General features: G+C 42.0%; 1 protein-coding gene and 1 pseudogene across 2 annotated transcripts; both read right to left on the bottom strand.

Annotated features, from left to right (window-relative positions):
* Positions 1–16,314: 16,314 nt before the first annotated feature.
* On the bottom strand, positions 16,315–35,005 carry REG4 (regenerating family member 4). Of its 2 annotated transcripts, none has more exons than XM_088834895.1 (5): positions 34,942–35,005; positions 28,026–28,123; positions 24,381–24,518; positions 22,604–22,709; positions 16,315–16,395 (listed from the first exon to the last, which is right to left on the bottom strand). In XM_088834895.1, the coding sequence occupies exons 1-5, from the start codon at positions 35,003–35,005 to the stop codon at positions 16,328–16,330; spliced, it is 474 nt and encodes a 157-aa protein (XP_088691021.1). In that variant the 3' UTR covers positions 16,315–16,327. The 2 variants fall into 2 exon arrangements, with proteins under 2 accessions (XP_088691021.1, XP_055259912.1); XM_055403937.1 differs by having other exon boundaries at positions 34,939–35,005.
* Positions 35,006–57,310: 22,305 nt separating this feature from the next.
* Positions 57,311–58,868, bottom strand: LOC129540410 (protein lin-54 homolog; annotated as a pseudogene).
* Between the last annotated feature and the right edge of the window lie 13,221 nt (positions 58,869–72,089).

The raw sequence follows: 72,089 nt of genomic DNA on the forward strand, positions 1-72,089 counted from the left end.
AGTCTTTTCCATTGAGTCAACTCGTCGCATGAGGTGGCCAAAGTATTGGAGTTTAATTATGCTTAATTAATTTCTGAGTAATGCCTTGAGATTTTCACGCCAAATTTGCTTTTATAGTTAAAATTGATTGGCACCAAATGTTAACTATAAGCAAATGGAAGAGAACGCAACCTGACTTTCTATGTAACATGCATGGTGTGGAGTCATGACGGAGTGTTGCTTCACAGCTGTCAAAGAATGAAGGCCTGTTGCAGTTTGTAAGAAAATGTATGGTGATATTTGAGCCACAAAGTAATGGTTTAACGCCAAAGGAATATGAACTGTAGCACAACAAACCAGGCTCCTTTTGTAAGCCTTGTGGCTTTTTGGTTGAAACTGAATCTAACCACAGCAGTGGCTCTAGAAATCATTTTCTGTCTGTTCTCCAGAGAGAGTTTTTTTGTTTTTGTTTATTGTTTGTTTTCTTTTGATTGTTGTAGGCTATCTCTGTGCTAAGGATCAGCCTGAGGTGTAAACTTAAGGTTTTCTCAAGTCTTTTCTGAGACTTTGCCTTTCCGTGGGTACCTACGTGCATGCATGCTAGGGCCCTTCAGTCATGTCTGACTCTTTGCGACCCCACAGACTGTAGCCCGCCAGGCTCCTCTGTCCATGGGATTCTCCAGGTATAAATACTGGAGTGGGTTGCCATTTCCTACTCCAGGGGATCTTCCTGACCCAGGGATGAAACGTGTCTCCTGCACTGGCAAGCAGATTCTTTACCACTAGCACCACCTGGGAAGCCCACAGTCACTTTCTAATTTCCCCCACATATGTGGTTGCTTTCAAATATCCTAGTCTTCAATGTCTGGCTCCCAAGAGGGGAACAAGATAAAAATGAAGAGAGGTCATGGAAGAGAAGGGTTCTTGCTCTTTTAGTCTTCTGGAAGTCACTTCAGCTGAAAGAGGAGGTATTGCAGCAATGGAGGGACGTGGGAGGAGAACGAAGGCCTCAGTGTTTGCACCTTTGTGATGAAAAGCAGTGGTCAGCAGTCAGAGCATAGGTCCCCAATATTTGAGGGATAGGATGAATTATTCCTTATTAGGAATTTGGATTTATGGTCTGACTATTTAATGATTTCTTTAGATAAAGTCATTTTAAAGGGATTTTGTCACTGTTGGGTAAGAGACCACAGGTCATTTCTTCACAGAGAATCTAGTTTATTGGTCTTTTCAATCAGGAGTCTGGTTTTATGGTCTGTTCCCTTGATGATCTCTACAGGTGGATGAATAGTTGCTAGACCTTGTTTCACTGGGTGAGAGGTGACGGAGAATCTGGTTTGTTTGTCTTTTCTGCTGGTCTATTTGTCTCTTTGGAGCTTGAACTAATTAAGAATTTGTACCTACTCTTAAGAGAATGTTTTTTAAAATGGACCAGTGAGTTTTATAATTGTGAGTTTATTCTGACTGATAGCTGAAATTCTAAAATTGAAGTTATAAAATCCCTTTTTCTCAGTCTGGATGTCTATGTATCTAATTCAGAAAGTTCTTTTCTTGCTGTGAGAGGGTATAGTATTTCCCTATTCGTTGCTGCTGTTAACTTATAAATTATCTTAAGTTAAAGGCTCTCTATTCTGATTAGCTAATGAGATAAGTAAATAAGCACTTATATATAAACCAAATATTTCTAAAATTCCCAGAAGGTAAGGAAATTGAACTTCTAATATTTTCAATGTATTAGATTTTAAAAACATTCTTATAGAAACTAACTCATATATGTTTTAAGAATTCGTGTTGTTCAGTCACTAAGTTGTGTCCGACACTTTGCAACCCCATGGTCTGTAGTATGCCAGACTCCTATGTCCTCCACTGTCTCCCAGAATTTGTTCAAATTCATGTCCATTAGGTAAACATTTGGCAAATGAGGCTAGTTTAATAATTTTAGCTAATAAGGGTCGCAAAGAGTCGGACACGACTGAGCGACTGAATAAACTAAACTGAACTGAAGCATTCATTTCACTTCATTGACTTATCAGAAATGAATATGTGTAGATTTTTATTCTGTGTAGCTATAACTTATGCAGATTGACTGATCAAATAAGCTATTATTACTTCTACTTAAAGTTATCAAAATGTAAAAAAATGAAAAATGTGTTTTATCAAATTGATTTATTATTCTGATAAAATTTTATTTTAACAACAATTATGTTTTGTAGTAAGTCAACTTGAAGATAATTTTCAAAATGTTTAGGTAAGATAAAACCTTAGACCAGCATTAAGTTGAATTAATGAATATTCATTGGATACCTGCATAATTTCCCAGTAAGATAGAACACTGAAATATCAATGACTAAGCATAATTTAAACTTTCATTTTTGCGTCTTCTCATATGCTACAGAGAGACTTATATATCTTTGGGTCTATTAAGGAACATGTTCATTTTTGTCATTTTGAGAAGTTGTATAAAGTATGGCTATAGAAAATTGTGTTCTATTTGAGCTCTTCAAGACTGCAAAGACACTGGTGTGTAACCCCAGTTGTCCCCCACAAGTTTTTTTTCCTGTGAAATAGAAATTACTTTGGTTTAAAGTTATGATTAATATATGTGAATGAGACTCTATTTGGGAACAATAATTTCAGAGAAATGCAACTCTGAACATATTCGTTTGTTAAGGAAAATATTAGTCTTGTCCTAAAGCACTTTTTTGTTGGTCTCTGAACCCATTTGTACTCTTCACGTTTACTGAGGATAGCAGGGAGCTTTGTTTGTGGGTTGTAACTATTAATGTTTTGTTGTTATTGTTCAGTTGCTAAGTCATGTCCGTCTCTTTGCAGCCTCGTGGACTGCAGCACGCCAGGCTTCTCTGTCCTCCACTGTCTCCTGGAGTTTGCTCAAGATCATGTCCACTGAGTCAGTGAACATGAAATTCGATCTAACCATAGCATCCTCTGCTGTTTCCTTCTCTTTTTGCCTTCAGTCTTCTCTATGATCAGGATCTTTTCCACTGAGTCAGCTTTATTGAAAATTGAAACAGAAACAGATATTTTAACATGCTTACTTACTGATTCATTTGAAGGTAATGACAATGAATGCATGGCATGTTAATAATATTTTAGCAATATTATAAACTTAGTTTTAACCTCATGAACCCCTCTGAGATGGTCATAAAGTAAAACATCAGTTTGTTCCAGAATATAAAAGAGTCCAATGAAGGACAAAATTTTTAAATCAATTTGATTTTGCGTGGTTTATAATACTTGACTTTGAAAATTACGAAGTATTTAAAATCTTATAAAGTGGGCTTAATTTCAGTGTGCTAGTTCCTAATTTACTGTTTGTTGCTTTAAGCTACAAATATAAAGGGTTATTGTTTTTTCTTTTTCTACTTTAACCTGCCTAGAACCACAAAGATTCTATGTATGTCTACCAGAATAACCTTCTAGGTTTGTGTTGAGTTTATTATGTCCTTGATTATTTAAGAAAATAAAAGTTTGTCATTTAAGAAAGAACTAAAGTTCTTTATAATCATGTTACCTTCTCTCTTTCTCTCAATGTTTTATTGAATATTGCTTCTTAGGTACCATGATCTTTTTCCTATTATAAGAGTTGAATCTCCTGCCAACTTGATCTCTGCCTTCCTAAAATCAAATTTTACATTCAAAATAAAATTTTAAAATAATACTTTGATGTGTCTTTTGCATCTAAAACTACCTTCAGGATTTCCCAGCTTTTCCAAAAAGCCCCTGGTAAGTCACACAGATTTGTTTTTTCATCTTATAAAAAGACAGTTGTTAGAAATAATTAGGTTTATTTAATATATTATTAATAAATGAGTTGCATGGGAAGAGTTGTCAAATCAGAAGAGATGCTTAGCCTTCCAAAGTTACATTTATATGAGTAAAGTGTTATTTAGTGTAAATGTTCACTCTTTCCATCTAATTTCACTTCTAATTTACCTTGATTCATGAACCTAATATTCCTATGCAATATTGTTCTTTACAGTATCAGACTTTACTTCCATCACCAGTTCATCCAAAACTTGGCATTGTTTTTGCTTTGGCTCTGTTTCTTCATTCTTCCTGGAGTTATTTCTCCACTTTTCTGCAGTAGCATATTGGGCACCTACCCACTTGGGGAGTTCATCTTTCAGTGTCCTATCTTTCTGCCTTTTCATACTGTTCATGGGATTCTCAAGGCAAGAATACTGAAGTGGTTTGCCATTCCCTTCTCCAGTGGACCATGTCTTGATAGAAATCTCCACCATGACCCATCCATCCTGGGTGGCCCTACATGGTATGGCTCATAGTTTCATTGAGTTAGACAAGGCTGTGGTCCATGTAATCAGTTTGATTAATTTTCTGTGATTGTGGTTTTCATTCTGTCTTCCCTCTGACAGATAAAGACAAGAGGCTTATGGAAACTCCCTGTTGGAAGAGACTGAAAGTGAAAGTTGTTCAGTGTCTGACTCTTGGCCACAGCATGGACTATACAGTCCATGGAATTCTCCAGGCCAGAATACTGGAGTGGGTAGCCTTTCCCTTCTCCAGTGGATCTTCCCAACCCAGGGATCAAACACAGGTCTCCCACATTGCAGGGAGATTCTTTACCAGCTGAGCCACAAAGGAAGTCCAAGGAAGAGACTGACTGTGGGGGAAACGAGGTCTTGTTCAGATAGGCAAGGCCATGCTCAGTAAACATTTAACACAATTTTCTGTTGATGGGTGGGGCTGTGTTCCCTCCCTGTTGTTTGACCTAAGACCAAACTATGGTGGAGGTAATGAAGATAATGGTGACCTCCTTCAAAAGGTCCCCTGCATGCAATGCTGTACTCAGTGCCTCTGACCCTGCAGTAGGCCACCACTGACATATGCCTCCAAGAGACTGCTGGATACTCACAGGCAAGTCTGGATCAGTTTCATGCGGGGTCACTGCTCTTTTCTCCTGGCTCCTGGTGTGTACAAGGTTTTGTTTGTGCCCTCCAAGAGTCTGTTTTCCCAGTCCTGTGTAAGTTCTGTAATCAAAGCCCACTGATTTGGAATGTTAGGTCCACGAATCAAGGTAAATTCAGTTCAGTTCAGTTCAGTTCAGTCGCTCAGTCGTGTCCGACTCCCCACGACCCCATGAATCACAGCACACCAGAGTGGTCAAATAGGAGATGGCAAGAGTGAACATTGACATTTTAGGAATCAGTGAACTAAAATGGACTGGAATGGGTGAATTTAACTCAGATGACCATTATATCTACTACTGTGGGCAAGAATCCCTTAGAAGAAATGGAGTAGCTATCATAGTCAACAAAAGAGTCTGAAATGCAGTACTTGGGTGCAATCTCAAAAATGACAGACTGATCTCTGTTCGTTTCCAAGGCAAACCATTCAATATCACAGTAATCCAAGCCTATGCCCCAACCAGTAATGTTGAAGAAGCTGAAGTTGAATAGTTATATGAAGACCTACAAGACCTTCTAGAACTAACACCCCCAAAAGATGTCCTTTTCATCATAGGAGACTGGAATGCAAAAGTAGGAAGTCAATAAACACCTGGAGTAACAGGCAAATTAAACCACAATGGTGTGATCACTCACCTAGAGCCAAACATCCTTGAGTCTGAAGTCAAGTGGGCCTTAGAAAGCATCACTATGAACAAAGCTAGTGGAGGTGATGGAATTCCTGTTGAGCTATTTCAAACCCTGAAAGATGATGCTGTGAAAGTGCTGCACTCAATATGCCAGCAAATTTGGAAAATTCAGCAGTGGCCACAGGACTAGAAAAGATTAGTTTTCACTCTGATCGCAAAGAAAGGCAATACCAAAGAATATTCAAACTACTGCACAATTGCACTCATCTCATACACTAGCAAAGTAATGCTCAAAATTCTCCAAGCGAGACTTCAACTTTACGTGAACCATGAACTTCCAGATGCTCAAGTTGGATTTAGAAAAGGCAGAAGAGTCAGAAATCAAATTGCCAACATCTGTTGGATCATGAAAAAAGCAAGAGAATTCCAGAAAAACATATACTTCTGCTTTATTGATTACACCAAAGCCTTTGATTGTGTGGATCACAACAAACTGGAAAATTCTGAAAGAGATGGGAATACCAGACCACCTGACCTGCCTTCTGAGAAATCTGTATGCAGATCAAGAAGCAACAGTTAGAATTGGACGTGGAAAAATAGACTGGTTCCAAATCGGGAAAGGAGTACGTCAAGGCTGTATATTGTTACCCTGTTTATTTAACTTATATGTAGAGTGCATCATGTGAAATGCTGGGCTGGATGAAGCACAAGCTGGAATCAAGATTGCCGGGAGAAATATCAATAACCTCAGACATGCAGATGACACCACCCTTATGGCAGAAAGCAAAGAAGACCTAAAGAGCCTCTTGATGAAAGTGAAAGAGGAGAGTGAAAAAGCTAGCTTAAAACTCAACATTCAAAAAAAAAAAGAAAAAAAACAACTTAACACTGATAAAAATAAGATCATGTCAACTGGTCCCATCATTTCTTGCCAAATAGATGGGGAAACAATGGAAACAGTGACAGACTTTATTTTGGGGGGCTCATAAATCACTGCAGATGGTGACTTCAGCCATGAAATTAAAGACACTTGCTCCTTGGAAGAAAAGCTAGGACCAACCTAGACAGTGTATTAAAAAGCAGAGACATTTCTTTGCCAACAAAGGTCCATCTAGTCAAAGCTATGGTTTTTCCAGTAGTCATGTATGGATGTGAGAGTTGGACCATAAAGAAAGCTGAGCACCAAAAAATTGATGCTTTTGAACTGTGGTGTTGGAGAAGATTCTTGAGAGTCCCTTGGACTGCAAGGAGATCCAAGCAGTCCATCCTAGAGGAGATCAGTCCTGAGTGTTCATTGGAAGGACTGATGTTGAGGCTGAAACTCCAATACTTTGGCCACCTGATGTGAAGAGCTGACTCATTAGAAAAGACCCTGATGCTGGGAAAGACTGAGGGCAGGAGGAGAAGGAGACAACAGGGGATGAGACGGTTGGATGCCATAACCGATTCAGTGGACATACTGCTGCTGTTGCTAAGTCACTTCAGTCATGTCTGACTCTGTACAACCCTATAGATGGCAGCCCACCAGGCTCCCCTGTCCCTGGGATTCTCCAGGCAAGAACACTGGAGTGGGGTGCCATTGCCTTCTCTGCAATGGACATGAGTTTGAGTAAATTCTGGGTGTTGGTGATGGAGAGGGAGGCCTGGCGTGCTGCAGTCCCTGGGGTCGCAAAGAGTCAGACACGACTGAGCAACTGAACTGAACTGATTTCCAAGTATTTTCTTTTTTAAAATGTTATTTAATATGGAATTGCTTTCTAAATCTCCCTTTTCGATTGTTCATTGTTTGTTTAGATTGTGTATGAAAATACAACTGATTTTTGCATGGTGATTTTATTCCCTGAAACTTTTCTGAATTTGTTAATTAAGTCTAATAACTTTCTAATATTTTTCTATATATAGGATCATGAACAGAGATAGTTTTAATTCTTCCTTTCCAGTTTGGAAGTTTTATACTTCTTTTTCCTGTCTAACCTGTCCAGCTTGAACTTCCATACAATGTTGAATAGTAGTGGTGAATGCAGGAATTCTTGTCTCACACCTAATTTTGGAGGAAAGTGTTCAGTCTTTCACCATTGAGTATGATATTAGTTTTTAAAATGCCTTTTATAGTGTTGAGTAAATTTCTTTTTAGTCCTATTTCTTGAGATTTCTTTTTATTATTAAAGAGCAATGGATTTTGTCAAATGTTTTACCTTCATCAATTGAGATCATCATCTTTTTTCCTTCATTCTATCAAAGTGACATATTACATTGATTTTCTTCTGTTGAATCACATTTATTTTCCTGGGATAACCACATTTGGTTTTAATTTTCAATGCTCTAATGAATAACAGTGCTGAAAATCTATTTATGTGCTTTCAGCCATCTGTATATCTTCTTTGGTAAAGTGTCTGTTTACATCATTTGCTCATTAAAAAAACTGAGTTGTCTGTCTTATTCAGTTGCAAATCTTTTGTCAGATATATGTTGTACAAATACTTTATTCAACTCTGTGGCATGGTTTTTAGCTTTTAACAGTACTTTTTAAGCACAGAAGTTTGAACATTTGAAGTACAATTTATCATTTTTTTCTTTTATAGTTTTTGCTTTTTGTGTCCTAAGACATCTCACCGAAGATCACAGAGATTTTTACCTAAATTTGATCTTATAATAAATGGCTTGTGGCTTAATCTTCATGCTCTCAGATTGCTCTCCTCTTCCTTTATTTACGTAGTGACTAGGGACTTCACATAACTCTGATAGAAATGTATTGCATTTTTTTTCTTTTTTTTTATTGGAGGCTAATTACTTTACAATATTATCTTGGTTGGTTTTGCCATACGTTGACATGAATCTGCCCCAGGTGTACATGTGTTCCCCCTCCTGAACCCCCCTCCCACCTCCCTCTTCCCCATATCCTCCCTCTGGGTCTTCCTGTGCACCAGCCCCGAGCATCCTGTATTATGCATTGAACCTGGACTGGTGATTCATTTCACATATGATAATGTACATGTTTCAATGCCATTCTCCCAAATCATCCCACCCTCACCCTTTCCCACAGAGTCCCAAAGAACTGTTCTATACACCTATGTCTCTTTGCTGTCTTGTATACAGGGTTAAGGTTACCATCTTTCTAAACTCCATATATATGCGTTAGTATACTGTATTGGTGTTTTTCTTTCTGGCTTACTTCACTCTGTATAATAGGCTCCAGTTTCATTCGCCTCATTAGAACTGATTCAAATGTTTTCTTTTTAATAGTTGAATAATACTCCATTGTGTGTATGTACCACAGCTTTCTTATCCATTCGTCTGCAGATGGATATCTAGGTTGCTTCCATGTCCTCGCTATTATAAACAGTGCTGCAATGAGCATTGGAGTACATGTGTTTCTTTCAATTCTGGTTTACTTGGTGTGTATGCCCAGGAGTGCGATTGCTGGATCATATGGCAGCTCTATTTCCAGTTTTTTGAGGAATCTCCACACTGTTCTCCATAGTGGCTGTACTAGTTTGCATTCCCACCAACAGTGTAAGAGGGTTCCCTTTTCTCCACACCCTCTCCAGCATTTATTGCATGTAGACTTTTGGATAGCAGCCATTCTGACTGGTGTGAAATGGTATCTCACTGTGGTTTTGATTTGCATTTCTCTGATTAAGAGGGATGTTGAGCATTTTTTAAAGTTAATACTTGATATGTGCCTTCTCCACCATCCTGTGTCTGTGTATAGTCGTCTTTCAGTATCCATGGGGATTGGTTCCAGGATTCCCACCCCCTCCTCCCAGATACCACTCTGTGGATACGCCAAGTCCTTTATGTAAAATAGTGCAGTATTTGTATATAACCTATACACATCCTCCCGTATACTTTAAATCATCTCTAGTTTATTTATAACACCTAATGCAATATAAATATTATATAAATAGTTTCTGGTGCATGGTAAATTCAAGTTCTGCTTTTGGGAACTTTCTGGATTTTCCTGGAATATTTTAAACCTGTGTTTAGTCAAATCCATGGATACTGAAGGCCATAGTATTGATTTCTATGTGGTCATGCATATGTCAGGAAGATACATCCACAGACTTTTCTGGGACCCAGGGTTTCTCCTAGACAGCTGTTTCCCTGTGTTTCAGCAGAGTAAAATAGTTTGTGGCAAGGTAGTCAAGCAGCTAATTACCACAGCTCATGTGGCTTTCACAGAAGACAACTACATCTGTTAAGTTTTCTGCCAGGCCCCATCTCAAATTCTTTACACTTTTTAACTAGCTCGATCCTCAAATCCCACCTACAGGTTTAAACCAAGGCCCGGAGAAGACAACTACATCTGTTAAGGTTTGTGCCAGGCCCCATCTCAAATTCTTTACACTTTTTAACTAGCTCGATCCTCAAATCCCACCTACAGGTTTAAACCAAGGCCCAGAGACTCCAGGCTTGTTAGATCCAGAGCAGTTTAATTCCAAAGCTTTGCTCTTCCCACTATAATAACTGCCATAGATTGTGGTTGGAGTCTTATTAATATATAAGTGAGCACATTTTGGGAAACAACATCGACCTGATTTTCCTCTTTCTTACATCAGATGCATCTCCAGTTGAAGTTTAGACATCTGATTCTGAAGTCCCGCCATGGGATCTTAGAACAGACTTTACCAAAGAATGGCTGTTTATCCCCAGGGTTTCCCCAGTGGCTCAGCGGTAAAGAAGCCACCTGCAATGCAGGAAACGCAGGAGATGCAGGTTTGATCTCTGGGTTGGGAAGATACCCTGGTATAGGGCATGGCAACTCGCTCCAGTAGTCCTGCAGAGAAGAATTCCATGGACAGAGAAACCTGGTGGGCTACAGTCCACAGGGTTGCGAAGAGTCAGACACAACTGAAGTGCCTGAGCACGCACACAGGCACAGAGATCAACCTTCCCTTTCAGCCCACGCATCCCCAGGGCCACATGCAACAGGGCTGTGCAGCTAGTGCACTGCACAAAGTACATGGCTAAGGCAGCAAGCTGGGATTAAAATCTAGCTGCTTCGTTCCAGCGGGTCCATGGGGCTCTGTCTCTCCGGAGGGGCACCATTCTTACTTATTCCCTACAAAAGCAATACATTTGCTAGCAGTGGCCCTGTCCTTTAGGTGAAGTTAACCAAACCCCTGAGCTTTAGAGAAATTACACATGATAAAATTTAGCTAACTAAAGGCAAAGGAGAAAAGGAAAGATATACCCATTCAAAGAATAGCAAGGAGAGATTTTAAAAAAAAGCCTTCCTCAGTGATCAATGCAAAGAAATAAAGGAAAACAATAGAATGGGAAAGACTAGGAGATCAATCCTGGGTGTTCATTGGAAGGACTGATGCTAAAGCTGAAACTCCAATACTTTGGCCACCTCATGTGACGAGTTGACTCACTGGAAAAGAGTCTGATGCTGGGAAGGATTGGGGGCAGGAGGAGAAGGGGATGACAGAGAATGAGATGGCTGGATGGCATCACCGACTCTGTGGACATGAGTTTGAGTGAACTCCGGGAGTTCGTGATGGACAGGGAGGCCTGGTGTGCTGTTATTCATGGGGTCGCAAAGAGTCAGACACCACTGAGCGACTGAACTGAACTTAACTGAAGAGATCTCTTCAAGAAAATTAGAGATACCGAGGGAACATTTCATGCAAAGATGCGCACAATAAAGGACAGAAATGGTATGGACGTAACAGAAGCAGAAAATATTAAGAAAAGGTGGCAAGGATACCCAGAAGAACTATACAAAAAAGATCTTAATGACCTAGATAACCTCAATAGTGTGATCACTCACCTAGGGCCAGACATCCTTGAGTCTGAAGTCAGGTGGGCCCTAGGAAGCATCCCAACACACAAAGCTAGTGAAGGTGGTGGAATTCCAGCTGAGCTATTTTAAATCCTAAAAGATGATGCCATGAAAGTGCTGCACTCAATATGCCAGCAAATTTGGAAAACTCAGTGGTGGCCACAGGACTAGAAAAGGTTAGTTTTCATTTTGATCCCAAAGAAAGGCAATGACAAAGAATATTCAAACTACTGCAAAATTGCACTCATCTCATACATTAGCAAAGTAATGCTCAAAATTCTCCAAGTGAGGCTTCAACAGTATGTGAATCCAGATGTTTGAGTTGTATTTAGATAAGACAGAGGAACCAGAGGTTGAAAGAGGAGAGTGAAAAAGCTGGTTTAAAACTCAATATTCAAAAAACTGAGATCATGGCATCCAGTCCCATTCAGTTCAGTTCAGTCGCTCAGTCATGTCCAACTCTCTGCGACCCCATGAATCACAGAACGCCAGGTCTCCCTGTCCATCACCATCTCCCGGAGTTCACTCAAACTCATGTCCATAGAGTCGGTGATGCCATCCAGCCATCTCATTCTCTGTCGTCCCCTTCTCCTCCCACCCCCAACCTTTCCCAGCATCGGAGTCTTTTCCAGTGAGTCAACTCGTCGCATGAGGTGGCCAAAGTATTGGAGTTTCAGCTTTAGCATCAGTCCTTCCAGTGAACACCCAGGATTGATCTTCTTTAGGATGGACTGGTTGGATCTCCTTGCAGTCCAAGGGACTCTCAAGAGTCTTCTCTAGCACCACAATTCAAAAGCATCAATTCTTCGGCAATCAGCTTTCTTCACAGTCCAACTCTCACACCCATAAGTGACCACGGGAAAAACCATAGCCTTGACTAGACGGACCTTGGTTGGCAAAGTAATGTCTCTGCTTTTTAATATACTATCTAGGTTGGTCATAACTTTCCTTCCAAGGAGTAAGCGTCTTTTAATTTCATGGCTGCAATCAGCATCTGCAGTTATTCCTGGCAAATAGATGGGGAAACAATGGAAACAGTGGCATACTTTATTTTGGGGGGCTCATAAATCACTGCAGATGGTGACTGCAGCCATGAAATTAAAGACAATTGCTCCTTGGAAGAAAAGCTAGGACCAACCTAGATAGTGTATTAAAAAGCAGAGACATTACTTTGCCAACCAAGGTCCATCTAGTCAAATCTATGGTTTTTCCAGGAATCACGTATGGATGTGAGAGTTGGACCATAAAGAAAGCTGAGCGCCGATGAGTTGATGCTTTTGAACTATGATGTTGGAGAAGATTCTTGAGAGTCCCTTGGACTGCAAGGAGATCCAAACAGTCCATCCTAAGGGAAAAAAAAAAGCCCTTCCTGGCTTTATATTTTGTTCACATCTTTGGTCTCCTTCTCATGCTGCTGCTGCTGCTAAGTCACTTCAGTCGTGTCCGACTCTGTGCGACCCCATAGACGGCAGCCCACCAGGCTCCCCCGTCCCTGGGATTCTCCAGGCAAGAACACTGGAGTGGGTTGCCATTTCCTTCTCCAATGTGTGAAAGTAAAAAGTGAAAGTGAAGTCACTCAGTCGTGTCTGACTAGTAGTGACCCCATGGACTGCAGCTCACCAGGCTCCTCTGTCCATGTGATTTTCTAGGCAAGAGTACTGGAGTGGCTTGCCATTGCCTTCTCCGCCTTCTCATGCTACTTTATCTATTTATTTTCTTCTTTATTTACTTATTCATTATTACTTATTTAGTTAATTGTGACCCCATAGAGTATAGCCCACCAGGCTCCTCTGTCCATGGAATTCTCCAGGCAAGAACATTGGCGAGGGTAGCCATTCCCTCCTCCAGGGGATCTTCCTGTCCAGGAATTGAACCCACGTTTCCTGCACTGTAGGCATATTCTTTACCATCTCAGCTACCAGGGAAGCCCTCAACTAATACTTTCCTAACTCCATTCCTCATCCCCACTGAAGGGTATGCTCTAGATGGCAAAAAACTTTATCTGCTTTGCTCACTGATGGATTATCAGTTCCTGATATGAATTCATAGCACGTCATAGCACTTTCACACATTGGAGAAGGAAATGGCAACCCACTCCAGTGTTCTTGCCTGGAGAATCCCGGGGACCGGGGAGCCTGGTGGGCTTCCATCTATGGGGTCACGCAGAGTCGGACATGACTGAAATGACTTAGCAGCAGCAGCAACATGCATTAAAGTTTGTTGAATAATATACCTACTGAGTGAATTATTAAGGATCACTAAAATTCCACATGCATAAGAAAATCACATAGTTCTAGAGTGAGGACCATATCAGCCTTCTAATAAGATAGTGGGAAGGAATGAAGCTTGCACTGTGCACCTGTACAGGCAGATGGTTGGCATTTCAGTGATTTTAGGGTGTGTGTGTGTGTATGTTAGTCCCTCAGTCGTGTCTGACTCTTCACGCCTCAATGGACTGTAGCCCGCCAGGATCCTCTGCCCATGGAATTCTCCAGGTAAGAATACTGGAGTGGGTTGCCATTTCCTTCTCCGGGGGATCTTCCTGACCCAGGCATTGAACCTGGGTCTCTTGCATTGCAGGCGGAAGCTTTACCGTCTGAGCTACTGCTGCTGCTGCTGCTGCTGCTAAGTCGCTTCAGTTGTGTCTGACTCTGTGCAACCCCATAGACGGCAGCTCACCAGACTCCCCCGTCCCTGGGATTCTCCAGGGAAGAACACTGGAGTGGGTTGCCATTTCCTTCTCCAGTCTGAGCTACTAGGGAAGCCCAATTTCAGGTAGGGGGCTAAGTTATTGTTATCTCACCAAGATGTTTTAAGTTGGTGATGCTTTTCAGTTGGAACTCTTTCTAAATACATTTTAAATACTTTTCGTATATTTATAGAATGACTGTTAGGTTTCACTTTGCTCTCATTGCTGTACCTGCTGGTTTTTACTCTTTGGATTTTTATTTTGTTCATGTCTACTTCTTTGCTATCATGATGTATTATTTTTCTTTGGAGAGTGTAACAGAATTAGAGGAGGTAGGTGGGTAAACCATGGGCTTCCCTGGTGGCTCAGATGGTAAAGAATCTGCCTGCGATGCAGGAGACCTGGGTTCAATCTCTGGGTTGGGAAGATCCCCTGGAGAAGGGAACGGTAACCCACTCCAGTATTCTTGCCTGGAGAACTGCATGGATAGAGAAGCCTGGAGGGCTATAGTCCATAGGGTTACAAAAAGTCTGACAGAACTGAGAAACTAACACACATAGCTGAGCCATGGTTTCTTTTATCTCTCATATGTGCCACAGTCAGAAAAAAAAGAAGAACCTCTACCTTTTGGGAGGATTGTTATCCACTTTTCATTTAAATTATTTCACTTCCGATACTTAATCTAATACGGTTCTTACATGACACCTATCTGTCTGGTAATCCCCATTTATTTACCATCTCCATGATGGAATCTGATACTTTGATTTGATTTCCTGACAGTGACTTGCCCCAGAACCCTCTGGGGAGTTGGTGGTTTCTTTTTTGCTGAAGCTAACTATATGCTTTGTAAGAATGACCTTTTTCCATTTGCCTGTCATCTTGTCTGAACTCTCACTATTAAAAGATTTATCCTTTGTGTGAACAAGCTATTTAATGCTTCTGGGAGCAATACATCATTTCTGATGTTTTTCTTTGACAACTAAAATAGTGACAAGGTTGCAATGGAAGAAAGGGCGAAGAAAGGAAGGAGAGCAGGGAGAGGTGGGTCGGGCTGATGCTCTGTTTCATTTCCTCTCTCTTCTTTCAGTCCACGCTTGGCAGCTGGACTTAGCCTGTTTAGGTGATAGGGAGCATCCTCAGGTTGGGATGCAAAATTTTGTGTTCACTGGTCAGCAGTGCAGTGTGGATGAAGTAAGTGGCCACACAGCCTGACTGCAAGGCCAAGCCACATGTCCTTTCCTCTCTGGTCATGTTTGTTGCTAAGAAACGGGTAGCAGATCACACCAAAGTCACTTTTTCTGTAACTGTCAAGTCTGTATTGTTTCATTTTTACATTGCCAAGTAGATTCCTGACCTAGGGAGGGAAAAAATGACCTCCTCGGCATTGGAGCCACCACCCCAAACATCACAAGGCAACAAGATTTGAGCAAGACATGAGTTGTCAGCACCTGGAAAGAAAAGAGCACCCAAGGCCAGGTCAGCTCCCTTGCACCTGCTTGGTGTCCTTGGCTGTCACATCCGCTCGCAAGCTGCAGGGCTTACAATGAAACAACCTCCCACCCACTCACTCATGCTTAGAGGTTGGCCAAGTGTGCTACCTCTGTATCTCCTCTATCTAACCATGACTGCAGCTGGGGAGGAGTTACCCTAAGGAGGTGGAAAGCAAATACTAGAAGGAAGGAAATGAAGAAACACCTGGATTTTTTTCTGAGTCTTATTTCACCTTTTCACTCTCATCGCTACTGAACTGGAACAGAACAAACTTCTCGGCACACAACCATTCATTTAAAAATGGTCCTGAAATTTTGTGGTCTATATCTGCCTAGCAGAGACTTTCCTGGTAAATGTTCCCATGACAAATGGAAAAATAAGCAGATAGCTGAGGAGGTGGGTGAGGGCAATAGAGAGAGGGTGGAGGAATGCAGAAGCTGAAAAGGGCAAGAGGCTTTTTCCTGAATTTCTTCTCTTGCCATCAAAGCTTTATCCCTGATGACCAAAGACCCGGCTCTTTCATCAGTGGGAGAGGCACCCCTCATCTGCTAAGGATAGTGGAGGTGGGGAAGAGGAAAGGAGAGTACTATGGAAAGGGACTGTGGGGTGAATATTTAGAGCTAAATGACACTGTCATCCCAATGCTGACATCCCTGCCTCTGAGCTTAAAATGTCAGTGGAATAAGGGCTCCATCAGACTCAGTTGCTGTGTTTACTCTTCCAGACAATGATCAGACAGGCAGCATGGCAGAGAAGGAAGAAGAAAGGGCCTTGAGCCAGGGTTGGCAGGATCTGGATTCTTGCTCTAGGGTCGGTACTTGCACAGGAAGTGTTGGCGCTTGTCGCATTCTTTGCTGGTCCAAGTTAAAAAATCTGTAAGAAAATAAACAGATATTTAAATCCACCCACTGCTGTGTTGAGTTTATCAGCATTATCTGGGTGTTTTTCTTGGATCCATGGATAGGGTACAAAAGTTTGTGTCAGCTTGACTAGGATGTCAAGTGTAGTCAAAGCTATAGTTTTTCTAGTAGTCATGTATGGATGTGAGAGTTGGACTATAAAGAGAGCTGAGCACCGAAGAATTGATGCTTTTGAACTGTGGTGTTGGAGAAGACTCTTGAGAGGCCCTTGGACTGCAAGGAGATCCAATCAGTCCATCCGAAAGGAAATCAGTCCTAATATTCATTGGAAGGACTGATGCTGAAGCTGAAACTCCAATACCTTGGCCACCTGATATGAAGAGCTGACTTGTTTGAAATGACCCTGATGCTGGGAAAGATTGAAGGTGGGAGGAGAAGGGGACAACAGAGGATGAGATGGTTGGATGGCATCACTGACTCAATGGACATGAATTTGAGTAAACTCTGGGAGTTGGTGATGGACAGGGATGCCTGGCGTAATGCAGTCCACGGGGTCGCAAAGAGTTGGACAAGACTGAGTGACTGAACTGAACTAAACTGACTAGGATGTAGTGCCCAGTTGTTAGGTCAAACACCAGTCTACATTTTGTTGTGAAGGTATTTTTCTATTTAGATGTGATTTAGAGGCCACCCACTCCAGTATTGTGGCCTGGAGAATTCCTTGGACTGTACAGTCGTGGGGTCGCAAGAGTTCAACATGACTGAGCAACTTTCACTTTCACTTGCATTTAAATCAGTAGACTTTGCATAGAGCAGATTACCTTCCATAACTTGGTAATCATCTAACCAATGAGGGCCTTAAGAGAAAAGACTGAGGTCCCCAGAAGAGGTAGGAATTCAGATTACTCTCAGCCTCGAGCCTGCAACATCAACTTGCAGGAACATACAGCCTGCTGACCTGTGCTGTGAACCTCAGATTTGCCAGCCCCCACAATTGCATGAGGGCTTCCCTGCTGGCTCAGCTGGTAAAGAATCCACCTGCAATGTGAGAGACCTGGGTTTGATCCCTGGGTTGAGAAGATCCCCTGGAAGGAAACGGCTATGCACTCCAGTATTCTGGCCTGGAGAATTCCATGGACTGTATAATCCATGGGGTCACAAAGAGTCGGACATGACTGAGTGACTTTCACAACTCCATGAACTGATTCCTTAAAATAAATTTCTCTATCCCACATGCTCTCTCTGTCTGTCTCACTCTACCTTCTCTTTCTTCTGTTTCTCTGGAGAACTCCAAGACAGGCTAAAAGAAAAATAATTTAAGCATCATACACAGTTGCAGAAGCTCCATACCAGCATTGCTTTTGAGGAAGGCAGGGCTTGACATTTTGTTGTGGTTGTTTAGTCACTAAGTCATGTCCAACTCTTTTGCAACCCCATGGACTGTAGCCCACCAGGCTCCTCTGTCCACTGGATCCCCAGGCAAGAATACTGGAGTGGGTTGCCATTTCCTTCTCCAGGGGATCTTTCTGACCCAGAGATCAAACCTGTATCTCCTATATTGGCAGACGAGAGCTTGACGAGCCCCACGGACCTTGACATACATCAGTTGAAAATGAGGATGTGGGAGGAGTCCTTTCTTGTTTGAAACAGGATGCTGTAAGGAACACAGCTGAGGCTCTGTGAAGCTCCCATCTGAAGTTCACAGAATTGGAAGCTACTGAAGCCAGCCATGTCCCGAAGGGCCACTTATGTATAAAGGAGGACAGAGAGGAAGGATTTTGGAAGGACTGAAGTATTTTTGAGGTGAGGTTCAATTTTTTTCTTCCAGAAAATAAGCTCCACAGAATGGCTTGTCAATCTGGTGTGTCTACCATTGAGCGATGAGTTGCTCCCCAGTTGGCTGTCTGCCTGGCTTTGACTTGTAGATCTGGCTCTGGCACTGGTACCAGGGTATGTCAAGTTTACGGGATAAGAGCCTGGGAGGGAGGGCATGGAGGTACAGCCAGGCAAACCAAGGTGAGGTCCCTGGTTCTCAGGAGGAAGAGGAGATAGGTCCTGACTACTCCCTCAGCCATAGGGCTCAGAGCTGGGGCCACATAGTGTAAATGAGATGGAGATGCAAACATTCTGGGCACTGCCAAAGTGTGGGGCAAAGAGAACATGGCATGAGCTTCAAACAACTAGAAAGCTCCCCAGTGGGCACTAACTTAGGAAAGGGTCTCTCTTCCCTCATTCCTCCATGAGAGAGGGGCAGGTTCAGGGAGGGGTGTAGGAGGCCATACTCGCCTCCCCTCCAGGCCATGAAAGCCACAAGCCAAGTCTGCACAGTGATAAGCATCTGACATATATTGGGCTTCCCTGATGGCTCAGCTGGTAAAGAATCCGCCTGCAATACAGGAGACCTGGCTAGGGAAGATCCCCTGAAGAAGGAAATGGCAACCCCCTTCAGCATTCTTGCCTAGAGAATCCCAGGGACAGAGGAGCCTGGTGGGATATAGTCCTTGGGATCGCAAGAGCCGGAGTTAATGCCTAAACCACCACCACCACCACCACGATGATTAGTATTATTTTTCCTTCTGTACAGAGTGGCATCTGAGGCACAGAGAAGTAAGGAATCTGGTCAAGGTCACACAGCTAGGTGAAGGAACTAGACTCCTACCCCAGGCATTCAGAATGCAGAGCCCAGGGCCTTGACCTAAACTATATTAAATATGAAATTTATTTTTTGGTTGTAGAACCCTAGTTATCACTACTCAATATCTCATGGTGAACCAGTAGGTAACTCAGGAAGCACTGTGAAATACAATTTTCCAAAGGGTCCTGGTCTTTCTAAACAGAAAAAAGGAACAAGTCCAGTTACACAGAGAAGCACACACACGGAACGTGTGTGGCTATAAATGGGGACACTAATACTATACCTTATGAGTCTTAAACAAACTACATAGCTCCTGAGCTGGTGAAGCTAAATCTTATACAAATATAAAGTGACATTGACAGGGCTGAGGGGAATACTCTTTTGAATTCTACCTTCACCAGTTTATAATTCTGGCTTCATTCCTTGAGCTTTTCTGCCCTTCGAGAGCCTGTATCCTGAGAGTGGAGAGCTGTGCTGAGTGAATGGGAAGAGAGAGTCCTGTGGCCTGGTGTTCTCAGGTGGACGACTGGCTTCTGGTTCCCACACAGCATACTTCATTGTTGGGAACTTTGCTGATGTGGACACAGACTGACAGTGTGAGGATTTTTGTTTGAGAACTCTACCTGATTGAAACCTCAGAATCATGGGAGGGACCTTGGGAGGCCACTGGTTCACTGCTCCCCTGGAGCTTGGTCTGGCCTCCAGCCCTAGGGATTCTGATGTTGTCAGTCTGAAGCGATCCCTGAAATTCATATTTTTAAAATGTTCCTTAGCTGACTCTCACGTGCTACGAGCCTCTTTCTATGCTTTTTTAAAATTTTAATTATTTATTTTAGTTGGAGGATAATTACTTTATAATATTGTGATGGTTTTTGCTATATATTAATATGAATCGGCCATAAGCATACATGCAGCACCCTACCCTGAACCCTTCTTCCACCTGTCTCCCCGCCCTATCCTTCTAGGTTGTCCCTGAGCACCGGCTTTGAGTGCCTTGCTTCATACGTCAAACTCGCACTGCTTATCTATTTTACATATGGTAATGATATGGTTGGTTCAGTGCTATTCTCTCAAATCATCACATCCTCTCCTACTCCCACTGAGTCCAGAAGTCTGTTCTTTGTGTCTGTCTCCTTTTCGCCCTGCACATAGGATCGTCAGTACACCTTTCTAGATTTCACATATATGCATTAATGTGCAGTGTTTGCCTTTCTCTTTTTTAATACTGCAGCTACAATAAACAACCACATGCGTGTGTGCTCAGCTGCTAAGTCGTGTCCACCAGGCTCCTTCTGTCCATGGGATTTCCCAGGCAAGAATACTGGAGTGGGTTGCCATTTCTTCCTCTGAGGGATTTTCCCAACCCAGGGATCGAACCCATGTCTCCTGCCTTGGCAGGCAGTTTCTTTACTATTAAACCACCAGGGAAGCCCCAATATCAACCACAATGTCCACTTTTGCTTGGTTAACTCTACTGATGGGTTTCTCACTACTTTCTAGGGTAGCTCATTACATTTTTGGACCATGCTGATTGTTCAGAATGTTTTCCTTAGCTTGGGTAGAAATTTACATTTTGGTAGCTTCTACATATTGGTCTTGGTGTATTCCTTCTATCAGAGATGACTTATTGCTTCAACAGCAGCTGTAGGCCCTTAGAGACTGTAGGAAGTCCCTCCTTGGTTTGTGATATGACCCACTTACCTCTGAAGGTTTGCTTAGAGCTCACCTCAGAGTTTGTCTCCATGTGTTCATCACTTTGCTGTCAGAAAGTTTTCTCATTCTGTTGTGCATATAACCTTTATTCTTCAGACAATAGTAAACCTGTTCCACGTCCCTTTTCACCTGAGCCCCAGTACCTGAGTTCTCAGTCTTGGCACTGCCCAGGCTCACCCCCTGGCTAGTGGGGGAATCCTTTTAAACACACTGGGATATTCTCTTTCAGACCAAGCATCTTTTACATCTTTGACATTCTGTTTCCTTTTCATGTCACTTATTAGCCGTGGTTCTCATTTGGAGTGATTTTGTCCCCCCAGGGGACCTTGAGGGCTTTCCTGGTGGCTCAGACAGTAAAGAATCTTCCTGCCAATGCAGGAGATGTGGGTTCGATCCCTGGGTCAGGAAGATCCCCTGGAGAAGGGAATGGCTACCCACTCCAGTACTCTTGCCTGCAAATTCCAAGAACAGAGGAGCCTTGGAGGCTACAGTTTATGGGGTTGCAAAGAGTTGGACATGACTGAGCAACTAACACTTTAAGGGGACATTTAGCAAAGTCTGCGGACAGTTTTGGTTGTTACAACCTGTGTATGTGTGTGTGTGTGTGTGTGTGTGTGTGTGTATGCTCCTGGTATCTGCTGGTTAGTGACTAGGGAATGCTAACCCTACAATGCACAGGGCAGCTCTCACCCCAAACAGCATTTGTAGCAAGGCTGAAAACCCTAACATATTATCATGGAAAGCAGAGCTTGAAGGCAGGCAAGAGAACTGAAGAGGCTGCAGTGACAGTGCCCAGCCTGCAGCCGAGGTTCTTGGCACTGTGTTCTGGGATGAAACTCAGAGAATATGAGCAAAGAGTGCAGGCAAAGCGAGGTTTCTAGGGCTCATGGGAAACCCTGACTATAAAGAAGCCCCAAAACAGTCACACATATTTGCTCCCTGTAGTCTGGGTTTCCCCAAATATGACATACTTCCCCCTCATGGTATAGGACAGAATTTTGAGATAAACAGAGACACAGATGTAGAGAATAAACGGACGGAACCTAGAGTGGAAAAGGGAGGGGATGGATTGGGAGATTGGGATTGACAAATACACGCTGCTATGCATAAAATAGATAACTGACGAGAACCTACTATGCAGCACAGTGGGGAAAAAGAGGGTTCAGTCTGCTCACAGGCCATATATTAAGTTCATCTTAAACATGCATTCCAATATACAGTAGGTGCAGACAAATACTATTTGATTCCACTCAGATGAGATACCTAGAATAGTCAAACTCATAGAGCCAAAAAGGTCATTAGTAGATGCCAGGGATGGGGGGTGGGGATAGGGGTGTGGGGAGAGGGAAGGAGGATTTAGTGTTTAATGGGGACAGAATTTCAGTTTAAAGAGGTGAAAAACTGGGGAGATGGAGGGTGGTGAGAGTTGCACAACAATGTGAGTGTCCTTAGTGCCACTGAGCTATACAGTTGAACATGGTTAAAATAGTGTGTTTTATATTATGTGATTTTTACTATGATAAAAAAACATAAAAAAGTGAATGTAAAAAAAAGTGAATGCAATCATTTGCTGTATAGCAGTAGTTAATACAACATTGTTAATTGACTATACTTCAGTTAAAATGAGTTACTGAAAAATAAAAAAAAGGAAAAAGTGATTGGAGTAAAAGAAAATATTGATAACTGAATGGCTGGTACACTGATAGGCAAAGATTGTGAAACGGTCACAAACGGTCAGTGAGTACTGTCTGGGACAAGGCCACTGTCCCACAGAGTTGCTGGTGTGAAATGGTGCAAACAGGAGTCAATGTCCAGCCTCGCTCTTAGGAAAGAGAGGGAGCTGGGATTCAGGAAGAGATGTGGCGGAACTTACTGGTCTTGTCATTCATCTCAGCACAGTACTTGTTCTCACCCAAGGACTTGCCAGTCAAGGGTGTGTAAATATACATGGCTCCATCGATCCACTGCCATTGGTGCTTCTGCAAATGACAGGGATGAGAGACACGTACACATTAGCCTGCCCACCTGCTCGCAGCCCAGATGGTCGCCACAGCCCCCTTAAACACAGCTTTCGCTGTAAAACTTGGGAAAGCACAGAAATGTGTGAAGGGAAAAATAGAGAAGTCACTCCATTTAACCTTCAGGAAGACAACATTACTAATATTTTGCCATATTTACTTGTGGTGTAACCATTTTTATCTATCACAATATTTTTATGTACTGAAAAATGTGGTAGCCTTTAAAACATATATATTCCATTTTGTAGTATTTTGCTTTCCAAACATTTTTTAATGGTAAGAATGTACCACAATTTACTTTACTAATTCTCCTATTGATTGATGTTTATGTTGTTTCTAATTTACAATCACTGCAAAGAATACTGCTATAAACAATTTTATTTGTAAAGCTGTTTCCGTACTTTAAATTATTTTTTAAAACTAGAATCCCAGAAGTAGAATTAATGACCAAGGGGCATGAATATTTTAAGGATATTAAAATGAATTTCCAAACTGCTTTTCAAAAACAGTTGTAGGAATTTATACTGTCATTTACTGGGAAATTTCTCTTATCTTAAAAATATTATTCATTAAGACAAAGCAAACATCTACTAATCTAAGTCAAATTATATTGTTATTCTAATTTGTATTTCTTTGATACATTCATTGCACAATTCATTAGGCTGTTTATTAGCCTTAGTCATGAAGGTAAAAAATTAAATTTAAAAAAATCTGGTAGAAATTCCTCCAATTAAAAAAATAAATAAAATTTTAAAAATAAGATAGAAATAGATGTAAATATTTATCCTATCTTTGAATGAGAGAGCTTTGGTTGATAGCAGTGTGAATATTAACAATGTAGAATTAATTGTATAAATTATTTGTAACCTCTATAGCAAAGTTTATTAAGAAACATGAAGTCTAGGATTTTTCTCCTTGAATTCTTTGTGCTTTTTTTGGTTAACATAGAAGCCCCACAAAGAATCTATAAATTGCAGGTCCCAAACAGAGACTTTCAGCAACCTCACATGTCATTTCTTACAAAGAGGTACTGAGAGGGGTAAAATGAAAGACCAGTGAAGAAGGTTACTGCTGCTGCTGCTGAGTCGCTTCGGTCGTGTCCGACTTTTTGTGACCCCATAGACAGCAGCCCACCAGGCTCCCCCGTGCCTGGGATTCTCCAGGCAAGAACACTGGAGTGGGGTGCCATTGCCTTCTCCGGAAGAAAGTTAAGGATAGCATAAAACACATGACAGCATCTAGTGAAAAGCTTAACTGAAAGTTTTCCACTTTAACTCAAGATCTAATTGGAATTTAACTAAGCGGGATCTCAGAATGAGACTCTGTGTGTGTCTGTGTTTATTTGTGTATGTATATACCCCTATATACTTACAGAAACTTTTTTTTGAAAGGCTCTAAAGAGCTGTTACTTTTGTGTTTACAAAGATTTGAGAGGGCTGTAAATGGATAGGTCTGTAAGTGGAGGACACTGCTTTGTCCCAAACCTGGAAGCCTTGGTCTCTACCAGTGGGAGGCAGGTGACTGAAAATCTGTTGTGTGTGCCCTTATCAGTGGGTCTGGGGCCATTTCCCAGACAGGAGCTGTCTGTCTGCTTTTCCCAAGGGGCCATTAGTGGGCCAGGTCTGAGGTTACCTTCTGCGGGTCATGCAGGCCAATCCACACCGGCTTGTTTCTTTGATAGGCACCTATGAACTTTGCTATGGTGCTGGCTTCCTTTAAACTCAGGACAGATGCCAAATGGGCTCCGTTTCCATATGACTGACACTCGAGCTGAGGGCAAGGAGGAGATATGAGGTTTAAAAACATAGCCCATAACCTAAATGTCCATCCACAAACAAATGGATGAAGAAGATATGGTATACCTTTTTTATGGCTGAGTAATAGTCCATTATGGGCTGAGTAATAATGGACTATTACTCGGCCACAAAAAAGAATGAAATAATATTTGTGGCAACACGGAAGGACAGAGAGACTCTCATACTAAGTGAAGTAAGTCAGACAAAAACAAATACCATATGATGTCACTTATATGTGGAGTCTAAAAAATGATGCAAATGAACTTATCTACAAAACAAAAACAGACTCACAGTCATAAAAAACAAACTTCTGGTTACCAAAGGGGTCAGGGGGGAGGGATAAATTAGAAGGTTGGGATTAAAATGTGCACACTACAACATATGAAACAGATAAACAGCAAGGATCTGCCATATAGCACAGGGAACTCTGCTCAACATCCTGTAAAGACCTATAAGGGAAAAGCATCTAAAAAAGAATATATTGATAGAGGTATATGTATAACTGAGTCACTTTGCTGTACACCTGAAACTAATAGGATATTGTAGATCAACTGTATTTCTAGAAAAACTAGAAAAAAAAGAAAGGAAAGCATAGCCTTCACGTCAGAACCCTAGCTCACCAAGCAGCATGCACACACACAGCCCCCACCTCCTCTCAGGATCGAAACCCCACAGAAGACTCCCTGTCATCAAGGGAAAAAGCACAATGTCACAGGTGTCGGGTCTCCTTGAGGTCAGGTCATGAGCTTTAGGGCCAGTGGAAGTGCCTGGGGTCCTGGACTTGCCTCTCATTTGTGTATGTGACCTTGACAAGTCCCTGTGCCTCTCTTCCTCATCCGTAAAATGGAGGACATAATTATGGCTACATAAGGGAGTTGTTACGAGGATTGAACTGTCATGATGATGTATTATAGTAACGCACTTCAATAAATCTGAGACCACTGACTGTAAAATGTGCCATTCTCTAACTAGAAACTTACTGCCCAGCTGAAAAAATCATTTTATATACACACACTTTACAGACAGACAGAGATACATTATGCTCTCCTGGGCTTTGTTACAGGATCTGCCTACATGATAAAACTTAATTTAATAAAAGCATGGTTTGACTGTGGTTGCTACTCTAGTGCCTGCCTTTGAACTTGCTCAGTATTAGATGTGGTTACTGTTTAATGTTAATTTAGCCCTGGAGGAAGGCATAGCAATTCACTCTAGTATTCTTGCCTGGACAGAGGCAGAGGACAGAGAAGCCTGGTGGGCTACAGTCCATAGGGTCGTAAAGAGTTGGATATGACTGAAGTGACTTAGCAGTCCTCACACTAAGTGCCAGCCACTTTACAAAACCCAAATGTTTTTACATCCATAATTTAATCTGCCTTTCAAATTTGTGAGGTGTGGAAGCTGGATTACCAGTCCACGTTTAGGGAGTATACCAATCACAAAGATTCCTGGGACAGAAGAGCAAACAGGCTCAATTGGTTTAAGTGATATTTTCCCTGTAAATTCACATGGCTAGAAGCCAGAGCTCTGCTTCTTCAGTCTGAGATTGGGTTTACCTGTTATTTTCATGCCAGCTCCATTGCCTCCAGGAGTTTTGTGAACTAAGATAGCAGCTAGGAATCAAGAAGCACAGCGCTGTGGGGTCAATTTCTCCAGTCCTTCTGACAACTTCTTTGCACTCTGGGTCAGGAGTGGTTAACTCTGCTAAGGCTCGGTAGCAATCTTACGATTGTGTTTGCCTTGAAAATCTGAATTGAGCATCTACCATGTGCCAGAGGTTTTTTGCAACAACCCCAACAACCCCATGGAATGAAAGTATTATCCCCATGTTACAGAAGAAAACTGGTAAAGCGAGGTATAGCTCTAACCAATGCCTGGCAAGAGTGATTTAAATGCACACCCATATTATTCCAATATAGACTTGGGCTTCCCAGCTGGCTCAGTGGGTAAAGAATCTGCCTGCGATGCAGGAGACACAGGAGACGCAGCTTCAGTCCCTGGGTTGGGAAGATACCCTGGAGAAGGGCAGGGCAACCCACTCTAGTATCCTTGCCTGGAGAATCCCACGGACAGACGAGGCTGCTGGGTGCAGTCCATGGGGTCGCCAAGAGTCGGACATGACTGAAGTGACTGAGCATGCTTATTATTGCAAAGCTCCCTGGATATCTTCCTCTTTGTTTTGGTAGAATTAGCGTTGGGCTCTCCGGGGACAGGCAGTACAAATGTCTGAGGCCATTATGGGCCCAGACTGCGCCCCATATCCCCACTGGTCTCCCCAGTCGGTCAATCCAGTAAAACAACGACAATTCAGAGACACAGCAGCCCTGACTCCTCACATTCCGAGGTTAACTTACTCTGACTGGCTACCTGGGTATCTCTTAGGAAAACCTCAGTGAAATAAAACCAATGCATTTGTTGAGTTGTGGGGACATCAAGGCCTTCCACGTGTTCGGAATGCTTCACTCTCTGTCAGGTGGCTCTGAGGCTGGTAAATCTTGTACAACAATTCAAGATGTTCTTTCTGTAAGTTCCTCATCTCATCCTCTTTGGCTTCATGTGCTTCTGTCTTTTCCCCTGATAATGGACTCCCCGAGGGGAGGCTGTCTCTGGTTCATTCTCATGGCTTTGCAGCCCCTCCAGGGTCTGGGTCTGTAGCATGCACTCCATCGATTTGTTGTTGTTCAGTTGCCCAGTCGTGTCCAACTCTTTGCCACCCCATGGACTGCAGCACACCAGGCCTCCCTGTCCCTCACCATCTCCCAAAGTTTGCCCAAGTTCATGTCCACTGCATCAGTGAGGCCATCCAGCCATCTCATCCTCTGATGCCCTCTTCTCCTCCTGCCCTCAATCTTTCCCAGCATCAGGGACTTTTTCAATGAGTCAGCTGTTTACATCAAATGACCAAAATACTGGAGTTTCAGCTTCAGCATCAGTCTTTCCAATGAGTATTCAGGGTTGATTTCCCTTAAGATTGACTGGTTCAATCTCTTTGCTGTCCAGGGGACCCTCAGGAGTCTTCTCCAGCATCACGGTTTGAAGGCATCAATTCTTCGGTGCTCCACCTTCTTTATGGTCCAGCTCTCACAACCACAACTGTACATGACCACTGAGAAGAACATAGCCTTGATTATATGGACCTTTATTGGTAGAGTCATGTCTCTGCTTTCCAACACACTGTCTGGGTTTGTCACAGTTTTCCTGCTAACAAGCAAAGGTCTGATTTCATGGCTGCTGTCACAACTGCAGAGATTTCAGAGCCCTCAAAGGGGAAATATGTCACTACTTCCACCTTTCCTCCTCGATGTGCTTCATCGATGCTTACGACATTAAAGGAGTTGAAGGGGTAACCCTATTCTCTCTACTTCACCTGCCAGGTGACTTCTCAGAACACCAGGGAAGGACCCTTGGCTCCGAGTTGAATGACACCTGGGTATTCCCTTGCTCTAGAGTCACCTCCCTGAGCGAGGGCCAGATTTCTTACCTCAGCCTCGGACCAGTTCCTCAGCTTCCGGAAGTATCCATAGCAATATGACCTGTGGTAAAACCAGCCGGTAGCACAGCTAGGCCTCAGGATAATGGCTGGGCACAAACAAAAGGCAAAGATGAGTTACAAAGGAAAGGGAAAGCAATGCAACCCCTGAGCCAGTTTAAGACCCAGGTCCCCTTGAAGGAGGAGAGGCTGAGTGTCCTGGAGGAAGGCTCTCTCTCTGCTGCCACATCTTTATACTGTTCACCTTTCTCCTAGCATCTCCAGAGGGGGCTGTGGTCTTTTACCAGAGTACTTCAGCATTGGGGAAAAGGAGATAATCAGATCTTTGAGGATACTGGACACTGGCTCTGAACTGACACCGATTTCGGGAGACCCCAAACATCACTGAGGTCTGCCAGTCAAGTAGGGGCTTATAGAGGTCGAGAGATCAATGATGTTTTAGCTCAGGACTATTTTCCATGGACCCAGTGGTCCTCCAAGCCCATCTCTGTGCTAATCTCCTCAATAATGGAATATGTAATTGGAATAAACATCCTCAGCAACTGGTAGAATCCCCACGCAGGTAGCAAGATCAAACAGATGCAGTTCAAGAGATCACAAGAGTGGATGAGGGCATAAATTGGTAGTTTTAGGCATCATAGGGAGCAAGTGGGTTTTCTTTTTTTTGTCTAGGGGACTGTACAACTAGTTAGATGGCAACTTGGCAGGAACTTGAGAATGGGGGGCCGTTAAGTCAGTAGCCGGGGGAGGGGAATGTTTTAGGCTAAGAGGGTGGGTGAGCAGAGAAATGGCAGCAGGAAGAGCAAGCACTTAGGTTTGCCTTACGTGTAGAGGATCTGTCAGGTAACCACTATAGAAAACAGAAGGAGAGAGTCAGGGCCCAGAGGCCAGGGAAACCATGATTCAGAGAGAAGCAGAAACTCTTTCAGCTAGTGGACTGATGAATGTGCCATGTCACTGAAACTGCTGGAAATGCAGAGGACCCAGATAATGCAGGGGACGCTGAGCTAGTAAGTTTGGACTTTGTGCCAGAGTGGCTGCTCGGTAATGCTGAGGTGGCTGCAGGAGTCTTTCCACCCCCAGTGCATGTCCATGGACTGTTGTGGTCACACAGCATCTCCTCTCTCCTCGGGCAGATGACACTGCTGTCGCTTGCTTGCCTTACGCTTCTGTTCTACTTCATTGTGTGTGTTAGCCCCTCAGGCGTGTCCAACTCTTTGAGACCCCCATCGACTGAAGTCTGCCAGGCTCCTCTGTCCATGGCATTCTCCAGGCAAGAATACTGGGGTGGGTTGCCACTCCCTGATCCAGGGGATCTTCCCGATCCAGGGATTGAACCCCTGTATCCTGCACTGCAGGCAGATTCTTTACTGCTGAGCCACCAGGGAAGCCCTGTTCTACCTCATTCCTTGCCTACAAATCTCCTCTCCTACGAATCTCCTGTTGCTTTCAGAATAGTTCTCCACTCAGTTGGGTGTTCAAGGGTGTTCACAGCCTGGTCTTATGGCCCTAGTGAAACACAGCTTCCTGTGCAGCAGCTCCAGCTCCATCTTGGAACATGACACTAATTGTTGACATAGATCCTTTGCTTGTGCTCTGCTTTGTTCCTGTGAATGATGGGCAATGACTAACCTAGTGGCGGCACAGCAGGAAAAGTTTCAATGTGAAAGTATCTCTTTTGCCCTTTCCTATTTGCCCATTTTGTTTGCCTTTAACCTTGCCTTCAGTCGTGTCTGACTCTCTTTGGGACCCTATGGACCGTAGTCCACCAGGATCCTCTGTCCATGGGATTCTCTAGGCAAAAATACTGGAGTGGACTGCCATGCCCTCCTCCAGTGGATCTTCACAACCCAGAGATTGAACCCACATCTCTTATGTCTCCTGCATTGGCAGGCAGCTTCTTTACCACTAGCACCACCTGGGAAGCCCTCTGTTTAACCTTGTAAAAGCCTAATTATAGGCATGAAATTACTAGGCAGTTTAACCTAACTCCTGACTGATGCTCTCCTGAATGCATACACCTTGTCTAAACTGCTGATTGCTTTCCTAGATAAAAAGAAGTAAAAATGAAGAATCTGGCAGTTAAAAGATGTTGTTGTTCAGTCACTAACTCATGTCTGACTCTTCGTGACCCCACGGACTGCAGCACACCAGGCTTCCCTGTCCTTCACCATCTCCCGGTGCTTGCTCATACTTATGTCCATAGAATCGGTGATGCCATCCAACCATCTCATCCTCTGTCGTCCCCTTCTCCTCTTGCCTTCAGTCTTCCCCAGCATCAGGGTCTTTTCAAATGAGGATGAAAAGTATTGGAGCTTCAGCATCAGCATCAGTTATTTCAATGAATATTCAGGGTTGATTTCCTTTAGGATTAACTGGTTTGATCTCCTTGCAGTCCAAGGGACTCTCTAGTCTTCTCCAGCACCACAGTTCGAAAGCATCAGTTGTTCAGTGCTTAGCCTTCTTTATGGTCCAACCCTCACATCCATATGTGACTACTGGAAAAACCATAGCTTAGACCATATAAACATTTGTCGACAAAGTGATGTCCCTGCTTTTTCATACACTGTCTAGGTTTTCTAAGCTTTTCTTCCAAGGAGCAAGAATATTTTAATTTCATGACTACAGTCATTGTCTGCAGTGATTTTGGAGCCCAAGAAAATAAAATATGCCACTGTTCCCACTTTTTCCCATCTATTTGGCATGAAGCGATGGGACTGGATGCCATGATCTTAGTTTTTCCAATGTTGAGTTTTAAGCCAGTTTTTTCACTCTCGTCTTTCACACTTCATCAAGAGGCTCTATCCTTAATAGTCCCCTTCTCAATCCTGCAGGCAGATCATGCAGGTAAGATGACATTGGAAGATTCAACCAGTCTGCACACAGTGGGGAATGATGCAGAATCCAATTTCCTGCATCAATAATTCATTAAGATTCTTCTCTCTTTCTCCCCTTTAAAAATCGTCATGGCTGAGCAGGATCTTTGGAGTTGGCCTCTGAACCTTCTCCCTAGATTGCCAGCTTTTCTAAGTCAAGCACCTTTCCTTTCTAAGCAACAAGCAGTCAAATTGGGTAATAAAGGGGTACCTCAAATGTATCAGGAACAAGCAACATAGAAGCTCATATGCTTAAATACCTTACCTTCTACTACCTTTAGGAATACGAGCATCAGTATTGATGTTGAATAAAAAGAAAATCTTTATGCCACTGTTGCTACTTCTGCTGCATTGTCACCAGCTTCCACATGCAGAGTGCTTTCTTGCCACCAGGAACCATGCTAAGGGGTTTATTTGTACTACATATGTATCTTAGGGAGGTGAGGAAACAGGCTGGGTGGTCACCCATCTAAGATCACACAGGGAGGTGGGAAAGCCACTTTTCAGATTCAGTTCTGTAACTTACAAATCTGTGTTCCTGACACCAAACCTCTCAACTTTGGCTTTTATAAAAAACCAAGAAATTGGAAATATGGCAATGAAAATCATTACAGGGTTGGGATGCCTTGGCTATTTTATCAGGGGGAAAGAAAGTAAAAGATATCCTTGACTCTTAGAGTAAACATTGATCTTAAGGAGAAGGCTGACCACTGATTACCACCCCAAATGACAAGGCTTGACTTTTTGGTAAGGAACAGTCTGGAGAGAGATTGCGAAGCATGCTTTTCAATTGAACACTGGCAAAAAGATCCTGAAACAGGTGGAAGGAGAGTCCAAGTCTCTGGCTCCAGTCTGAGGGTAAAGGCCCCGTGCTTCACACCACGTGCTCCTAGTTAAGTCCTCTCTGATTTCTCTTTTGCACGCTGAAGTGACTCTGCTTGGCATTCTGTGGACAAATGTGTTAGCGCAGATTCTCCATCACCGGGCACTTTATTTTTTCCTGAATCCGGATAGTGAGAGCAGAGCTCCCAGTGGCATACTGGAGGGCCTAGAGGGGGTCAGGGCAAAGCAAACCTTGGATCGCGCTTGAAGCCGGACCACCAGTACGCTCCCTTTTCTCTGCCCCGTGTCTGCTTTTGCGGGTTCGTCTCAGTTTCTGTCCACGTCTCTCTGTCCGGCTCCCTCTGTGCCTGGGTCTTTCTGACCCTTCCCGTGTACCTCTCTTTGCCCCTTGCTGCCTTTCCACTCTCCCTGCTGTCTCTGCCTCTCACTAACTCTCCGAGGTCTGTGCTTTTCGGAGTCTCTGTGTCTCGGGCTGTCTGTCTCTCCGCCTCTTCTTTCCTCTCCTTCCTCCTCCCTGGCCCAGCACTCACCTCACGATACTACAGCGGTGGCCCGGCTCCCTGACCGAGGCGCCCGAGACCCGGAGGCGCAGACTGCGCGGCTCTGCGGCTGCCTCTGCCCGCCACCAGCTCACACCTCGCGGAGCGTTTACCATGGATCCGGAGCTGTTCCAAGCTTCCGCGTCACCCCCTTAATACCCCTGTGAAGCAGTGTCACCATCCTCAGTTCAGAGGAGAAAACAAAGGCAGAGAGTCCTCACGTTCTGGAGCCCGCAGCAAATAAGCGACAGAGGCAGGATCTGACCACCCGAGATGGTCTGACTCTAAATAGAAGCCCTCGGTCATTATAGTCATTGAAAGTGAAAGTGTTAGTCCCTCAGTCGTGTCCGACCCTTCGCAACCCCGTGGGTTGCAGCCCACCAGGCTCCTCTGCCCATGGGACTCTCCAGGCAAGAATACTGGAGTGGGTTGCCATTCCTTTCTCCAGGGGATCTTCCCCACCCAGGGACTGAACCCGGGTCTCCCGTATTGCTGGCAGATTCTTTACCGTCTGAGCCACCAAGTTTGCACCATTGTAGTCATTAGGGTCAATTTATTTGTTAAAAAGCCCCTATGGGCCAAATACATTTATTTGGATTGCCTTGTTTAATTACCAGAGCTTTCCTAAGTAGTAAGGATGTATATCCTTAGGAAAGCTCTGGTAATTAAACAAGGCACTCTAAATGGGTGAACTCCGGGAGTTGGTGAGGGACAGGGAGGCCTGGCCTGCTGTGATTCATGGGGTCGCAGAGAGTCGGACACGACTGAGCGACTGAATTGAACTGAACTGAACTGAACTGAAGGATGTATATCCCCACTGAACAGATAAGAAAACCTCTTCAGGGGTGAAGTAACCTACTGAAGACACTCATGGGGAATGAGGAGGGAGCTGGGAGAGGAGCAGTGCCCAGAAGCCCTAGAAACTTGAACCTAGAACCACTCATGGTCCAAGACCTCCTCATCCATACACATGCAGGGTCAGGAGGTTTTCGCTCCTAACATCCCACCTGGACAACTAATAGTCTTTTTACTCCACCACTTACTAGAAGTGTGGCCTTGGGGACATTATTTAAACTCTTTTAGTTTGGGTTTTCTTGTTTATACACTGAATCATAGGGTTGTTGGGAGGATTAAATGGGATAATGCATGTACAATGATTAGTACTGAGTATCTAGTAATTGTCAAGAAATAGTAACTACTTACTAAATTGTAGCTATCAAAATAATCACATTATCATTATAACCCATGTAATATGTTTTGAAAATAGTAACTGGTTAGGATGTTTTTTGTTTTGTTTTTTAACTTTTTATTTTCTATTGGAGTATAGCCGATTAACAATATTGTGATAGTTTCAGGTGAACAGTCAAGGAATGCAGCCATATATGTGTGTGCATATATACATGTATATGCGTGGATCCATTCTCCCCCAAACTCCCCTGTCATCCAGGCCGACACATGACGCTGCTGAGTTCCCTGCGCTGTACAGTAGGCCCTTGTTGCTAATCCATTTTCAGTACAGCAGTGTGTACATGTCCACCCCAAGCTCCCTCACCAGCTCTCCTCCCCCCACCCCGCCTTCTCGAACAGCTCACTCCCCACAGCACAGTTGGGGCAAATTTCAAGCCCCCTCAGGGGAGCCAGGACCAGAGCAGCAAGACACTAACTACCCTGTTAGTTGATTGCCAATGGCCATGGAACGTGGCCCCCTGGGGGAGCTTGCGGGCAGCCTCTCCCAGTCTTTCACACGTTCCAGAGAAAGTGGTTGAGTTCCCCAGGTCCTGAATGGCCGCACATGGTCGAGAGAGCTGGTAGCTGGACCCACAGGCTTAAGCCACGAGCACCAACATAAGGCCCCAAGAACCCTGCTTCTCTTTGTATCTCCTTCCAGTCGCTCTCTCCCCGTCCTAAGTATCCCCGCTGGGAGAAGTGCTGGGTCGGGTACAGCTCTGGGCCCTCTCAAAAGGCCTCTTCTCGCTAGAAGAGCTCTCAGGCGAGTTTCTCCACTCCCCGTGCTGCATACGACACCAGCAGGGCCTCGGCAGACTGTCAAAGCAGCCAGGACACTTAATCCTAGCTCATATATGCAGCTTTCTTCCCTGATTTCTCCACTGGCAGATTCTAGGGTATTGCTTACTACCTCACAGATGTGTTACTTTGGTATTTTATTTATAAAGTATTTTATTTTTGTTTATTTCTTTATTTGTCTGTGCCAGATCTTAGTCTCAGCATGTGGGATGTTAGTTCCCTGACCAGGGATTGAACCCAGCCACCTGCATTGGGAACGCAGAGTCTTAGCCACTAGACCACAAGGAAAGTCCTGACATGTGACTTTATACTTGATGCTGGGCCTATATGTGTGTTGGAGCCATCTCTCCAACTAGTCTGTATGTTCTTTGCAAACTGGAATCCCCCAATATGTTCAAATAGGAAAATAATGCACAAAACACTGGGTAGTTCTAATTATAGATATCATTTCTTGACTGTTAGGTGACAGGTACTTTAAATACATTACCTCCACCCTTCACAATAAACTTGCAAAATAATTATTATAATCTGCATTTGATTGATGATGGTTTCACTAAGGCTTGCAACCATACAGAGAACACTGACTGTGGGCTCAATTCCAGCTTAGTGGCTGATACTCACCACCCAGGACTTCAGTGCTGGCTACACAGCTCATCAGAAAAACCAGCCACATGCTTTTCAGAGCCATCTTCCTCTTCCCCCAGGGACAGAAGTGCTTCAGGAAGCACGGATCTCAGAGTCCTTGTCAGTTTTTCCTTTATACTCCTGGATTCACCCAGATCTGAAATTTCAACACATTTGCACTGGTGAAGTGGATCCAGGAATTTATAAAAGCCAAATCATATTAGTAAATGCACGCTTCTCAGTCGCTCAGTTGTGCCCAGTTCTTTGTGATTCCATGGACTGTAGCCTGCCAGGCTCCACTGTCCATGGGATTTTTCAGTTAAGAATAGTGAAGTGGACTGCCGTTCCCTCCTCCAGGGGATGTTTCTAACCCAGGGATCAAATATGTATCTCCTGCATTGCCTGCATTGGCAGACAGATTCTTTACCTCTGTGCCACCTAGGAAGCCCAAATCATAAATGAAGGAAAAAATATTTCTCTGGCTAAACCCAAATTATACAACAAAGGGAACTTGAAAAGATACATGCACCCCAATCTTCATTTCAGCACTATTTACAATAGACAAGACATGAAGAAAGTGAACATCACTCAGTCGTGTCCGACTCTTTGTGATCACATGAACTATACTGTTCATGGAATTCTCCAGGCCAGAATACTGGAGTGGGTAGCTTTTCCCTTCTCCAGGAGATCTTCCAAACCCAGGGATCGAACTCAGGTCTCCTGCATTGCAGGTGGATGCTTTACCAGTTGAGCCACCAGGGAAGCCCCCAGACAAGACACGGAAGCAACCTAAATGTCCATCAATAGATGAATGGATAAAGACGATGTGATGGACCTAGAGATTATTATACTAAGTGAAGTAAGTCAGAGAAAGACAAATACCATATGACATCACTTGCATGGAATCTAAAATATGAAACAAAGGAACTTACAAAACAGGAACAGATTCACAGACTTAGGAAACAAACTTATGGTTACCAAAGGGGAAAGGTATGGGGAAAGGGTAAATTGAGAGTTTGGGATTGATCTATACAGAGTATCTTTAAAACAGATAATCAACAAGCATCTACTGTATAGCACAGGAAACTTCCACTTTACTACTAATAGTAACTCCACTTTTCTGTAATAACCCAAATGGGAAAAGAATTTGAAAAAGAACATATGTATATATGTATAACTGAATCACTTTGTTGTACACCAGAAACTAACAGCACTATGAATCAACTATACCCTGCTGCTGGGAAAGACTGAAGGCAGGAGGAGAAGGGGACGACAGAGGGCAAGATGGTTGGATGGCATCACAGACTCAACTGACATGAGTTTGAGCAAGCTCCAGGAGATGGATAGGGAAGCCTGGTATGCTGTAGTCCATGGGGTGGCAAAGAGTCAGACACGACTGAGCAACTGAACAACAACATACTTCAATAACAAATTAATAGGAATCTCAAGCTAAATGTAAAGATTAGGAAAATTTATCTTATGCCAGGCCTCTGAGCCAATGCCAAAGATCTAACTCTGCTGGGCTGAATGGTTTCAAGTCTGAAAGCATTTGGTATACTCTGGAGAGCCCGCCCTTGCTATTCTCAGGAGAGCCAGCAGAGGGCGTCCAAAGCAAGCTTTCTCTCAGATGAGGCTGTATTTGAGCTTAAATAGTTTAAGTCAATCAAGTCAATCCCAACCGTGAGTTTTTAAATGTTAGAATTAAAACTGAATATGTTATCTAATATCTCCACTTTACAGTTTAGAAAACCTGAGGTATGACGTCATTTTCTCATTGTCACACAGCTACAATAAGATTTCCTAACTTTAATTCAACTTTCTTCCCTTTACACTTAGAAGATACCATACTTTTTAAAAAATAATTTTATCTTTTCCTGTGACTAAATAGCACACAAATTATTAAAAGATCATTGCAAAACTAGAGAATACGAAGTAATCTTCCAGAGAAACAATTGAGTGAAGAGCTTATTAACATTTTTCTAGGCATGTGTTGTTTACATAGTATGAAGAGTCATATAATTCTGTAACCTAGTTTTATCTCTCAGAAACAGATTGACTGTAATAAACCTTCTTCCACTCACATAACTTTTATGAAGTTTTGCTTCTCTCTTTAGTATAAATTCACATATGTGAGAGCCTGCTAAGTTTCTTCAGTCGGGTCTGACTCTTTGCAACGCTATGGACTGTAGCCTGCTAGGCTACTCTGTCCATAGCATTCTCTGTCCATGGGATTCTCTAGGCAAGAAAACCGGAGTGGGTTGCCAGGCCCTCCTCCAGGGGATCTGCTGGATCCAGGAATCGAACTCTTGTCTCTCACGTCTCCTGCTTTAGCAGATGGGTTCTTTACCACTAGCGCCACCTGGGAAGTCTGAATTCACATACACAGGGTTGTAATTTCACAGAACACACAAATTGTCACATTGATATTCTTGGCTTAAATACCCTCCAAACCTAGAAGAGCAGGAGGGAGGCTCAAGAAGGAGGGGATATACGTGTACTTATAGCTAATTCAGGTTGTTGTACAGCAGAAACCAAGACAATATTGTAAAGCAATTATAATCCAGTTAAAAAGTAAACTTAAAAGAATTTTGAAAATGCTCTCTGAATGGGCTGTACTGTGTGTTCATTCTAACACTAGTGGGCAGAAATGCTGCTTTCCCCAGCCCTTAATGAACACCTGATTTGTCAGTTTTTTTCTTGGTAATTTGGTATATTAAAGAAAAACTTCATTTTAAAAATACTGATAAAGTTGAATGTCTTTTTATATAATGATTAGTTTTCAAAAATTTTTTTATGAATTTTTGGTTTACAGCTTTGCACAGCTTATTGTTGGATTTTTTATCTCTTTCCTCAGGAATTTGGAGGGCTTTCTTCATGTATTTATTGTCTTTTGTATCTTACCAAAAATATTTCCCAGTTTGTATTTTCTCTTGTTTAGAATATATTTTTTTTGCCTGCTGAAAATTTCAAAAATTGTCATAGTTATCTCCTTTATAACTTTTGGAATTTATATTTGAAAAACTGGCCATTGCCATCCATATAAGATTAAAATATCTACCTCTATTCTATTTTTATCCATTAGGCAACTACTTTAGTGTAAGCATGGGGTTGGGAAAAAGATTTTTCCCCCAAATTATTACTAAGAAGATTAATTCATTGCATTTTAATTTGAGCACATTTTATGATCCTCAAATCAGCATACATGTTCTAACTCTCAAATAATAGATTGCTTAAGGGAAATGGTGGAACAGAGTATTTGAAATGGAAACTTTCCCAGAAAATCTAAAGATTAGGTCCATATTAAGGTCCATATGGACACTTTGACACAGTGTTGATAAGGAGGGAAACAAAAGAGTGAAGAGTATGTGGCTGTGATGACCTCTCTCTCTCTCTAATTATGGTATTAACCCTGCAATTAATTCTTCTGAAGAGGCTCCATTCCAAAAGTGATAGAGGTATTGTGGCTGTCCTGTACCCGCTTCAAGACACAAATGGTAAAAACTTCGCTCTCAGGTCAATATTCTGGGGAAGGGAGGTTCAGCATCTTTTAAAATATAGTCCTCCCCACTTATCTGCAGGGAATATGTTCTAAGACCCCCCTGAAACCACAGATGTTACAGAACCCTATATATACTGCTTTTCCTATGCTAATTGGGGTGGTGGGGGTGGGGGTGGAAGGAAGCAGTACGCTGGACAAAGGGATGACCCGCCTCCGGGTGGGAATAAGCAGGATCATGCTAGATTTCATCAGGCTGCTCAGAACAAAGCATGGCACAATTTATAGTTTCTGGCTTCTTATTTTTGGAGTTTACCATTTAATATTTTCTGACCTCAGCTGACTAAGGATAGCAAACTTCAGAGAGTGCCAGCAGGATAAGGCAGGGGCACTGCTGCTGCTGCTGCTGCTAAATCACCTCAGTCGTGTCTGACTCTGTGCGACCCCATAGACGGCAGCCCACCAGTCTCCCCCATCCCTGGGATTCTCCAGGCAAGAACACTGGAGTGGGTCGCCATTTCCTTCTCCAATGCGTGAAAGTGAAAAGTGAAACAAATTGGCATTCATTGAATGCTCCCATGCCATCCAGTTTAATCCCTACAACGGGGCTGCGTTCCAGATATCATTAGCTTATTTTCACATGAAGACCCTAAAGTTTATGGAGATTAATATCTATCCTACAGTTTCACAGCTCCTAGACTGCTGAGCCAGGATTTAACTCAACACTATCTGAGACCAAAGCCAATTCTCTTTATAAGACAAGAAAGGAAATAAGTAATTTAAACAAAACAGCAACACAAGCATGATTAACATGTTTTGAACTATAACTTGTCCTTTCTGGCCCAGTTAAAAGCTGGCAAAGAAAAACAGATACACAAAGAAAGCCCTGTGCCCTCAATAGCATGGAAGATTAATTACCTGGTTGGCATTCAAGGCTCTGAGGACCCCTGCCTTCTTCAGTGTGCTTAGAGATCCCAGGCAGTTTCTGAAGTTCTTATATCTTCCTGCCTCAGGAATTATATGACGTTTGCTTTAATCATACAGCAGTGATGTTTACAAATAATAGCCATCCATAAAAGTCTTATCTACAGTCAAAGTGAACTGTATGAGGTATGAATTGAGAACATATCTAAGTTGTGTTTTAATTATTTAAGAGAACCTCTCCCTAATTGCAAATAGAGTCTTTTCTTTACAACCCATCTTAGCAATATCCTGTAATTTGTGATGAAAGAAAATTACACATATTGAAGTATAGGAAAGTAATTTTGGCTTATATATGATTTAACTTGAAATTTACACTAACCGGAATAGCTTATTTGTAGAAATAGAGCTACAGATGTAGAAAACAAACACAGTTATCAGGGGATAAGAAGGGGAGGGATTAATTGGGAGATTGGGATTGACACACACACACTATTATATGTGAAATAAACTAATAAGGCCTTACCGTATAACACAGGGAACTCTATTCAATACTCTGTCATGACCTATATGGGAATAGAATCTAAAAAAGAGTGAAAAAGTGAAAGTGTTAGCGGCTCAGTTGTATCTGACTCTTTGTGACCCCATGGACTGTAGCCTGCCAGGCTCCTCTGTCCTTGGAATTCTCTAGGCAGGAATACTGGAGTGGGTTGTCATTCCTTTCTCTGGTGGATCTTTGCAACCCAGGGTGGGTGTATGCATATGCATAACTAATTCACTTTGCTGTTACACCTGAAGCTAACATAACATTGTGAATCAACTATAACACATTTCTTTCTGAAAATTACAAAACCCCAGCCTGTTTGTGGCCTATTAAACCTGCCAATGTACATCTGCCTTAACCATTAAGGAAAAGAATGCATTTAATAATCAAAATGGAAAAACTGTGGTTCAGGCATCCTAAATGGAGGTGGGGGGGCATTGTGAATGTGGTTTCAAACATGTTCCTGTATCCCTAAGAACTTGGATTTTCTGAACTGTAGCAGAATCAAGGACACCACCAGCTGCTTTCAAAATAATATCTGCTGGCAGCTGCCACTGCAACCTCGTGACCTCAAGTTCTCCCCTTGTAACTGTGCAACTATTTAGTGCCCCAACCAATCTTTGCTTAACAAACACACTTACGTCTTTCCAGCTCCTATTACAATTCTTGACAAACAACTTACGTAATTTTGCAATTTTTGCCTTTATAAACCTCCCCCCATTTGTGATCTAGCAGAATACAGCTCAAGCGCTTCCTGAATCTGTGTCTCCTGGGCTATAGCCCTCACTGTGGCTCAAATAAAACTCTTTCTACTCTTATTACAGACTGTTTACTGATTATTTCCATTGATACCTAGTATAAGCCCATCTTCCTTTCCCTTCTCTTTTATCTCTTCTTTCATCTCTTTCTATTGTTGATTTCTTTTAGTTGTCCTTTTTTCTATAAAGATGGGTTGCTTCCACTCTGGAGAATCATGATGTTTCTATCCTTGCTGGAAGTATTTGTCATCGGGGCTGGACATATGTTATGCACCCTATGCTCTGCTTAGGAGCACTTTACTCTAAAGTACAAATCACCCTCAGCGTGTCCCTGGTTCCCACAATACCTCCTGGAGCTCCTCCTTGTTCCTGAGGAACAAGTCACTGAAAGTTTGTTCTAACACAGAACAGCCATGTCAGAATAACTTGCAGTGGTAAGATATTTTACAATAAAGTGTTTTCACATAAGTCATCAAGCGAGATCCTAACGGAATCTCTGGGAGTGATGTAGGACAGTACTCTATTTCACACCCTGGAAACTCGATGAAAGGAGCGATCAGGAAGCCTGGTTCCAGGTTCAAAGTCACACTCAGTGGTAGAGTTGAACATTGACTCTAAGCCTTCTGACTTCCAATCTAGTTGTTTGTTGAATCATAGGCTTTTTTTTTTTTTTTAATAGCCTATTTGGAAAGGGTCACAAGCTCTCCTCTCTTCTTATAGATAGCAAAGGATTAAACTACGATGTAGGTTTCAGAGCGTATTCAACCTTAACTAGACTACAACCTCGACAGACTGTAACTTTAAGGCTGGAGAGGATAATGGTGCTTATCAACTCTTAGTCTTTTACTCTACTGATGAGGAACCTGAGGCCCAGAGAAGTACTCTGCCTGGCTCAATTCACAGCTAGTGGTCAAGTGGGCCTTAGAAAGCATCACTACGAATAAAGCTAGTGGTGGTGATGGAATTCCAGTTGAGCTATTTCAAATCTTGAAAGATGATGCTGTGAAAGTGCTGCACTCAATATGCCAGCAGATTTGGAAAACTCAGCAGTGGCCACATGACTGGAAAAGGTCAGTCTTCATTCCAATCCCAAAGAAAGGCAATGCCAAAGAAGGCTCAAACTACCGCACAATTGCACTCATCTCACACGCTAGTAAAGTCATGCTCAAAATTCTCCAAGCCAGGCTTCAGCAATATGTGAACCGTGAACTTCCAGATGTTCAAGCAGGTTTTAGAAAAGGCAGAGGCACCAGAGATCAAATTGCCAACATCCGCTGGATCATGGAGAAAGCAAGAGAGTTCCAGGAAAACATCTATTTCTGCTTCATTGACTATGCCAAAGCCTTTGACTGTGTGGATCACAATAAACTGTGGAACATTCTGAAAGAGATGGGAATACCAGACCACCTGACCTGCCTCTTGAGAAACCTGTATGCAGGTCAGGAAGCAACAGTCAGAACTGGACATGGAACAACCGACTGGTTCCAAATAGGAAAAGGAGTACGTCAAGGCTGTATATTGTCACCTTGCTTATTTAACTTATACGCAGAGTACATCATGAGGAACGCTGGGCTGGAAGAGGCACAAGCTGGAATCAAGATTGCTGGGAGAAATATCAATAATCTCAGATATGCAGATGACACTACCCTTATGGCAGAAAGTGAAGAGGAACTCAAAGGCCTCTTGATGAAAGTGAAAGAGGAGAGTGAAAAGGTTGGCTTGAAGCTCAACATTCAGAAAACAAAGATCATGGCATCTGGTCCCATCACTTCATGGGAAATAGATGGAAAAACAGTGGAAACAGTGTCAGACTTTATTTTTTTGGGCTCCAAAATCACTGCAGATGGTGATTGCAGCCATGAAATTAAAAGACACTTGCTCCTTGGAAGGAAAGTTATGACCAACCTTGATAATATATTAAAAAGCAGAGACATTACTTTGCCAACAAAGGTCCGTCTAGTCAAGGCTATGGTCTTTCCCGTGGTCATGTATGGATGTGAGAGTTGGACTGTGAAGAAGGCTGATCGCCGAAGAATTGATGCTTTTGAACTGTGGTGTTGGAGAAGACTTGAGAGTCCCTTGTACCGCAAGGAGATACAACCAGTCCATTCTAAGGGAGATAGATCCTGGGTGTTCATTGGAAGGACTGATGCTAAAGCTGAAACTGCAATACTTTGGCCACCTCATGCGACGAGTTGACTCACTGGAAAAGACTCTGATGCTGGGAAAGGTTGGGGGCGGGAGGAGAAGGGGACGACCGAGAATGAGATGGCTGGATGGTATCACCGACTCTGTGGACATGAGTTTGAGTGAACTCAGGGAGTTGGTGATGGATAGGGAGGCCTGGCGTGCTGTGATTCATGGGGTCGCGGAGAGTCGGACACGACTGAGCGACTGAACTGAACTGAACTGGACTGCAGCTGATATCAGAAACCAGGCTTTCTTACTACCGGTACAGTATTTTTTTATGAGGCTACTCAGCCTTTGTTATTAGATTGTTTTCCAGCCTGTGTTTAAATTCATGATAGGACAGGAAAAACTAATGGTTCTGTGGTGACAAAGTGTACCTTAGAGGACCTCTGCCACTCTGATGATGCCCTGCGGGGGAAGAGCACAAGGCTTAGTTTCCGAAGAATCTTGGTTCAAATCCTGTTTCCTACTCACAGTGTAACATAGGCATATTCCTGAGCCTCTTTGAGCCTCAGTTTCCTAATGGTGTGTGGTAGGATATTACCAGATGAATTTTATTTTTTACATTACTTGTTAAACACTAGCCCCTTCCCCTTTAAGCAGTTGGATGGGAATTGAGTTTCTTATGTCTCCTACATTGGCAAGTGGGTTGTTTACCACTAGCGCCACCTGGAAAGTCCAGATGGATGGTGTGTGCGTGTGCACTAAGTTGCTTCAGTTGTGTTTGACACTTTGGGACCCTATGGACTGTAACTCACAGGTTTCTCTGTCCATGGAGATTCTCCAGGCAAGAATATTGGAGTGGGATGCCATGCCCTCCTCCAGGGGATCTTCCCAACCCAGAGATTGACCTCAAGCCTCCTGTGGCTCCAGCACTACTAGCAGACTCTTAACTTCTGGGTCACCGGGGAAATCCCAGATGGATGATACACTTCTGAAAAGAGAAGGGTGGTAAAAAACGCTTACATCAAAACAAATTTTCTGTTGGAGAGTAGAAATATGACCTCTTGACATATAGCCACAAATATAATATCCAGTAAGTAGTCATCAAGTCATGACACACGGGTACAAATGCCCAATAGGATTTTTCTATGATAATGGATATGTCCTAATCTGGGGGTATCGATGCTTTAGCCACTAGCCACATACAGTCGTCCAGGACTTGAAATAAGGCTAGTGAGAATGAGGAGTTGAATTTTTAATTTTATTTAATTTTTGTCAATTAAATTTAAACATTTGGTTAGTGGCTACCACACCGGACAGGAAAGACCAAGAAGATGGGGGTGGATTTCTTATCGAAGGAGGTTGATATGAAACAGAAAAGAATTTGCTCTTATTTTTGAGGAAGCTTAGAAACAGAGAGCAACTTCATAGAAGTAAATCCTGATAACGTGAAGGAATTGTGAGAAGTTTTGGAGGAAAGCTATTGCTGTGGTTCAGTCACTAAGTCATATCCAACTCTTTGTGAACCCATGGACTACAGCATGCCAGGCTTCCCTGCCCTTCACTGTCTCCCAGAATTTGCTCAAATTCATGTCCATTGTGTTGCGATGCCATCCAACCATCTCATCCTCTGTTGCGTCCTTCTCCTCCTGCCCTCAATCTTTCCCAGCAGCAGGGCCTTTTCCAATGAGTCAAATTTAATTAGATTGCCAAGCTGACACCTAGGTTTCACTTCAGTGAAACATCCTGCAGGATGTTTTTTGACTCCAGTTTCCCTGTTTGAAACGTGAATGGCAGTGATCCCTTTGCCTTCTTCTTCAAATGACCAGTGAACTCCATTTTGAGTTTGATAGTAAAGCTTTTCGCTGCTTCATCATTTGAGGTCAAGTAGAAATTGTCTTCAGCTTTAGTGTGACAGCAACTCACTTAATGCCTATTTTAACTAATGAGCAGTTTCATACTTTACTCTTGGTGGAAGATTTTTTTGGAAAAGGTCAATTACTTTTTGACAGCTAAACATTTCAGTACTAGTAGACTGGCATGAAAAAAGAACCTCAGTCAAGCAGGGGCAGTGGAGTGGGGAACACCTAATGGAATGATCATAGATCACAGAAAGATTTTTTTTAAGGTGGTTTAGGAGAATGTCATGAGAAACGCTGGGCTGGAAGAAACACAAGCTGGAATCAAGTTTGCCGGGAGAAATATCAATAACTTTAGATATGCAGATGACACCACCCTTATGGCAGAAAATGAAGAAGAACTAAAAAGCCTCTCGATGAAAGTGAAAGAGGAGAGTGAAAAGGTTGGCTTGAAGCTCAACATTCAGAAAACAAAGATCATGGCATCTGGTCCCATCACTTCATGGGAAATAGATGGAAAAACAGTGGAAACAGTGTCAGACTATTTTTTTGGGCTCCAGAATCACTGCAGATGGTGATTGCAGCCATGAAATTAAAAGACGCTTACTCCTTGGAAGGAAAGTTATGACCAACCTAGCTGCTGCTGCTGCTGCTGCTAAGTCACTTCAGTCGTGTCCAACTCTATGCGACCCCATAGACGGCAGCCCATGAGACTCCACCATCCCTGGGATTCTCCAGGCAAGAACTCTGGAGTGAGTTGCCATTCCAATGCATGAAAGGGAAAAGGGAAAGTGAAGTCGCTCAGTCGTGTCCGACTAGTAGCGACCCCATGGACTGCATCCTACCAGGCTCCTCTGTCCATGCGATTTTTTAGGCAAGAGTACTGGAGTGGCTTGCCATTGCCTTCTCCTATGACCAACCTAGAGAGCATATTAAAAAGCAGAGACACTACTTTGCCAACAAAGGCTCATCTAGTCAAGGCTATGGTTTTTCCAGTGGTCATGTATGGATGTGAGAGTTGGACTGTGAAGAAAGCTGAGCACCGAAGAATTGATGCTTTTGAACTGTGGTGTTGGAGAAGACTCTTGAGAGTCCCTTGGACTGCAAGGAGATCCAACCAGTCCATCCTAAAGGAGATCAGTCCTGGGTGTTCATTGGAAGGACTGATGCTGAAGCTGAAACTCCAATACTTTGGCCACCTCATGTGACGAGTTGACTCACTGGAAAAGACCCTGATGCTGGGAGGGACTGGGGGCAGGAGGAGAAGGGACAACCGAGAATGAGATGGCTGGATGGCATCACCGACTCGATGCACATGAGTTTGGGTAAACTCCAGGAGTTGGTGATGAACAGGGAGGCCTGGCGTGCTGTGGTTCATGGGGTTGAAAAGAGTCGGAGACGACTGAGTGACTGAACTGAGCTGAACTGACTGAGGAGAATGTGAAAAGGAAAGTCTGGTAGAGGGATCTGGAAAAATCTGAAGGGACTAACACACAAGGAGAAGGTGAGTCTTGAAATACTTTCTAATCCTACCTCCTGAGAAAACAGCATAAACCACTCATTATTTTAAGAAGCTATCAGAATTCCTCCTTGCCCCCTAAGGAGCAACTTTTTACACCCTTGGACTTTGTCCTATTATATTTGACAGAGATGTTGACCCTGAGGACTGCTGCAAGAAAGCCCTGTAATAGCCCATGATATTGGAACAAATGGTATCAGTAGGAGAGAGGAAATGAGTCACCGAGGAGGTGCTCATTAACCTTTACAGCCAGTCTGGAGAAACTCTAGTCTTGACGACATAGGGTTTATGGCTACCCACTCAGCCCCCGCTGTAGTGGACAGGTGGTATAGTGCAATCTCCTCTTCTCCACATTTCCTGGGCAAAATGTTGTCTATACCTGTGACAAGCTTTGCCAGCTACAAAGCATCAGATGATTTGCCCAAGAAACACAATGGAAGTTATGCCACCAAATTGTAAACTGAAAAATCTATACATCATTAGCTCTCTTCTTCATCCTTCAGTGTATTCAATCCAGGCTTTATTTCCTCTGTGAACCCTACCCTAAATCAGCCCCTCTTTTGTAATAAGATTTCCCTTATTGTATGGAAATTATTTATTTGTGGGCACGGATGCCACTCTCAAGAACAAGAATGTGACTTGATCTCTATCTGTGTGTCTGGCACTTGGGTGGTGTTCAAAATGTGTTTGCTGGACCAGACTCAATATATTAAAGTCTCCAAGATTCTTGGCACATAAAAGATACACAAAATACATTAGCTTCCATTTTCTATATTTTCTGAATAATGTATGCACACATAGAGAGGTGAAAAGATTATGATAATAGCAGGCATCCCCTGGTAGCTCAGATGTTATAGAGTCCACCTGCAATGCAGGAGACCTGGGTTTTCATCCCTGGGTTGGGAAGATCCCCTGGGAAAGGAAATGGCAACCCATCCCAGTATTCATGCCTGGAGAACTCCATGGACAGAAGAGCCTGGCAGGCTACAGTTCATGGGGTTGCAAAGAGTTGGTCACAGATGAGTGAAAAGACAATTCATTTTTGCGGGGGGGGGGGTCGTCTTCAAACATATAAACTTGGGGCTTCCCTGGTGGTCAGTGGTGACGAACCTGCCTGCCAGTGCAGGAGACAGGGCGCTATCCCTGGTCTTGGAAGATCCTGGATGCTGCAGAGCAATGAAGCCTGTGTGCCGCAACTATTGAATGTCTGCTGTAGAGCCCAGGAGCCGCAGCTACTGAGCCCATGTGCAGCCGCTACTGAAGCCTGAGCTCCACAATAAGAGAAGCCACCACAATGAGAAGCCTGCATACCACAACTAGAGAGGAGCCCCTGCTTACTGCAACTAGAGAAAAGAAATAAACAAATAATATTAAAAATAGACACTACCTTGATAAGAAAATGGGGATGATAATTAAGACTCTTGGGAATTTTATTAGTAGTGTGGAAGCATAAAACATATATTGGCATACCTTGGAGATATTGTGGGTTTGGCTCCAGCCCGCCACAATTAAAGCAAATATCACAATAAAGTAAGTCACATGAATTTTTTTGTTTTGCAGTGTATATAAAAGCTGTGTTTACACTGCAGTCTATTAAGTGTACAATAGTATGTCTAGAGAACAATGTACAAACCTAAGTAAAATTACTTTCTTGCTAAAAAATGCTAAACAGCATCTGAATGTTCAGAGAGTCATAATCTTTTTGCAGGTGGAGGGTCTTGCCTCAATCAATATTGAGGGCAGTAGACTGATCTGGATAATGGTTGCTGAAGACTGGGGCTTCTGGAGTAATTTCCTAAAATAAGAAAGAATGAAGTTTGCCACATTGATTGACTCTGTCTTTCATCAATCATTTCTCTGTACCTTTCAGTGTTGCTTGATAGTATTTTACCCATAGTAAAACTTTCAAAATCAGAATCGTCTTGAACCCTGCCACTATTTTATCAACTAAGTTTATGTTGCATCTGAATTCTTTGCTGTCATTTCAGCAATCTTCATAGCATCATCTTGAAGAGTAGATTCTATCTCAAGAAACTACTTTCTTTACTCATCCATAAGAAGCAACTCCTCATCCATTTTATCATGAAATTACAGAAATTCAGTCACATCTTCATTCTCCACTTCTAGTTCTTCTGCTATTTCCACCACATATGCAGCTACTTCCTTCACTGAAGTCTTAAACCTCTCAAATTCATCCATAAAGATTGGAATCAACTTCTTTCAAACTTTCATTAATATTGATATTTTGACCTCTTCCAATGAATCATAAATGTTCTTAATGGCATCTAGAATTGTGAATCCTTTTCAGAAGACTTTGAATTTACTCTGTCCAAATCCATCAGAGGAATCACTATTGATGGCAGCTATAGATGCACAAAATGTATTTCTTAAGACTTAAGTCTTAAAATCACTTCTTGATCAATGGGTTACGGGATGGATTTTGCGTTAGCAGGCATGAAAACATCACTTATATCATTGTATATTGCCATCAATGTTCTTGGGTGACCAGATGCTTTGTCAATAAGCAGTAATATTTTGAAAGGAATCTTTTTCTCTGAGCAATAGTTTTCAACAGTGTGCTTAAAATGTTCAGTAACCCATATTGTAAACAGGTCAACAGGCTGTTGACCTGTCATCCAGGCTTTGAGGTTTCATTTATAAAGGAGAGGCAATGTAGATTTAATATGTCTTTTTTTAAATTTAGCTTTTTATTGAAGGATAATTGCTTTACAGAATTTTGTTGTTTTCTGTCAAACCTCAACATGAATCAGCCATAGGTATACATATATCCTCTCCCTTTTAAACCTCCCTCCCATCTCCCGCCCCATCCCACCCGTCTAGGTTGATACAGAGCTCCTGTTTGAGTTTCCTGAGCCATATGGCAAATTCCGGTTGGCTATCTATTTTACATATGGTAATGTAAGTTTTTCCATGGGGATGGTCTTGGTCCCTGTCTCCTGTACAGTATCACGAACCTCCGTCCAGAGTTCATCAGGCACTCTATCTATCAGATCTAGTCCCTTAAATCTATTTCTCACTTCCACTGTATAATCATAAGGGATTTGATTGATGTCATATCTGAATGGTCTAGTGGTTTTCCCTACTTTCTTCAATTTAAGTCTGAATTTCACAATAAGGAGTTCATGATCTGAGCCACAGTCAGCTCCTGGTCTTGTTTTCGCTAACTGTATACAGCTTCTCCATCTTTGGTTGCAAAGAATATAATCAATCTGATTTCGGTGTTGACCATCTGGTGATGTCCATGTGTAGAGTCTTCTCTTGTGTTGTTGGAAGAGGGTGTTTGCTATGACCAGTGCATTCTCTTGACAAAACTCTATTAGCCTTTGCCCTGCTTCATTCCGTGCTCCAAGGCCAAATTTGCCAGTTTCTCCAGGTGATTCTTGACTTCCTACTTTTGCATTCCAATCCCCTATAATGAAAAGGACATCTTTTTTGGGTGTTAGTTCTAAAAGGCCTTGTAGGTCTTCATAGAACCGATTAACTTTGGCTTCTTCAGCATTACTGGTTGGGGCATAGGCCTGGATTACTGTAATATTGAATGGTTTGCCTTGGAAACGAACAGAAATCATTCTGTCCTTTTTAAGATTGCATCCAAGTACTGCATTTCAGACTCTTTTGTTGACCATGATGGCTACTCCATTTCTTCTAAGGGATTCCTGCCCACAGTAGTAGATATAATGGTCATCCGAGTTAAATTCACCCATTCCAGTCCATTTTAATTCACTGATTCCTAGAAAGGAGAAAGGGAAAGATATAAGCATCTGAATGCAGAGTTCCAAAGAATAGCAAGGAGAGATAAGAAAGACTTCCTCAGCGATCAATGCAAAGAAATAGAGAAAAACAACAGAATAGGAAAAACAAGAGACCTCTTCAAGAAAATTAGAGATTCCAAGGGAACATTTCATGCAAAGATGGGCTCAATAAAGGACAGAAATGGTATGGACCTAACAGAAGCAGAAGATATTAAGAAGAGGTGGCAGGAATACACAGAAGAACTGTACAAAAAAGATCTTCACAACCAAGATAGTCTAGAGCCAGACATCTTGGAATGTGAAGTCAAGTGGGCCTTAGAAAGCATCACTACTAACAAAGCTAGTGGAGGTGATGGAATTCCAGTTGAGCTATTTCAAATCCTGAAAGATGATGCTGTGAAAGTGCTGCACTCAATATGCCAGCAGATTTGGAAAACTCAGCAGTGGCCACAGGACTGGAAGAGGTCAGTCTTCATTCCAATCCCAAAGAAAGGCAATGCCAAAGAATGCTCAAACTACCGCACAATTGCACTCATCTCACACGCTAGTAAAGTCATGCTCAAAATTCTCCAAGCCAGGCTTCAGCAATATGTGAACCGTGAACTCCCAGATGTTCAAGCAGGTTTTAGAAAAGGCAGAGGCACCAGAGATCACATTGCCAACATCCGCTGGATCATGGAGAAAGCAAGAGAGTTCCAGGAAAACATCTATTTCTGCTTCATTGACTATGCCAAAGCCTTTGACTGTGTGGATCACAAGAAACTGTGGAACATTCTGAAAGAGATGGGAATCCCAGACCACCTGACCTGCTTCTTGAGAAACCTGTATGCAGGTCAGGAAGCAACAGTTAGAACTGGACATGGAACAACAGACTGGTTCCAAATAGGAAAAGGTGTACGTCAAGGTTGTATATTGTCACCTTGCTTATTTAACTTATATGCAGAGTACATCATGAGGAACGCTGGGCTGGAAGCAGCACAAGCTGGAATCAAGATTGCTGGGAGAAATATCAATAACCTCAGATATGCAGATGACACCACCCTTATGGCAGAAAGTGAAGAGGAACTCAAAAGCCTCTTGATGAAAGTGAAAGAGGAGAGTGAAAAGGTTGGCTTGAAGCTCAACATTCAGAAAACAAAGATCATGGCATCTGGTCCCATCACTTCATGGGAAATAGATGGAAAAACAGTGGAAACAGTGTCAGACTTTATTTTTTTGGGCTCCAAAATCACTGCAGATGCTGATTGCAGACATGAAATTAAAAGACGCTTCCTCCTTGGAAGGAAAGTTATGACCAACCTTGATAGTATATTAAAAAGCAGAGACATTACTTTGCCAACCAAGGTCCGTCTAGTCAAGGCAATGGTTTTTCCCGTGGTCATGTATGGATGTGAGAATTGGACTGTGAAGAAGGCTGATCGCCGAAGAATCGATGCTTTTGAACTGTGGTGTTGGAGAAGACTCTTGAGAGTCCCTTATACTGCAAGGAGATCCAACCAGTCCATTCTAAAGGAGATCAATCCTGGATGTTCATTGGAGGGACTGATGCTAAAGCTGAAACTGCAATACTTTGGCCACCTCATGCGACGAGTTGACTCACTGGAAAAGACTCTGATGCTGGGAAAGGCTGGGGGCGGGAGGAGAAGGGGACGACGGAGAATGAGATGGCTGGATGGCATCACCGACTCTGTGGACATGAGTTTGAGTGTACTCCGGGAGTTGGTGATGGACAGGGAGGCCTGGCGTGCTGTGATTCATGGGGTCGCGGAGAGTCGGACACGACTGAGCGACTGAACTGAACTGAACTGAACTGAATGTAAGTTTCCATGTTAGTCTTTCCATGCATCTCACCCTCTGCTCCCCTCTCCCTGTGTCCGTAAGTCTATTCTCTATGTCTGTTTCTCCATTGCTTCCCTATAAACAAATTCTTCAGCACCATTTTTCTAGATTCCATATCTGTGCATTAGAATAGGATATTTATCTTTCTCTTTCTGACTCACTTCACTTTGTATAATAGGTTCTAGGTTCATCCACCTCATCAGAACTAACTCAAATGCATTCTGTTTTATGGTTGTAATATTCCATTGTGTATATGTACCACAACTTTTTAATTCATTCATCTGTCTATGGACATCTAGGTTGCTTCCATGTTCTAGCTATTGTACATAGTGCTGCAATGAACAATGGGATACGTGTTTTTTTTCAACCCTGGTTTCCTCAGGTTATATGCCTAGGAATGGGCATATGGTGGTTTTATTCCTAGTTTTATAAGGAATCTCAATGCCATCTTCCATAGAGGCTGTATGAATGTACATTCCCACCAACAGTGCAAGAGCATTCCCTTTTCTCCACATCCTCTCCAGTATTTATTATTTGTAGAGTTTTTGATGAGGGCCATTCTGATTGGTGTGAGGTGATATCTCATTGTGGTTTTGATTTACGTTTCTCTAATAAAGAGCAATGTTGAGCATCTTTTCACGTGTTTGTTAGCCATCTGTATGTCTTCTTTGGAGAAATGTCTGTTTAGGTCTTTTTCCCACTTTTTGATTGGGTGGTTTGCTTTTCTGGCATTGAGCTGTATGAGCTGCTTGTATATTTGGGAAATTAATCCTTTGTCATTTGTTTCATTTGCATTATTTTCTCCCATTCCGAGGGTTGTCTTTTCACCTTGCTTATAGTTTCCTTTGCTGTGCAAAAGCTTTTAAGTTTAATCAGGTCCCACTTTTTAACTTCTGTTTTTATTTCCATTACTCTAGGAGGTGGGTCATAGAGGATCTTGCTTTGATTTATGTCATTGAATGTTCTGCCTATGTTTTCCTCTAAGAGTTTTATAGTTTCTGGTCTTACATTTACGTCTTTAATCCATTTTGAGTTTATCTTTGTGTATGGCATTAGTTCAGTTCAGTTCAGTCGCTCAGTTGTGTCCAACTCTTTGTGACCCCATGAACCGCAGCACACCAGGCCTCCCTGTCCATCACCAGCTCCCAGAGTCCACCCAAACGCATGTCCATTGAGTTGATGATGCCATCCAACCATCTCATCCTCTGTCATCCGCTTCTCCTCCTGCCTTCAATCTTTCCCAGCATCAGGGTCTTTTCCAATAAGTCAGCTCTTCACACCAGGTGGCCAAAGTATTGGAGTTTCAGCTTTAGCATCAGTCCTTCCAATGTACACCCAGGACTGATATCCTTTAGGATGGGCTGGTTGGATCTCCTTGCAGTCCAAGGGACTCTCCAACACCACAGTTCAAAAGCATCAATTCTTCGGCGATCAGCTTTCTTCACAGTCCAACTCTCACATCCATACATGACCACTGGAGAAACCATAGCCTTGACTAGATGGACTTTGTTGGCAAAGTAATGTCTCTTTTTTTTAATATGCTGTCTAGGTTGGTCATAACTTTCCTTCCAAAGAGTAAGCGTCTTTTAATTCCATGGCTGCAATTGCCATCTGCAGTGATTTTGGAGCCCAGAAAAACAAAATCTGCCACTGTTTCCACTGTTTCCCCATCTATCTGCCATGAATTGATGGGACCAGATGCCATGATCTTAGTTTTCTGAATGTTGAGCTTTAAGCCAACTTTTTCACTGTCCTCTTTCACTTTCATCAAGAGGCTCTTTAGTTCTTCTTCACTTTCTGCCATAAGGGTGGTGTCATCTGCATATCTGAGGTTATTGATATAGTGTTAAGAAGTGTTCTAATTTTATTCTTTTACATGTAGCTGTTCAGTTTTCCCAGTACCAACTACTGAAGAGGAGGTCTTTGCCCCATTGTATATTCTTGCCTCCTTTATCAAAATAAGGTACCCATAGTTGCCTGGGTTTATATCTGGGCTTTATATCTTGTTCCGTTGGTCTATATTTCTGTTTTTGTGCCAGTACCATACTGTCTTGATGACTGTAGCTTTGTAGTATAATCTGAAGTCAAGAAAGTTGATTCCTCCAGCTCCATTCTTCTTTCTCAAGACTACTTGGCTATTTGGGGTCTTTTGTGTTTCCACACAAATTGTGAAATTTTTTGTTCTGCTGCTGCTGCTAAGTCACTTCAGTCGTGTCCGACTCTGTGTGACCCCACAGACAGCAGCCCACCAGGCTCCCCCGTCCCTGGGATTCTCCAGGCAAGAACACTGGAGTGGGTTGCCATTTCCTTCTCCAATGTGTGAAAGTTCTAGTTCTGTGAAAAATGCCATTGGTAATTTGATAGGGATCGCATTGAATCTGCAGATTGTGTTTGGTAGTATAGTCATTTCCACAATATTGATTCTCCCCACCCAGAAACATGGAATATCTCTCCATCTGTTTTATATCGTCTTTGATTTCTTTCATCAGTGTCTTTTAATTTTTTGTGTACAGTTCTTTTGTCTCCATCAGTTCAGTTCAGTTGCTCAGTCGTGTCCGACTCTTTGCGACCCCATGAATCACAGCACGCCAGGCCTCCCTGTCCATCACCAACTCCCGGAGTACACTCAAACTCATGTCCATTGAGTTGGTGATGCCATCCAGCCATCTCATTCTCTGTCGTCCCCTTCTCCTCCCGCCCCCAATCCTTCCCAGCATCAGAGTCTTTTCCAGTGAGTCAACTCGTCGCATGAGGTGGCCAAAGTATTGCAGTTTCAGCTTTAGCATCAGTCCTTCCAATGAACACCCAGGATTGATCTCCTTTAGAATGGACTGGTTGGATCTCCTTGCAGTCCAAGGGACTCTCAAGAGTCTAGGTAAGTTTATTCCTAGATATTTAATTCTTCTTGTTGCAATGGTGAATGGGATTGATTCCTTAATTTCTCTTTCTGATTTTTCATTGTTAGTATATAGAAATGCAAGTGATTTCTATATATTGATTTTGTATGCTGCAACTTTGCTAAATTCACTGAGAAGCTCTAACTATTTTCTGATACTATCTTTAGGGTTTTCTATGTACAGTATCTTGTCATCTGCAAACAGTGAGGGCTTTATTTCTTCTTTTCTGACCTGGATTCCTTTTATTTCTTTTTCTTCTCTGATTGCTGTAGCTAGGACGTCCAGAAACTATGTTGAATAATAGTGGGGAAAATGGACACCTTTGTCTTGTTCCTGATCTTAGCAGGAATGCTTTCAGTTTTTCACCACTGAGAATAATGTTTGCTGTAGGCTTATCATATATGTCCTTTACTATGTTGAGGTAGGTTCCTTCTATGCCCATTTTTTGAAGAGTTTAAATCATAAATAGGTACTGAATTTTGTCAAAGGCTTTTTCTGCATCTATTGAGATTATCATATGTTTTTAATTTTTCAGTTTGTTAACATGGTGTATCACATTGATTTGCATATATTGAAGAATCCTTGCATTCCTGGAATAAATCCAACTTGATCATGGTGTATGAGCTTTTTGATGTGTTGCTGAATTCTGTTTGCTACAATTTTGTTGAGGATTTTTGCGTCTAAATACACATCACAAAGGTGCAATTAGAATTAAACACAGAATATGTACAAAATGAACACAGTTTAGGTGTAGACCAAAAAGGTATTGTAATCTTTTGAAAAATAACTTGATTAGATATTACTTTATCCTCTTACACTAATTTACATTTATACAAAATTTAATTAAACATACTAGAGTGAGGTGCTGGAGAAGGCAATGGCAAGCCACTCCAGTACTCTTGCCTAGAAAATCCCATGGATGGAGGAGCCTGGTAGGCTGCAGTCCGTGGGGTCGCTAAGGGTCGGACACGACTGAGCGACTTCACTTTCACTTTTCACTTTCCACTTTCACACATTGGAGAAGGAAATGGCAACCCACTCCAGTGTTCTTGCCTGGAGAATCCCAGGGAAGGGGGAGCCTGGTGGGCTTCCGTCTATGGGGTCACACAGAGTCGGACACGACTGAAGTGACTTAGCAGCAGAGTGAGGTGCTAAGAATGTCGGCACTATCTATATTTAAAGTTACTGCACTATGACTTTATAAATCCAAATTTCAAAAGGAAGATACTTAATAACAGAATCTTCTTTTGGATTACTTAATTTTTATTGCCTATATCTTGCATGTTCATATGAACATATATACACACTTAATACATACAACTATAGATTCCTTGTAAGAAATGTAATAATCATATACTACTAATTACTGAGGATTAAGGTACTTAACAAAATGCCTGAATTCCAACATGTTTTTTTCTCATCATAAAATCCAGAGTCCTATTATAACAGGCTCTTAAATTCATAAAGCTTTTTAATTTTGAATTATTGAAAATGATTTATGTTATTTTAGTAATTATATGAAAACACTCATACTGTAGGCTTACCAAATCACTGGCTAAAAATAATGCCATAATTAAGCTTCCCTTATAAAAAGAAACCCCACTATAATTCTGAAAGCTTTGTTAGGAGGCCCCTTGCAGTAAATCAAGTAAGAGCCATACATTGGTTTGAAACCTCTTAGTTCAAAAGTCTATAAAGAGAACTGTATGTATAGATGAAAAATTCTCCTCTAAATTCATCTCTTAGAGCTTCAATACCCTTTATTTCTCCATCCAAGCCAAATTTCATACCTGATAATTATGTGAAGTTCTACTTTATCACTACATAATAATAACATATTTACTTCTATTCATTTTAATAGTACCCCTTAATCACTGACAATTTATTATTTCAAATACATACCAGCTCTCTGAAAGAAAATGGAAAGATCTCAGAACCTTTCTTAGTCGCTCCTTATTGTAGAAACAAATTGTCCATCTTTTGAGAATTATTTTCTGTCCCTTAACACTTTTATGTTTTTTAAAAAAGCAAAATAACTTTTTAAATTTTAAAGTGTGCCTACAAATTATTTCCCCTTCTGACAATTCCCAAAGTTGACAACAGGATATTATTCCAGGATTCACCCTAAAAAGTTGATTTTTCTTAAAAAGATAGTGTTTTTCTAAACACAAAATGTCATTTGAATATGTTTCGTAAGAATTTGTTTATATAGACATTCTATCTGCTAGTACCAAAGAATGACTGTGTAATACCAGTATTTCTTTGGCTTTTGTACTGGAATAAAGTCATACAACGCCATACATTATAAATTATATAATAGTAATTTATAATTGTTCTTTGTCAATAGAATCAGAAGGATAGAACATCTAGTTCTTAAGAAACCCAAGCAAATTTAAAAGCTATATAATACAATGAAGAAAAATTCAACTTAGAAGGGCATAAGCAGATTTTAACTAAGATTTTAAATGTACTAATTTCCTCATTTAAAATTTCTTCTCCATCAATATAATTTCATGTCTCAAGGACTGAATTAACAATACAATAATTGTCAAGCTATTTCCAGAAAAATCAAGTGTCCCTGCACCTTCAATTTTCTGTACAGTTCCATTTAGCAGTTTTTTGTGCAAGAGTTAGCAATTCATGACACAAGGGTCACTTTTTGCTTTTCCTGCAGAGTTGATGACGCTCATTAAGCATTGCCCAAATTCCTCAAGTATCATCCCTTCAGCAGCTGCCTTTGATTTTCCCTTCTTGTCTGCCTGCTCCGCCTGGGCAAGAAGGCAATTACATGTGGCTTCAGCTACTTCCCTAGTGACAAAAGTGAATGGTAACTTTCCTTCTCCGCTATTCAGAGCTGATGCTGGCCTGGTTAGCAAGTCCGAAATTTGAGAGGATAACTTGGTCTTCGCTGCCGTTTGCTGCTGCACCCTTACTTCAGCTGCATCTGCCAAGTGCATCAGCGTCTTTCTTTCTGGGCTTTCTTCAAAATTCTTACAGCCAATACACTTGCATATTGAGGAAAACGTTATTTTTGCCTCACAGCATTCACAGTAGTTCTTAAGACATCCTGATCGTTTGCAGTTACATCCTTTGCTGTGACGTCGATCAGATTCTCCCTCCTTCCCTTTCCCTATCTTAGGCTTAAAAGCTTCTGGATTTCTGTCAAGGCATGCCTTTATTGCTTTTTGCGTTTCATTTTCATGTTCCAAGTTACTATAACAATTAGTACAATTGCAGTTGTTGCAAAATTCACCATTTGCAAAGCAATCACAATATAATTTCAAACACAGCGATTTTGTGCAATTACAGGGCTTTCTGGGCCGACTGGCAGACTCCGATGGGATTATGCCATTGAACGGAAGCCTTGCCTGGGTCTGGATACCAGGTGTTCCAGTAAAGTTAGAGCTGCTTGTTACAGACACATAGGAAGACTGCTGTAGCTGAGTCACGTACTGAGCAGGAAGCACTGCATAGCCCACATTCCCTGTTCCCGGAGCTGGGGCCAGCACAGTGCCTGGTGGCAGGTTCGTGAGGTTTGGCTGGATTTGTGGCAGTGGGGTGGCAGGCATGATGAGCCGCTGCTGTGGCTGGCTGGTGGTGACTATCTGAGAAGTTGGATTGATCGGTTTTGGAACAACTTGTTTGACTGCGCTGATACAAGCGGGACGGACATCCGCACTGGGGTGGTGTTAACAACAACTGGTTTTGCCTATTTGGCGATTTCAAAGGTGAGATGGCTATTTTATTTGGTGTCTGTGTTGTAGAATTTAAAGTTGATCCAATAACACCACTTTCAGATATTGTTACGGTCTTTGATGGAGTCCCCGGAGTAGACTGTGAAAGAACCCTACCTCAGCTGGCACCACCTCCATGATCATTCTCCTTCCAGAAAGTTGGTCAGGTGCCAGCTCCACCAGCATCTCTCCTCATGTAGTTTAATAAATAATGAAGCTGGCGGCACTGCCGCCTCCTGCTCAGGCCGCGCTCCCTGGGTCAGACTCTGGTTTGTTCAAAATCACGCGCCCTCCTCTGCAACTCTTTGAAAGAGTTTTAGAAGGATAGGCATTAGCTCTTCTGTAAATGCCTGATAGATTTCTCCTGTGAAGCCGTCTGGTCCTGGGTTTTTTGGGGGAGGAGATTTTTTTTTATCACAGCTTCAATTTCAGTGCTTGTAATTGGGTTTTTCATAATTTCTATTTCTTCCTAGTTCAGTCTTGGAAGATTGAACTTTTCTAAGAATCTGTCCATTTCTTCCAGGTTATCCATTTGATTGCCATATAGTTGTTCATAATGGGTTCTTATAATCCTTTGTATTTCTTCATTGTCTGTTGTAACCTCTCCTTTTTCATTTCTGATTTTGTTGATTCGATTATTCTCTCTTTTTTTCTTGATGAGTCTGGCTAAAGGTTTGTCAATTTTGATTATCTTCTTAAAGAACCAGCTTTTAGTTTTATTAATCTTTACTATTGTTTCTTTCATTTATTTTTCATTTATTTCTGCTTGGATCTTTATGATTTGTTGCCTTCTACTAATTTTGGGGTTTTTTAAATTCTTCTTTTTCCAGTTATTTTAGGTGTAAAGTTAGCTGTCTATTTGATGTTTTTCTTGTTTCTTGAGGTAGGATTATATTGCTATAAACTTCCCTCTTAGGACTGCTTTTGCTGCATCCCATAGGTTTTGAGTGGAGTATATCTCTCTCCATGGATACATCAGGAATACATCTTCAGACACAGAAGTGCTTGCAGAACATCAGCTGAGAGCAGACAGGAGTGCCTGACCAGTAGAAAATAATATACAGACCTATGCAAAATTCGATGGAATCTTCGTTCCTGACCAGAAATCAAGCCCTGAGCCTTTGGAATGGAAGCACTGACTCCAAGACCCTAGACTACCAGAGAATTAACACTAGGGAGTATCAAATAGTGAGAACTTTTTGATAGGAAGAGTAGTTTGATAGGTTTCCACAAAAGAAACCACTGGAATACAACACCTGGCATCACCCAACCACCAATAGCTCCCTGTGCAGGAAGCCTTATCTAAACAGCAAACAAAACAAAAATACAAACCCAATCATCAGCAGACAGGAGTACTACCTCACGCAGCCTTGCTCATCAGAGGAAAAGCAAGCAAACAAACAAAAACTCAGCACAAATCTCACCCTAAAAGAAGCATACACAGATCATTGGACAAACCTTAGAAGGCAGAAACCAAAATGAAGAAAGAATTCAACGTTGAAGCCTGGGAAAAGGAGACCTCAAACACAATAAGTTAAAAAAAAATAATGAAAAGGCAGAGAAATACTACACATATGAAGGAACAAACTAGACATACAGAAGTCCAAATAAATGAAGAGGAAATAGGCAAACTACCTGAAAAAGAATTCAGAATAATGATAGTAAAGATGATCAAAAATGTTGAAAATAAAATGGAGGAAACGCAAGAATCAATTAACAAAGACCTAGAAGAATTAAAGAATAAACATGCAGAGACAAACAACACAATTACTGAAATTAAAAATACTCTAGAAGGAATCAATAGCAGAATATCTGAAGCAGAGAAGAACCAACCAGTGAGTTGGAAGATAAAATGGTGGAAATAACTTCTGAAGAGCAGAATAAAGTAAAAAGAATGTAAAGAACTGAGGACAGTCTCAGAGACCTCTGGGACAATGTCAAGTGCACCAACATTTGAATTATAGAGGTCCCAGAAGAAGAAGAGAAAAAGAAAAGGTGTGAGAAAAATTTTGAAGAGATTATAGTTGAAAATTTCCCCAACATGGAAAAGGAAATAGTCAATCAAATTCAAGAGGTACAAAGAGTACCATATAGGATAAACCCAAGGAGAAGCAGGCCAAGACACATACTAATCAAACTAACAAAGACTAAACAGAAAGAAAGAATACTAAAAGCAGCAAGGGAGAAGCAACAAGTAAATACAAGGGAAACCCCATAAGCTTAACAGCTGATCCTTCAGCAGAAACTCTGCAGGCCAGAAAGGAATGGCAGGATATATTTAAAGGACTGAAAGGGAAAAACCTACCACCAAGATTACTGTACCCAGCAAGTATCTCATTCAAAATTGATGGAGAAATAAAAAGTTTTTCAGACAAGCAAAAGTTAAGAGAATTCAGTACCAGCAAATCAGCTTTACAACAAAAGTTAAATGAACCTATATAGTCGAGAAATAGAAGAGAAGAAAAAAGATCTACAAAATCAACCCCAAACAATTAAGAAAATGGCAATAGGAACATATATATCAATAATTACTTTAAATGTAAATGGATTAAATCCTCCAACCAAACAACACAGACTGGTTGAATGGATACAATGAGAAGACCCATATATGTGCTGTCTACCAGAAACCCACTTCAGACCAAATACACATATAGACTGAAAGTAAGAGGATGGAAAGGTATATTCCATGCAAATGGGAAGCAAAAGAAAGCTGGAGGAGCAATCCTCATATTAGACAAAATAGACCTTAAAATAAAGAAGATTACAAGTGATAAGGAAGGATACTACATAATGATCAAGGGATCAATCCAAGAGGAAGACATAACAATTGTAAATATCTATGCATGCAACATAGGAGCATCAATACATCAGACAAACACTAACAGACATAAAAGGAGAAACTGACAGTAACACCCCACTCACACCAATGGACAGATCATCAAAACAGAAAATTAATAAGGAAACACAAGCCTTAAGCGATACATTAGATGAGATGGATCTCACTGATGTCTTCGGGACATTCCATCCAAATACAGAAGAATACACCTTCTTCTCAAGTGCACATAGAACATTCTCCAGGATAGACCTCATCTTGGGTCACAAATCAAACCTCAGTAAATTTAAGAAAATTGAAATCATATCAAACATCATCTCTGACCACAAAGCTATGAGACTAGATAGCAATTACAAGAAAAAAAGTGTAAGAAACACAAACACATGGAGATTAAACAACACGTTCCTAAATAACCAACAGGTTACTGAAGAAGTCCAAAGGGAAATAAAAAAATTTCTAGAAACAAATGACAATGAAAACACAACTTAATATAATTCTTAAGGGCCACAGGATTTTTTGAATGATAAATGAGTATTAGTTTCAACTTAAAGTCATCAGATTCATTAGCCACTAACAAGAGTGAACTTATCCTTTTAAGCTTTGGAGGCAGGCGTTGACTTCTCCTTTGTAGCTATTAAAGTCCTATGTGGAATCTTCTTCCAATACAAGGCTGTTTCATCTTAATTGAAAACCTGTTGTTTAGTGTAGCCACCTTTATTAATTATCTTTTGTTAGATAACCTCTGGATAATTTGTTGCAGCTTCTACGTCAGCACTTGTTGCTTCACCTTGCACTTTTATGTTATACAAATAGCTTCTTTCCTTAAACCTCATGAACCCACCTCTGCTAGCTTCAAACTTTTCTTCTGCAGGGAAGAAGGTAACATAGTTTTCTGTGCACAGCTTTGGCATGGGAGATTGAGGATCTCTTCAGGCTCTGCTTTTTTTTTATCAGCTGAGGGTCTTCAGGTAGGTACTTAGTCTCAAGAACAATGTTTTTTATTTTAAAAATAAGATATGAACTGTACCTCTACCATAAGAAAGCTTTGAACATTAAATGAGATAATGAATGCAAAGAGTATTGCACAGTGCTTGGCATATGGTAAGAACTTAACAAATACCAGATTTCTTTTTTTAAATGAACACCTTATAAAATGTATTCTGGGTGAGAATTATCTAATGAACAGTCGGTCCTTAGTGTGGCTGGCATGATGTGGATGGCAGTTTCCCTCATTGAGGGATCTCCAAACAATTGAAATACTTCACTATCACAAAATATTTCAAACATAAAACAAAGTGAAAGACTTTTACAAAGGTGGTATACTTCTACCAGCATGTTCATCACTTAGATTCTATCATTAGCATTTTACTAGTGGCTCAGTGTTAAAAAAAAAAATCCCCCTGCAATGCAAGAGGCACAGTTTCGATCTCTGGGCTTGGAAGAATCCCTGGAGAAGGAAATGCCAACCCACTCCAGGATTCTTGCCTGGGAAATCCCATAGGCAGAGCAGCCTTGTGCGCTATAGTCCATGAGGTCACAAAGAGTTGGACATGACTTAGACACTAAACAACAACAACAAAAAACTGACAAAAATATCCTTGCTTTATCATATAGCTATATATTTATACATCTCCCAATTTACCTATCAATTCTTGGGTCTTTTTGGATATATTTCACATTATTTTGCCAACAAAGGTTCACATAGTACAATCTAAGGTTTTTCCAGTAGTCATGTATGGATGTGAGAGTTGGACCATAAAGAAAGCTGAGCGCTAAAGAATTGATGCTTTCGAACTGTGGTATTGGAGAAGACTCTTGAGAGTTCCTTGGACTGCAAGGAGATCCAACCAGTCAATCCTAGAAAATCAATCCTGAATATTCATTGGAAGGACTGATGCTGAAGCTGAAACTCTAATACTTTGGCCATCTGATGTGAAGAACTGACTCATTGGAAAAGACCCTGATGCTGGGAAAGATTGAAGACAGGAGTAGAAGGGGACAACAGAGGATGAGATGGTTAGATGGCATCACTGACTCGATGTACATGAGTTTGAGTAAGCTCTGGGAATTGGTGATGGACAGGTAAGACTGGATGCTGCAGTCCATGTGGTCACAAAGAGCTGGACATGATCAAGTGTCTGAACTGAACCGAACAAAGTAGTTTGTGGACATCTGTACACTTCACTCTAAATATTTAAACATACATATCAGTTACTAAAGTTTAATATTTATTTACATTTTTTAAATTTTTGAGGGAAAATTTACACACAACAAAATGCACAAGTGTCTAGTATACATTTGCAGAGTTTTGACAAGAGCATACAAATGTGTAAATCAAATCTCTATGAAGTTCTAGAATATTTTCATCACCCTGGAAAGTTCCTTGTGTCCCTTCCAGATCAATTCCTAACCCCATCCATAAGCAAGTGCTGTTCCAATTATTTTTTCCATCAAAGATCAAGTTTAAATTCCAGAATTTCTATCAATGGAATTAAAGAGCATATATTCTTTTGTGAATAACTTCTTCAACTCAATAAAATGTTAAGATACATCCATGTTGTTTTGTATAATTTATTCCATTTTAGTATTCCATAGAATGAATATATCATAGTTTATCTATCCTATTGATAGATACCTGAATGTTTTTAGTTTTTGTTATAATAATAAAGCTGCTATGAACATTCTCATATAAGTCATTTTGTAGGCATTTGTTTTAATTTCTTTTGGATACATACCTAGGAATTATTGAGTCATAGAATCGGTAGTTATTTAGTTTTGTAAGAAATCTTTCAAACTTCTTCCTATAGAAGTTATATCATTTTACCTTCCCACCAATAACGTATGAATAGAGGAAAAGCTTTTGCTACTTTTGAAGGGATTTCTCTGTGTATGTGTGTGAATTTTTCTGTCTAGGGACATGGCTAGTGACTTCACAGGCCTAAGTATGGGATACAGGGTCACTTTCACCACCACCGTCATCCTGGACTCCAAGGAGTAGGTCAAACGGATAAGAATCCAAGGACCAGCATGAGTTCCAGTCAAATCATAGAAAGCGTTCAAGCAATTAGCACACAGGAGTCCCTGGGGTCACTGGCACGGAAGTGTCTCAGGATGAATCATGATATCTGTGCCCATGGGGCAGGTACACACAGTCTCGGTCCCTTCTTGGTAATCCTTGAAGATAAGGATGGTCAAACAAAATAACAGCATAGCTGAAGAAACTCGGGTCTTGGGAAGATTTAAGAGAGGAATGTTTTCCCCCCCAATTTCATTTAAAAAAATAAAAGAGAAGAATGCAGGCTTAATGCCAAGAAACAATGAATTGGCATCAAATTTAAGCCTCAAGGTCATGGCGTAGAGTCAGAGGGAGTGCATTGGAAAAAGCCATCAGTTGTTTTTCCGGAGAAAATAAAAGTTCTTTGTTTATTTTTCTCCCTGATATAGCCCATATGCTCCCTTCAAACCCCTGAATGATGTCCTTTGTTCAACCATTCCCTAAACATTCTTTAGATAAGAATTTTATGACCATCCTTCATAGGGTTTGGCCTTAAAATCAATAAATCTATGGTTTTATTGCAATGTCTTGCTTTTGTTTCCTTTTTGTATGACAGAATTTATAATATGCAAGTTTGCTATCTGCCTCCTCCCTTTATGCACACGTCAAATGAGCAAACATTTGGCCATAACACAGATGGTCATGGAGTTGGTTCAATGTTTGTGAGTACAGCAACCTGAGACCCTCCTATCTGAAACAGCCCTAGGGATGCCTGAGCACAGTGGCGAGAAGGTGTTCAACTGCTTACTTTAGGATATGCACTTCCAAAATCAAAGAGATTGAAAAGGAACCAGACTTACAGAATGTCAAGGCCATAGGAGAGTTTCGAAGTCATTGTTCCCTCCTCCTCATTTTAGAAGGGAGATAGTGGAATCAAAGCAGGGATTAGACTTGACTTCTGCAGTCACAGTTCATTGGAGACTGTACAGTTGACGTTTTGTTTATGATGGAGAAATCATCTCCAGCCAGTTCAAATTCAAGTGGGCGTATTGAAAGTACAGAAAGCATCTTGTATAAATAAAGCATGGCTAGGCCTTGTGGGCTCCCTGGGGAAATGAGAAGCCATTAGTGGCTGATGCATATTCTGACTCCAGGGTTGTCCAGTGGTCTGTGGTTCCTTTTGGGCATCTTTTCCTTCTTCCCTTATCTTGGCATTCTTTGTATGCTCCTTAACACATAATTGAACATGGCTGCCCCAGGCCCAACACTACCTGACCCTTCAGGGTCAAATCTGAAAAGCCAGAAATGGCTCACCTTTTCTAACATGTCTGTTGGAATGACAATTGCAAACCCCAACACCTTTGACTCCTGATTTAGTGATTTCTGCTGAATTTTCTTTTCTGAATGTGAACACAGATGGTAGGAGAACTTAGACTCAGTCTTCTCAATGCTAAGTCAGGGATAGTACTCGTTCTACCCTACAGGGTTTGCTGATGATTAAACCCATCCAACGCGTGTAAAATCTATAGAACGATGCCTAGAAAGTATATTAGTGCTACCTAATGTATTAGCTGGTATTCTTCTGTTGTTTCACTCTCATCATCCCCACCATTTGCTCTCCACGCATCTCTGTCCTGTTTTGTGACACTGAAGTCTGCTCTCCTTCAGGATGCATGCCCTGGATGCCCTTGTTTGCAGGCTCTCAGTTAGGTTTGGCCAATGGAAGGCAACAGAGGGAGGCTGGAAAGTGAGAAGAGAGTGAAATCAGTTTATCCTTCTCTCTCCCTGCTCTGGTACTGAGCATATGACAGTAGCTGCATCCTTCTGTTATTTCAGTGGCCCCTCTTCCCCATCCCAACTCTTAGGAGATCTGTGTAGCAGTATTTATCTGTTTCTTTGCCTCCCACCAAGGCATTAAGATATGCATGGATGAGAAGAGCACTGGTATCCAGAACAGGCCTTGTGGTTTATTGTCCGTAGGCTGGAGGTGATGGTGGGAGACGCTAGCACAGATTTGGCTTCCAACATCCATAATGTTGATGGGAATAGTAGGATTCTGGAGGAACACAGGACAGGTGGAGGCACTTATCCCCCTAGAGACAAGGTGGGAGTAACTACCTGGAGTGACAGGGATATGTGGTGGTGATTAATCATCATATAGTCTCTAGGAGCAAAATAGACAAGAAGCCTGCTTCCCAGGTGGCGCTAGTTGTAAAGAGTTCAGTTCTGTTCAGTCGCTCAGTCGTATCCGACTCTCTGCGACCCCATGAATCACAGCACGCAAGGCCTCCCTGTCCATCACCAACTCCCGGAGTTTATTCAAATTCATGCCCATCGAGTCGGTGATGCCATCCAGCCATCTCATCCTCTGTCGTCCCCTTCTCCTCCTGCCCCCAATCCCTCCCAGCATCAGAGTTTTTTCCAGTGAGTCAACTCCTTGCATGAGGTGGACAAAGTATTGGAGTTTCAGCTTTAGCATCAGTCCTTCCAATGAACACCCAGGACTGATCTCCTTTAGAATGGACTGGTTGGATCTCCTTTCAGTCCAATGGACTCTCAAGAGTCTTCTCCAGCACCACAGTTCAAAAGCATCAATTCTTCAGTGCTTAGCTTTCTTCACAGTCCAACTCTCACATCCATACATGACCACTGGGAAAACCATAGCCTTGACTAGACAGACCTTGGTTGGCAAAGGAATGTCTCTGCTTTTTAATATGCTATCTATGTTGGTCACAACTTTCCTTCCAAGGAGTAAGCGTCTTTTAATTTCATGGCTGCACTCAGCATCCGCAGTGATTTTGGAGCCCCCAAAAATAAACTCTGACACTGTTTCCACTATTTCCCCATCTATTTCCCATGAAATGATGGGACGAGATGCCATGATCTTAGTTTTCTGAATGTTGAGCTTCAAGCCAACTTTGTCACTCACCTCTTTCGCTTTCATCAAGAGACTTTTGAGTTCCTCTTCACTTTCTGCCATAAGGGTGGTGCCATCTGCATATCTGAGGTTATTGATATTTCTCCTGGCAATCTTGATTCCAGCTTGTGCTTCTTCCAGCCCAGCGTCCCTCATGATGTACTCTGCACATAAGTTAAATATGCTGGGTGACAATATACAACCTTGACATAATCCTTTTCCTATTTGGAACCAGTCTGTTGTTCCATGTCCAGTTCTAACTGTTGCCTCCTGACCTGCATGCAGGTTTATCAAGAGGCAGGTCAGATGGTCTGGTATTCCCATCTCTTTCAGAATTTTCCACAGTTTCTTGTGATCGACACAGTCAAAGGCTTTGGCATAGTCAATGAAGCAGAAATAGATGTTTTTCTGGAACTCTCTTGCTTTTTCCATGATCCAGTGGATGTTGGTGATTTGATCTCTGGTTCCTCTGCCTTTTCTAAAACCAACTTGAACATCTGGAAGTTCACGGTTCACGTATTGCTGAAGCCTGGCTTGGAGAATTTTGAGCATGACTTCACTAGCGTGTGAGATGAGTGCAATTGTGTGGTAGCTGAGCATTCTTTAGCATTGCCTTTCTTTGGGATTGGAATGAAAACTGACCATTTCCCAGTCCTGTGGCCACTGTTGAGTTTTCCCAGTTTGCTGGCACATTGAGTGCAGCACTTTCACAGCATCATCTTTCAGGATTTGAAATAGCTCAACTGGAATTCCATCACCTCCACTAGCTTTGTTCGTAGTGATGCTTTCTAAGGCCCTCTTGACTTCACATTCCAAGATGTCTGGCTCTAGGTGAGTGATCACACCATCATGATTATCATGGTCATGAAGATATTTTTTGTACAGTTCTTCTGTGTATTCTTGCCACGTCTTCTTAATATCTTCTGCTTCTGTTAGGTCCATACCATTTCTGTCCTTTATCAAGCCCATCTTTGCATGAAATATTCCCTTGGTATCTTTAATTTTCTTGAAGAGATCTCTTGTCTTTCCCATTCTGTTGTTTTCCTCTATTTCTTTGCATTGATCGCTGAGGAAGGCTTTCTTATTTCTCCTTGCTATTCTTTGGAACTCTGCATTCAGATGCTTATATCTTTCCTTTTCTCCTTTGCTTTTCGCTTCTCTTCTTTTCACAGCTATTTGTAAGGCCTCCCCAGACAGCCATTTTGCTTTTTTGCATTTCTTTTCCATGGGGATGGTCTTGGTCCCTGTCTCCTGAACAATATCAGGAACCTCCGTCCATAGATCATCAGGCACTCTATCAGATCTAGTCCCTTAAATCTATTTCTCACTTCTCCTGTATAATCATAAGGGATTTGATTTAGGTCATACAAGCTGGAATCAAGATTGCTGGGAGAAATATCAATAACCTCAGATATGCAGATGACACTTCCCTTATGGCAGAAAGTGAAGAGGAACTCAAAAGCCTCTTGATGAAAGTGAAAGAGGAGAGTGAAAAGGTTGGCTTGAAGCTCAACATTCAGAAAACAAAGATCATGGCCTCTGGTCCCATCACTTCATGGGAAATAGATGGAAAAACTGTGGAAACAGCGTCAGACTTTATTTTTGGGGGCTCCAAAATCACTGCAGATGCTGATTGCAGCCATGAAATTAAAAGATGCTTACTCCTTGGAAGGAAAGTTGTGACCAACCTAGATAGCATATTAAAAAGCAGAGACATTCCTTTGCCAAAAAAGGTTCATCTAGTCAAGGCTATTGTTTTTCCAGTAGTCATGTATGGATGTGAGAGTTGGACTGTAAAGAAAACTGATCTCTGAAGAATTGATGCTTTTGAAATATGGTGTTGGAGAAGACTCTTGAGAGTCCCTCGGACTACAAGGAGATCCAACCAGTCTCTTCTAAAGGAGATCAATCCTGGGTGTTCATTGGAAGGACTGATGCTAAAGCTGAAACTCCAATACTTTGGCCACCTCATGCGACGAGTTGACTCACTGGAAAAGACTCTGATGCTGGGAAGGATTGGGGGCGGGAGGAGAAGGGGACGACAGAGAATGAGATGGCTGGATGGCATCACCGACTCTGTGGACATGAGTTTGAGTGAACTCTGGGAGTTGGTGATGGGACAGGGAGGCCTGGCGTACTGTGATTCATGGGGTTGCAGAGAGTCAGACACGACTGAGCGACTGAACTGAACTGAACTGCATGGTCTAGTGGTTTTCCTTACTTTCTTCAATTTAAGTCTGAATTTGGCAATAAGGAGTTCATGATCTGAGCCACAGTCAGCTCCCAGTTTTGTTTTTGCTAACTGTATAGAGCTTCTCCATTTTTGGCTGTAAAGAATATACTCAATCTGATTTTGGTATTGACCATCTGGTGATGTCTGTGTGTAGAGTCTCCTCTTGTGTTGCTGGAAGAGGGTGTTGGCTATGACCAGTCGTTCTCTTGGCAAAACTCTATTAGCCTTTGCCCTGCTTCATTCCATATTCCAAGGCCAAATTTGCCTGTTACTCCAGGTGTTTCTTGACTTCCTACTTTTGCATTCCAGTCCCCTATAATGAAAAGGACATCTTTTTTGGGTGTTAGTTCTAAAAGGTCTTGTAGGTCTTCATAGAACTGTTCAACTTCAGCTTCTTCAGCATTACTGGTCGGGACATAGGCCTGGATTACTGTAATATTGAATGGTTTGCCTTGGAAACGAACAGAGATCATTCTGTCGTTTTTGAGATTGCATCCAAGTACTGCATTTCAGACTCTTTTGTTGACCATGATGGCTACTCCATTTCTTCTAAGGGATTCCTGCCCACAGTAGTAGATACAATGGTCATCTGAGTTAAATTCACCCATTCCAGTCCATTTTAGTTCACTGATTCCTAGAATGTTTTCCTTCACTATGCCATCTTTTGTTTGACCACTTCCAATTTGCCTTGATTCATGGACCTAACATTCCAGGTTCCTATGCAATATTGCTCTTTACAGCATCATCGGACCTTTCTTCTATCACCAGTCACATCCACAACTGGGTATTGGTTTTGCTTTGGCTCCATCCCTTCATTCTTTCTGGAGTTATTTCTCCACTGATCTCCAGTAGCATACTGGGCACCTACTGACCTGGGGAATTCCTCATTCAGTATCCTATCATTTTGCCTTTTCATACTGTTCATGGGGTTCTCAAGGCAAGTATACTGAAGTGGTTTGCCATTCCCTTCCCCAGTGGTCCACATTCTGTCAGACCTCTCCACCATGACCCGCCTATCTTGGGTGGCCCCACACGGCATGGCTTAGTTTCATTGAGTTAGACAAGGCTGTGGTCTGTGTGATCAGATCGACTAGTTTTCTGTGATTATGATTTCAGTGTGTCTGCACTCTGATGCCCCCTCGCAATACCTACCGTCTTATTTGGGTTTCTCTTACCTTGGTCGTGGGGTATCTCTTCACGGTTGCTCCAGCAAAGTGCAATCACTGCACCTTACCTCAGAAGCGACGCCAGCTCCTAGCACGCAGAATTGACGCCAGCTCCAGAACCCACCTGCTAATGCAGGAGACATAAGAGATGTGGGTTGGATTCCTGGGTGGGGAAGATCCCCTAAAAGCAGCCATGGCAAACCACTCCAGTATTCTTGCCCAAGAATCCTATGGACAGAGGAGCCTGATGGGCTACTGGAGATCTATAGGGTCACAAAGAGTCAGACACAACTGAAGTGACTAAGCAGGCAGGCACTACTTCAGAATGGTTTGATTTACACAATAATTAGAAAAACTTTGGTTGAGGCAACAGCGACCTGATTGAGTCACTAAAGTAGAATCTGTGACCTCTCTAGCTGTTCTTAGACTAGGAACTCCTTGACTGAGAGGAGACTTTCTCTGAGAAGGAATGAACTCTGCAATGCAGCCACACACGTACGCTGTAAATCTTCCTCCAGGCCTTCTGCCGAGGGCCGTTGCTGTTTAGTTGCTCAGTCATGTCCAGCTCTTTGTGACCTCATGGACTGTAGCCAGCCAGGTTCCTCTGTCCATGGGATTTTCTGGGCAATATTAATGAAGTGCGTTGCCATTTCCTCCTCCAGGGGATCTTTCCGACACAGTGATAGAATCCGTGTCTCTACTTCTCCAGCGTTATAGATGGATTCTTTACCACTGAACCACCGAGGAAGTGCGCCTGCAACCATTTCCTGAGGTGAGTGAGGAAAGAGAAATACCCTGACCTTCTAGGGTTTATTCAATTCTGCTTTGAGTAATGCAAACTTAGGAGGCTACGTAGTGGCTATGAAAATACGCCACTCATGTTTCAAGCTGCAGAAAACATAACTAATCAGCAACCCTAGCAAATGTCCTCTAAATCCAGAGCTCTGACACCTTCCCAGGTTCAGGACTAGCCCGTGAAAAGAAAGCATTTACTTCTCTCCAACCAAACACACATGATGACACTGTAAACTGTTTTCCCATGGACTTTTCTCTCCAATCTCTTTTGTTTCTGAATATTAACTTATTAAAAAGAGAATAAATATTTAGACTCCCATGAATCTTTTATTGACCCTTGCAGTAGGAGAGTGATGTCAAATTTAAGGTGTTCTTGTCTGCTCTTTATCATGTGATTGATTCTTCCACAGGACCCACATGGTGCAAAATCTGTGTATAGTTGCTCATGTTAATAGACCACACTAATTAGCTGAGGAAGAAACAGACCCAATTTAACTCAGCAAATAGGCATCCCTTCCCCATCATCTAGTACTTGTCACCACTCTAAGGTCTTTTTTATTTTATATTTGCTTCATTTCCTATTGTTGCATAACAAATTACCACAAACTTAAAGCTTAAGCAAAACTATTTATTATCTCACAGTTTTGATGGGTCAAAAGTCCAGGAATGGGTTAGCTGAGCCCTCTGCCTAAGGTCTCATAGGTTAAAATTAGGTTGTTATCCAGGTATTGTTTCT

This window comes from Moschus berezovskii, chromosome 4 (assembly GCF_049115385.1).
Source record: "Moschus berezovskii isolate FMDL1 chromosome 4, NW_MosBer_1.0, whole genome shotgun sequence".
Classification (NCBI taxonomy): domain Eukaryota; kingdom Metazoa; phylum Chordata; class Mammalia; order Artiodactyla; family Moschidae; genus Moschus; species Moschus berezovskii.

Excerpts from the sequence above, each read along its gene's own strand:
- REG4 (XM_055403937.1), bottom strand. The coding sequence starts at position 35,005 with ATGGCTCTGAAAAGCATGTGGCTGGTTTTTCTGATGAGCTGTGTAGCC. Across the intron at positions 22,710-24,380 it reads GCCTGCATGACCCGCAGAAG|AAGCACCAATGGCAGTGGAT; the intron begins GTAACCTCAGAC and ends TGTCATTTGCAG. Across the intron at positions 16,396-22,603 it reads TGAGATGAATGACAAGACCA|ATTTTTTAACTTGGACCAGC; the intron begins GTAAGTTCCGCC and ends ATTTTCTTACAG.